The sequence below is a fragment of the Triticum urartu genome, chromosome 4A (assembly GCF_056163025.1).
Source record: "Triticum urartu cultivar PI428250 chromosome 4A, HENAU_Tu73, whole genome shotgun sequence".
Classification (NCBI taxonomy): domain Eukaryota; kingdom Viridiplantae; phylum Streptophyta; class Magnoliopsida; order Poales; family Poaceae; genus Triticum; species Triticum urartu.
Window position 1 is genome coordinate 496,751,609 of NC_141876.1, and position 72,089 is coordinate 496,823,697.

At 45.7% G+C, this 72,089-nt stretch overlaps 1 protein-coding gene and 1 pseudogene across 1 annotated transcript; both read right to left on the minus strand.

The window, feature by feature from the left end:
* Window positions 1-28,678: 28,678 nt before the first annotated feature.
* On the minus strand, window positions 28,679-30,678 carry LOC147976288 (protein FAR1-RELATED SEQUENCE 5-like; annotated as a pseudogene).
* Window positions 30,679-32,198: 1,520 nt separating this feature from the next.
* Window positions 32,199-33,255, minus strand: LOC125531198 (putative glutathione S-transferase GSTU6). The gene is made up of 2 exons (XM_048695606.2): window positions 32,804-33,255; window positions 32,199-32,697 (listed from the first exon to the last, which is right to left on the minus strand). Exons 1-2 carry the CDS (start codon window positions 33,125-33,127, stop codon window positions 32,320-32,322), a joined length of 702 nt encoding a protein of 233 aa, XP_048551563.1. The 5' UTR covers window positions 33,128-33,255; the 3' UTR covers window positions 32,199-32,319.
* Window positions 33,256-72,089: the final 38,834 nt, after the last annotated feature.

Consider the following 72,089-nt stretch of genomic DNA (forward strand, 5'->3'; position numbering starts at 1 on the left):
AACACTCGCCCTTCGGCGACATTCTGAATTCACCAATGTATCTCTCTTTGTCAGGAGAGCCCTGGCCGGAATATGGCCAACAGGATTGGGATGCAGACGACGAAGGAATTGGACGCCCACCCACCACCCACTTAATAGCCACTGTCGATGACATAACCGACATGCTCGACTTCGACTCCGAAGACATCGACAGTATGGACGACGATGCGGGAGGCGAAGAGGAACCACCGCCCACAGGGCATTGGACGTCCACTTCATCATATGACGTATACATGGTGGACACACCAAAAGAAGACGACGACGAGGAACGGAAGGACGCACCGAAGGCTTGTTCCCTCGAGAAGCAGTCAAAGCGGCGGCGCAAGCGCCTCCCCAAATCTCGCCTCGGCAGAAATAACGATCATACAGACCCAACGTTGGAGCAGGGCGAACCACTGCCGGACCACGGCAATACGGAGAATCAAACCAAATAAACCAATTCTGTCAAAGATAATAGTCCGGACGACATAACACCGGACAGGCACCCGGAGCAGCAGAATGCCCGTCAAAGGCTTATTGCCACCGCGAGGAGTCTGAAAAAGCAGAAGTAAAGGCTCAAGGCTGTGCAGGACACACTCCAAATCAGATGGAGTAAAGTACTCAACACAGCAGCGAAGTACGGCGACAATCGCCCCACCAAGAGCTACCCAAAGCGGAAGTTGCTACCTGAATTCGATGAGGAGGCCTCAGACCCCCCACAACCAGAAATCAAAACAGCCACCTGGCCGGATAGACGACCTCACGGCCAACATAGAGTGGCAAACAATGCCACTCACAAGACAACACGCGATCCACGCGAGGGCTTGCACCAAAAGGACGGCGCAACCAGATCCATCTATGGACCACGCAAGCGCGCCCCAGCATACAATGTAACACAACAAACATCCGAACAACGCGCTACACCCAGATACAGGGGTGCCGCACACCCCCTATGTTTCACCGATGAGGTGCTGGACCATGAATTTCCAGAGGGATTCAAACCCGTAAACATAGAGGCATACGACGGAACAACAGACCCTGGGGTATGGATCGAGGACTATATCCTCCACATCCATATGGCTCGAGGAGATGATCTCCAAGCCATCAAGTACTTACCCCTCAAGCTCAAAGGGCCAGCTCGTCACTGGCTTAAAGGCCTCCCCGAAAACTCCATTGGAAGCTGGGAAGAGCTCGAAGACGCTTTTCGGGCAAATATTCAAGGGACTTATGTCCGACCTTCGGATGCGGACGATTTGAGTCATATAACTCAACAGCCCGGAGAGTCAGCCCAAAAACTTTGGAACAGGTTTCTTACTAAAAAGAACCAAATTGTCGACTGTCCGGACGCCGAAGCCTTGGCAGCTTTTAAGCATAGCGTCCGTGACGAATGGCTTGCCAGACACCTCGGCCAAGAAAAGCCGAGAACAATGGCAGCATTAACAAGCCTCATGACCCGCTTTTGCGCGGGTGAGGACAGCTGGCTAGCCAGATGCAGCACCAGCGACCCCAGTACATCTAAAGTTAGAGATGAAAACGGGAAATCATGGCGCAACAGCCATAACAAATGCCGGAATAAAGAAGACATCACGAAGAGCACGGCAGTAAATGCCGGATTCAAAAGCTCTCGGCCAGGTCAGCAAAAGCCGCCCTCTAAAGGCGCCAGAGACGAATTGTCCAGCATAAACAAAATTCTGGATCAAATATGTCAGATCCATAGCACCCCTGGTAAACTCGCTAATCATACCCACAGAGAATGTTGGGTCTTCAAGCAGTCCGGCAAGCTCAACGCTGTACACAAGGGGGAGGATACACCAAGCGAAGACGAGGATGAGCCTCTCAAGCAAGACACTGGGAAACAAAAGAAATTTCCACCAGAAGTCAAAATAGTAAACGTGTTACACGTGATCAAAGGAAGAAACAAAACGGCACTCCCAGAAAAATATGCCCAAGGGCCTATCACCGCGGAGTCCTGCCACTGGTCGTCCCAACCGATAACTTTCAACCATCGTGATTACTCAGCAAGTATCCGGCGTGCAGGTTGGGCTGCCCTGGTATTAGACCCAATAATTGATGGATACCACTTCACACGAGTCCTGATGGACGGTGGCAGCAGTCTAAACCTGATATACCAGGACACAATCCGCGAAATGGGGATAGACCGAACAAAAATTTGCCATAGCAATACTACCTTTAAAGGAGTAATGCCAGGCCCAAGGGCTCATTGCACGGGCTCCCTGCTAATAAAGGTTATATTCGGCTTCCCCGATAACTTCCGTAGCGAACATTTAACCTTCGACATCGCTCCGTTCCAAAGTGGCTATCAAGCACTACTCGGACATGAAGCTTTCGCTCACTTTAATGCAATACCGCACTACGCTTCCCTCACACTCAAGATGCCCGGCCCACGTGGCATCATTACAGTAAACGGAAGTATTAAGCGATCTTTGCGCGCCGAAGAGAGTGCGGCTGCCTTGGCAGCCGCACACTAAAAACGGCCTCACCAACTAAAGCATTTAATAGGTCGTCAAGACCTCGGACACGGTTAGACGAGTCCGACGCAGCTATATGTAATTCATACCGGATCAATGGTCACACCCCTATTACAAATACTAGCGGCTCAAAACGCGCAGACAAGTGGCAATTTTTACTCATCTTGAATTATACATGGTTTCTTTAAAAACTATCTTTTTGCACGACAACTTTTTTACCTAAGTTCCTCTCTTTTATAGATGATCATCGTGCTACACCCGTCCAGGATATGGCACAACGGATACATAGGCGCAGACGTGCAGCAGGGACCTGCCCCAAGGATTCTTTTTAGATTAAGACCCTGCGTAAACCTTTTTTTACTGTCTCTTGTTGATACATATCCACCGAATTCTCAGCACAGTTGAGAAGGATGCTGACGTCTTGGCATGTGGCCACGTCAGAATAATGCACGTACCTGGACACAAGGGGCTTCTTACAAAGGGCACTATTTAGGCCCAGTTTATACCATAAAGACCGAATACCTTAGGGAGTGTTCGGCGTCGCGAGTTTGGCCTTATATGCATCAGCTCCGAATCATTATCTTTGGTCAAATGTTGGGTTTGCCCGACTCCTGTGTTTTGGTGCCTTACGTTTTGCTTTATCGGCTAAGGTAGAACCAGGAGAACTACTGTGATTGTGCCCTGGTTCATCCGGACGAGCACCTCAGTAGAGAAAGCCGAAAACTGACTGTCATGATATAGCGTGAGACTGGTCAACCACTCGATGACCTATCGGAATGTTAGAATTCCTCCGCCTTAACGAAGGGCCGTTTTCCGGCCAGGCATGTACGCACCCCACGATCGGGAGAGTGCGGAGCCACCAGGGGCTATCTAGTAGCCCCACTGTCAAACTCCTATGGCTAAGTGAAAGTGTTAAAGCATTATAGTCCGGTTGCCTCGCTCGCTGCGCTATCACCTCCTTAATAGGACCAAGACGTTGGGTTAAGTGTGAACACACGTTTTTTGCGAGCACCTCCGCATTATATGCGTGAGGGTTGAAGCCGACGGCTGCAATCTTTCAGGTTATACACATGTATACATAAACGGCCGCACAGGAGACATCACACTACTTTCAGGCAAAAGTATAAACATAGCCTTATAAAAATTCATAAAAGCATTGTGTTTACAATGAGAATACATATCACTCAAACATAATATTCTTCGAGCACTGGGCCTCTATCAAACGAGCACCCTCGAGAACCTCCTCGAAATAGTGCTCGGCAGCCACTCGGCCTATGACCGAACCCTGTGCCGCAACAGTGGTAGCGTCCATATCCGCCCAGTATGCTTTAACACGGGCAAGGACCATCCACGAGCCTTCTATGCACGCCGACCTCTTCATCGCATTAATGCGCGGCACCGCACCAAGGAACTGTTGCACTAAGCTGAAATAGCTGTTCGGCTTTGGCTTTTCCGGCCATAGTTGATCCACAACAGACCTCATGGCGAGTCCGGACAACCTATTCAGTTCGGCCCATTCGGCTAGCTGGTCAGTTAATGAAAGTGGACGCTCTGGAACATGGAATTGCGACCAGAACAGCTTGTCCACTTCACAATCTGTCTGACCTTGGAAGTACTTGGCCGCATCGGCAGCACTCGCCGCCAAATCCATATACGCATCTGCCGAACTCCACAGCCGATCCAGAGGGGCATACCGTGGATCTCCGAACTTCCTCCATAACATGAAGGGTTTCCCAGCCGCAATATCCCCGGCTTCCCGCAGCTCCACCTTCTTCGCTCTCATAGCAGAACGGGTGTCTTTGTCCACTACTGTGGCCTTCTCAAGGTCCGTTGCCTTCGCTCGGTTTTCTTTTTCAAGGACCCGGCAACGGTCGGCGGTGTCTTTTAATTCTACGGCCATCTTCGCCATCTTCTCTTGGCTCATGCAATGTGCGGCCTTCTCGGCTTTCAAATTTTCAGCCGCCTTCAAAGCAGCGGCATTACTAATCCTCGCTTGTTCCTTGGCTTGGGCAAGTTCTGCCCGCAAGGTTTCCATGGTGGCAGCTCCATCTGCAGTCACAACATATTAAAGATACTGGCATCATGCTGCTCTTACTATGTGGCGTTCACCAGATAATAACACTTACCCTGTGCCTCGTCAAGCCTCTTGTTAACAAGCTCGATGTCGGCGTCTGCCGCATCGAGTTGCCGTTTTAATTGGGCAAACTCACTAGTCCGGCTAGCCACCGGAGCTTCCACCACCTGCACATAGGGGCAGTCTGGTTATTGCCTAGGAATATGATCCTCTGTTCATCGCCTTCTCGACGACAACCAGAGTCTCAGGGGCTACTATCTACACATGGCACACCGAACATGTGCAGTACTATCACGTATTATCTCACGTACCTCAAAGCCTGTCAGTAGACTCATAAAGGCTTCATGTAATCAGCTTTCGGCGGACGAGATTCTCTCCATCACCGTACCCATCAGCATACGGTGTTCTTCTGAGATGGCCGCTCGCCCCACCAACTCCCTCAGAACGTCCGACCGCACACCAGACGGTGCCAGACTCTTTTGTCTGCTCTCTTCGGGAGCCGGACGATGGGGACTTCGGGGGTCTATGGGATTATCTTCTGGCGTCACCGGATCCGGAGAGGCCCTCCGTGACGACACTTCGGGGTCGCCCGCTTCTTGAGCGGAGGAGTTCGGGGGAGGCGTTTCGCTCTCCATCATCTCTGGAAGAAGATCCCCCGAAGACGAGCTCATCTGAGAGGGGCTAAGGCCCGAACTGCAAGATATATGCGGTGGTTATTTTCTCAGAAAAAAGATAGCATACCTTTACTATTATAGTATTTTGGATCACCTACGACTCGTTGGAGGGCTGATCCCCCCGCGGACTTTGTGCGGCAAAAGTACCCCCCAAGGCAGGACCCTCTGTGGGAGACTTCTTCTCCCTTTTGGAGGCTTTGGCTTCCGGATCCTCGGAAGCAGTCCTTTTCCTCCCCCGGTTGTCCTCCTTCATGGAGACGCTCATTCCCTCGGTTGGAACGGGCAGCGATGGGGGCCCGCGTCCGCCCGTATTATCCCCCCCGGTATCTTCCTTCGAGGGCTTCGGGCAAGGTGCGACCTCGAGCATCTTTTCCAATACCAGATTTTCCAAACCCTTAGGGAGGGGGGCCAAACACCGAATCATCTTTGCCTTTGTTAGCCAGTCCTGGTCAAACATCAAACTCTCAGAAATAACTTCATGACGAATAAAAGACAGTGTATTCGGCCAGAGGATTTCTTACTTGTTCGGCAGCGCGGTTACTGCTCAGGCCCACGTCCTCGGTAATATCCGTACACTCTACTTGAGGTCCGAAGAATGACTTGTACATCTCCTCCTGTGTCAGGCCGAGGAAACTTTGAATGGCACGCGGTCCCTCTGGGTTGAACTCCCACAAGTGAAGGGGCCGGCTTCTGCAAGGCTGGACTTGACGAACCAGCATAACTTGTATTACCACAGCCAAATTAAAATCTCCCTCGAAGAGATCTCGGATGCGGCTTTGCAGTATAGGCATGTCCTTGACTGGACCCCACCTCAGACCTCTGCTAATCCATGACATCAGCTATGGTGGGGGGCCCGGGCGGAAAGCGGGGGCAGCCGCCCACTTGGCACTTCTGGGAGTCGTGACGTAAAACCACTACCGTTGCCATAATTCGGACACCTCTGGAAAGGAACCTTTGGGCCATGGAGCTCCAGCTATCTTGCCTATCAATGCACCTCCGCACGCTGCATGTTGCCCCTCGATCATCTTCGGCTTTACTTCAAAGGTCTTGAGCCACAGGCCGAAGTGAGGGGTAACACGGAGGAAGGCCTCACACACGACAATAAATGTCGAGATGTGTAGAAAGGAGTCGGGAGCTAGATTGTGGAAATCTAGCCCGTAATAGAACATCAAACCCCTGACGAAGGGATCCAGAGTGAGGCCTAGACCTTGGAGGAAGTGGGAGACGAACATGACGTTCTCGTTGGGTTCGGGAGTAGGGACGATCTGCCCTTGAGCAGGCAGCCGATGCGAAACCTCGGCGTTCAGGTATCTGGCCTCCCTCAACTTCTTAATGTCCTCCTCCGTGACGGAGGAGGGCATCCATCGGCCTTGAAGGCTGGATCCAGACATGACTGAAGATCCGGAGCACCTAACCTGGGCTTTGGGTGTTAGAACTCGAGGCGGGGGAAGGGTTCGATTGAGCACGAGAGGGAAAAAGCAAAAACCTTGTCCCTTTATAAAGAGGGTGAATATCAAGCGTCCTCTCCGTAGCCGTTTAGGACTTGCCTATAATCTAGGAGTCCTAGACACGGTTGGGTTACCCACGACCGCATTAATGAGAATCCCGTAATTGGGGGAACACGATCTCCGCTTCGACAAGACGTGTCAAGAAACCGCCTCGCGTTATGTGTGGAGCTGGTTAAAAGAAACGGTTCGAATAATCGCCTGGCCGTGACATAACGTCATGCTGCCAAAAAAAGCCGGCAAATTAGATCTGGGAAAATATTATTCTCTCTACGGTGGAATGTGGAACTTATTTTGCAGGGTCGGACACTATCCTCGTATTCAAATTCTTCTGCGGTGTATTCGGAGAAGGAACCCGCCTTGCAATGCCGAAGACAATACTACGCGCCGGACTCATCGTCATTAAAGCCTGGTTCAGGGGCTACTGAGGGAGTCCTGGATTAGGGGGTCTCCGGACAGCCGGACTATCTCCATTGGCCGGACTATTAGACTATGAAGATACAAGATTGAAGACTTCGTCTCGTGTCCGGATGGGACTCTACTTGGCGTGGAAGGCAAGCTAGGCAATACGGATATGGATATCTCCTCCTTTGTAACCGACCTTGTGTAACCCTAACCCTCTCCGGTGTCTATATAAACCGAAGGGTTTTAGTCCGTAGGACAACAATCACAACATACTATCATACCATAGGCTAGCTTCTGGGGTTTAGCCTCTCTGATCTTGTGGTAGATCTACTCTTGTACTACCCATATCACCAATATTAATCAAGAAGGACATAGGGTTTTACCTCCATCAAGAGGGCCCGAACCTGGGTAAAACATCGTGTCCCCTGCCTCCTGTTACCATCCGGCCTAGACGCACAGTTCGGGACCCCCTACCCGAGATCCGCCGGTTTTGACACCGACACCCCCTGACCATGCTCGCAGCCCACTAACGATGGACGCAGCTTCATCGACAAACGTTAGAACTTCCGCCACGACTGGTTGCAACAACAAAAAAATGGCGCCGCCGCCACCATCGCAATTCCTACGTCGCCGATTCTAGCATTCTTTGTGTTAGTTGCAGCATAGACGTGCTCCTAGAAGCTTCAGGCTGCCATCGTTGTAACTTCCCACCTCGCCGGATCTGGCACCTGCATCGACCGGTTTCCAACCAAATCTGATGCTGGTTGCAGCATCACAGTAGGCCGGTTCGAGCATCATCGTTGGCCGGTTCCATAAAATCTGATGCTGGTTGCAGCAAGCCGCCAACCGGTTCCAGCAAATCCGTTGCTGGTTGCAGCAAGCCGCTGACCGGTTACAGCACCGCCGGCGGCCGGTTTGAACTCTCCCACTGCCCGGTTGCGACACTGCTTGTGGCAACGCCTATGCCCCCTAAGGCCCTCTGATCTCCTCCTCCTCCTCCTGAACCTAGCCGATCGACTAGGTGCTCGCAAAGCGCTTAGCCTGTGTGTGGGTGCGCCAGTGAAGAAATGTGAGGAGGAATGGGGAGTTGTCGAATAGAAACGATAAGGTTGAGGACAGAAGGGGGAAGATGGCAAGTGTGTATGTGTGGTCGGAAACAAGATGACATGGCGCAACAAGGATCACCCAAAATAACTCGGTTGAACAGCCCGCGTGCGACTGGGTGAAGCTTTGGCCGGCCGGCTGGTGTTAATCATTTGCCATAAAAATAAGGACACTTCTTCGATACAACCCCCGGGACACATCAACGGTCCAGATTAAAAGATACCCTTTTGTGAGAATAAGTGAGTAGGGGTAGGATGGGTGGGGGAGGCGTACCGCGGCGTAGCGAGGCGCGTGTCCGTACGGCCCGCTGTACGCCCGTACGTGGGAGGTGTACGCCGCGTGAGGAGGAGGGCGGGCCCACACGTCCTAAACCCTAATCCATCAATTCGGCGCAGATTAGGCGAATCCATTAACGCCGGCGCAGTGAGACGTCTCGTCGCCGGCGTCGGTCCGCGGGCGGCGCGGATTCACACGCCACCGCCTGCCGCGCGCCTGTGCACGCCACTGCTTGATCGCCTGCGCACGCCGCCCCCTCGCGTACTAGGCATTAATCACCGGCACCGACTCACACGCCGCCGCCTGCCATTCTGCGTCCCTTGACCGCCCGCTCAGCTACCCCCTGGCATTGATCGCCGGGACCCACCCACCCACCACTATGCCCTATAAAGAGCGCCTCGCATCCTCCGTCGGCTCGCGCACCACCCTCGCCTCGCCTCACCTTTTCCCCCTGTCTCCGGCGTCGCCCTCTTGCGCCCTTCCCCCTCGCGCACCATACCTTTTCCTCTCACCGGCGATGGCATGCCCCAACTTGACGCATGAGGAGGCGGAGGAGCTCGCCCACTTTGTCATCCCCGCGGAGCCGACGTGCGCCTGCCGGCGAGGCGGCGCCTGAGCGTCTACGGCATTCCTGTGGCGCCGGTGCCCGAGGTCGGCACCCACCTCTTCACCCGCGCCGTTGGCCTGTACAGGGCTCGCCTGTCGCCGGAGGAGCTCGCCGACCCCCAATACACCCCCAACAACCCCGGCTGGGCGGACCGCCTCGCCGACGATCACCTGCGCCGCCTCCACGCCTACGCCAGCCCGCGCCCGCCCACGAAGCACAACCGCGCGCGGCGGCAACTGTTGGGGAACGTAGTAATTTCAAAAAAATTCCTACGCACACGCAAGATCATGGTGATGCATAGCAACGAGAGGGGAGAGTGTGATCTACATATCCTTGTAGACCGATAGCGGAAGCGTTATGACAACGCGGTTGATGTAGTCGTACATCTTCACGGCCCGACCGATCAAGCACCGAAACTATGGCACCTCCGAGTTTTAGCACACGTTCAGCTCGATGACGATCCCCGGACTCCGATCCAGCAAAGTGTCGGGAAGAGTTCCGTCAGCACGACGGCGTGGTGACGATCTTGATGTTCTACCATCGCAGGGCTTCGCCTAAGCACCGCTACAATATTATCGAGGATTATGGTGGAAGGGGGCACCGCACACGGCTAAGAAAACGATCACGTGGATCAACTTGTGTCTCTAGGGGTGCCCATGCCCGCGTATATAAAGGAGCAAGGGGAGGAGGCCGGCCGGCCCTATGGCGCGCCAAGGAGGAGGAGTCCTCCTCCTAGTAGGAGTAGGACTCCCCTCTTTCCTACTCCTACTAGGAGGGGAAAAGGAAGGCGGGAGGGAGAAGGAAAGGGGGGCGCCGCCCCCCCTCTCCTAGTCCAATTCGGACCAGGGGGAGGAGGTGCGCGGCCAACCCTGGTTGCTCCTCTCTCTCTCCACTAAGGCCCATACGGCCCATTACTTCTCCCGGGGGGGTTCCGGTAACCCTCCGGCACTCCGGTTTTCTCCGAAATCACCCGGAACACTTCCGGTGTCCGAATATAGCCGTCCAATATATCAATCTTTATGTCTCGACCATTTCGAGACTCCTCGTCATGTCCGTTATCACATCCGAGACTCCGAACTAACTTTGGTACATCAAAACTCATAAACTCATAATATAACTGCCATCGAAACCTTAAGCGTGCGGACCCTACGGGTTCGAGAACAATGTAGACATGACCGAGACATGTCTCCGGTCAATAAACAATAGCGGAACCTGGATGCTCATATTGGCTCCCACATATTCTACGAAGATCTTTATCGGTCAGACCGCATAAAAACATACGTTGTTCCCTTTGTCATCGATATGTTACTTGCCCGAGATTCGATCATCGGTATCTCAATACCTAGTTCAATCTCGTTACCGGCAAGTCTCTTTACTCGTTTCGTAATACATCATCTCGCAACTAACTCATTAGTTGCAATGCTTGCAGGGCTTATGTGATGTGCATTACCGAGAGGGCCCAGAGATACCTCTCCGACAATAGGGGTGACAAATCCTAATCTCGAAATACGCCAACCCAACATTTACCTTTGGAGACACCTGTAGAGCTCCTTTATAATCACCCAGTTACGTTGTGACGTTTGGTAGCACACAAAGTGTTCCTCCGGCAAACGGGAGTTGCATAATCTCATAGTCATAGGAACATGTATAAGTCGTGAAGAAAGCAATAGCAACATACTAAACGATCAGGTGCTAAGCTAATGGAATGGGTCATGTCAATCACATCATTCTCCTAATAATATGATCCCGTTAATCAAATGACAACACATGTCTATGGTTAGGAAACATAACCATCTTTGATTAACATGCTAGTCAAGTAGAGGCATACTAGTGACGTTTTAGTTTGTCTATGTATTCACACAAGTATTATGTTTCAGGATAATACAATTCTAGCATGAATAATAAACATTTATCATGATATAAGGAAATAAAATAATAACATTATTATTGCCTCTAGGGCATATTTCCTTCAGTCTCCCACTTGCACTAGAGTCAATAATCTAGATTACACAGTAATGATTCTAACACCCATGGAGCTTTGGTGCTGATCATGTTTTGCTCGTGGAAGAGGCTTAGTCAACGGGTCTGCAACATTCAGATCCGTATGTATCTTGCAAATCTCTATGTCTCCCACCTGGACTAGATCCCGGATGGAATTGAAGCGTCTCTTGATGTGCTTGGTTCTCTTGTGAAATCTGGATTCCTTTGCCAAGGCAATTGCACCAGTATTGTCACAAAAGATTTTCATTGGACCCGATGCACTAGGTATGACACCTAGATCGAATATGAACTCCTTCATCCAGACTCCTTCGTTTGCTGCTTCTGAAGCAGCTATGTACTCCGCTTTACATGTAGATCCCGCCACAACGCTTTGTTTAGAACTGCACCAACTGACAGCTCCACCGTTTAATGTAAACACGTATCCGGTTTGCGATTTAGAATTGTCCAGATCAGTGTCAAAGCTTGCATCAACGTAACCATTTACGATGAGATCTTTGTCACCTCCATATATGAGAAACATATCCTTAGTCCTTTTCAGGTATTTCAGGATGTTCTTGACCGCTGTCCAGTGATCTACTCCTGGATTACTTTGGTACCTCCTTGCTAGACTTATAGCAAGACACACATCAGGTCTGGTACACAGCATTGCATACATAATAGATCCTATGGCTGAAGCATAGGGAACATCTTTCATTTTCTCTCTATCTTCTGCATTGGTCGAGCATTGAGTCTTACTCAATTTCACACCTTGTAACACAGGCAAGAATCCTTTCTTTGCTTGATCCATTTTGAACTTCTTCAAAATTTTGTCAAGGTATGTGCTTTGTGAAAGTCCAATTAAGCGTCTTGATCTATCTCTATAGATCTTAATGTCCAATATGTAAGAAGCTTCACCAAGGTCTTTCATTGAAAAACTCTTATTCAAGTATCCCTTTATGCTATCCAGAAATTCTATATCATTTCCGATTAGTAGTATGTCATCTACATATAATATCAGAAATGCTACAGAGCTCCCACTCACTTTCTTGTAAATACAAGCTTCTCCAAAAGTCTGTACAAAACCAAATGCTTTGATCACACTATCAAAGCATTTATTCCAACTCCGAGAAGCTTGCACCAGTCCATAAATGGATCGCTGGAGCTTGCACACTTTGTTAGCTCCCTTTGGATCGACAAAACCTTCCGGTTGCATCATATACAACTCTTCTTCCAGAAATCCATTCAGGAATGCAGTTTTGACATCCATCTGCCAAATTTCATAATCATAAAATGCGGCAATCGCTAACATGATTCGGACAGACTTAAGCATCGCTACAGGTGAGAAAGTCTCATCGTAGTCAACCCCTTGAACTTGTCGAAAACCTTTCGCGACAAGTCGAGCTTTGTAGACAGTAACATTACCGTCAGCGTCAGTGTTCTTCTTGAAGATCCATTTATTCTCAATTGCTTGCCGATCATCGGGCAAGTCAACCAAAGTCCATACTTTGTTCTCATACATGGATCCCATCTCAGATTTCATGGCTTCAAGCCACTTTGCGGAATCTGGGCTCACCATCGCTTCTCCATAGTTCGTAGGTTCATCATGATCTAGTAGCATGATTTCCAGAACAGGATTACCGTATCACTCTGGTGCGGATCTTACTCTGGTTGATGTACAGAGGTTCAGTAGTATCGTGTTCTGAAGTTTCATGATCATCTTCCTCACTAATTGGTGTAGGTGTCACAGAAACTGGTTTCTCTTATGTGCTACTTTCCAATAAGGGAGCAGGTACAGTTACCTCGTCAAGTTCTACTTTCCTCCCACTCCCTTCTTTCGAGAGAAACTCCTTCTCTAGAAAATTTCCGAATTTAGCAACAGAAGTCTTGCCTTCGGATCTGTGATAGAAGGTGTATCTAATATTTTGTTTTGGATATCCTATGAAGACACATTTCTCCGATTTGGGTTCGAGCTTATCAGGTTGAAGCTTTTTCACATAAGCATCGCAGCCCCAAACTTTCAGAAACGACAACTTTGGTTTCTTGCCAAACCACAGTTCATAAGGCGTCGTCTCAACGGATTTTGATGGTGCACTATTTAACGTGAATGCGGCCGTCTCTAGAGCATAAATCCAAAACGACAGCGGTAGATCAGTAAGAGACATCATAGATCGCACCATATCAAGTAAAGTATGATTACGACGTTCGGACACACCATTACGCTGTGGTGTTCCGGGTGGCGTGAGTTGCGGAACTATTCCGTATTGTTTCAAATGTACACCAAACTCGTAACTCAAATATTCTCCTCCACGATCAGATCGTAGGAATTTTATTTTCTTGTTACGATGATTTTCAACTTCACTCTGAAATTCTTTGAACTTTTCAAATGTTTCAAACTTACGTTTCATTAAGTAGATATACCCATATCTGCTTAAGTCATCTGTGAAGGTGAGAAAATAACGATATCCGCCACGAGCCTCAACATTCATCGGACCACATACATCTGTATGTATGATTTCCAACAAATCTGTTGCTCTCTCCATAGTACCGGAGAACGGTGTTTTTGTCATCTTACCCATAAGGCATGGTTCGCAAGTACCAAGCGATTCATAATCAAGTGGTTCCAAAAGTCCATCAGTATGGAGTTTCTTCATGCGCTTTACACCTATATGACCCAAACGGCAGTGCCACAAATAAGTTGCACTATCATTATCAACTCTGCATCTTTTGGCTTCAACATTATGAATATGTGTGTCACTACTATCGAGATAAGAATAGACCACTCTTTAAGGGTGCATGACCATAAAAGATATTACTCATATAAATAGAACAACCATTATTCTCTGATATAAATGAATAACCGTCTCGCATCAAACAAGATCCAGATATAATGTTCATGCTCAACGCTGGCACCAAATAACAATTATTTAGGTCTAATACTAATCCCGAAGGTAGATGTAGAGGTAGCGTGCCGACCGTGATCACATCGACTTTGGAACCATTTCCCACGCGCATCGTCACCTCGTCCTTAGCCAATCTTCGCTTAATCCTTAGTCCGTGTTTCGAGTTGCAAATGTTAGCAATAGAACCAGTATCAAATAGCCAGGTGCTACTGCGAGCATTAGTAACGTACACATCAATAACATGTATATCACATATACCTTTGTTCACCTTGCCATCCTTCTTATCTGCCAAATACTTGGGGCAGTTCCGCTTCCAGTGACCAGTCTGCTTGCAGTAGAAGCACTCAGTTTTAGGCTTAGGTCCAGGTTTGGGTTTCTTCTCTTGAGCAACAACTTGCTTGCTGTTCTTTTTGAAGTTCCCCTTCTTCTTCCCTTTGCCCTTTTTCTTGAAACTAGTGGTCTTGTTGACCATCAACACTTGATGCTCCTTCTTGATTTCTACCTCTGCAGCTTTCAGCATTGCGAAGAGCTCGGGAATAGTCTTATTCATCCCTTGCATATTATAGTTCATCACGAACCTCTTGTAGCTAGGTGGCAGTGATTGGAGAATTCTGTCAATGACGCAATCATCTGGAAGATTAACTCCCAATTGAATCAAGTGATTATTATACCCACACATTTGAGTATATGCTCACTGACAGAAATGTTCTCCTCCATCTTGCAGCTATAGAACTTATTGGAGACTTCTTATCTCTCAATCCGGGCATTTGCTTGAAATAATAACTTCAACTCCTAGAACATCTCATATGCTCCATGATGTTCAAAACGTCGTTGAAGTCTCGATTCTAAGCCGTAAAGCATGGCACACTGAACTATCGAGTAGTCATCAGCTTTGCTCTGCCAGACGTTCATAACATCTGGTGTTGCTCCAGCAGCAGGCCTGGCACCCAGCGGTGCTTCTAGGACGTAATTCTTCTGTGCAGCACCGAGGATAATCCTCAAGTTACGGACCCAGTCCGTGGAATTGCTACCATCATCTTTCAACTTTGCTTTCTCAAGGAACGCATTAAAATTCAACGGAACAACAACACGGGCCATCTATCTACAACCAAACATAAACAAGCAAGATACTATCAGGTACTAAGTTCATGATAAATTTAGGTTCAATTAATCATATTACTAAAGAACTCCCACTTAGATAGACATCCCTCTAATCCTCTAAGTGATTACGTGATCCAAATCAACTAAACCATGTCCGATCATCACGTGAGATGGAGTAGTTTCATTGGTGAACATCACTATGTTGATCATATCTACTATATGATTCACGCTCGACCTTTCGGTCTCCGTGTTCCGAGGCCATATCTTTATATGCTTGGCTCGTCAAGTATAACCTGAGTATTCCGTGTGTGCAACTGTTTTGCACCCGTTGTATTTGAGCGTAGAGCCTATCACACCCGATCATCACGTGGTGTCTCAGCACGAAGAACTTTCGCAACGGTGCATTCTCAGGGAGAACACTTCTTGATAATTACTGAGAGATCATCTTAAAATGCTACCGTCAATCAAAGCAAGATAAGATGCATAAAAGATAAACATCACATGCAATCAATATAAGTGATATGATATGGCCATCATCATCTTGTGCTTGTGATCTCCATCTTCGAAGCACCGTCATGATCACCATCGTCAGCGGCGCGACACCTTGATCACCATCGTAGCATCGTTGTTGTCTCGCCAATCTTATGCTTCCACGACTATCGCTACCGCTTAGTGATAAAGTAAAGCATTACAGCACAGTTGCATTGCATACAATAAAGCGACAACCATATGGCTCCTGCCAGTTGCCGATAACTCGGTTACAAAACATGATCATCTCATACAATAAAATTTAGCATCATGTCTTGACCATATCACATCACAACATGCCCTGCAAAAACAAGTTAGAGGTTCTCTACTTTGTTGTTGCAAGTTTTACGTGGCTGCTACGGGCTTAAGTAAGAACCAATCTTACCTACGCATCAAAACCACAACGATAGTTTGTCAAGTTGGTGTTGTTTTAACCTTCGAAAGGACCAGGCGTAGCCACACTCGGTTCAACTAAAGTTGGAGAAACTGACACCCGCTAGCCACCTTTGTGCAAAGCACGTCGGGAGAACCGGTCTCACGTAAGCGTACGCGTAATGTTGGTCTGGGCCGCTTCGTCCAACAATACCGCCGAACCAAAGTATAACATGATGGTAAGCAGTATGACTTATATCGCCCACAACTCACTTGTGTTCTACTCATGCATATAACATCAACACATAAATCCTAGGCTCGGATGCCACTGTTGGGGAATATAGTAATTTCAAAAAATTTCCTAGGCACACGCAAGATCATGGTGATGCATAGCAACGAGAGGGGAGAGTGTGATCTACGTACCCTTGTAGACCGACAGCGGAAGCGTTATGACAACGCGGTTGATGTAGTCGTACGTCTTCACGGCCCGACCGATCAAGCACCGAAACTGCAACACCTCCGAGTTTTAGCACACGTTCAGCTCGATGACGATCCCCGGACTCCGATCCAGCAAAGTGTCGGGGAAGAGTTCTGTCAGCACGACGGCGTGGTGACGATCTTGATGTTCTACCGTCGCAGGGCTTCACCTAAGCACCGCTACAATATTATCAAGGATTATGGTGGAAGGGGGCACCGCACATGGCTAAGAAAACGATCACGTGGATCAACTTGTGTGTCTAGGGGTGCCCCCTGCCCCCGTATATAAAGGAGCAAGGGGAGGAGGCCGGCCGGCCCTATGGCGCGCCAAGGAGGAGGAGTCCTCCTCCTAGTAGGAGTAGGACTCCCCTCTTTCCTACTCCTACTAGGAGGGGAAAAGGAAGGGGGAGGGAGAAGGAAAGGGGGCGCCGCCGCCCCTCTCCTAGTCCAATTCGGACCAGGGGGGAGGTGACGCGCGGCCCACCCTGGCTGCTCCTCTCTCTCTCTCCACTAAGGCCCATACGGCCCATTACTTCTCCCGGGGGGGTTCCAGTAACCCTCCAACACTCCGGTTTTCTCCGAAATCACCCGGAACACTTCCGGTGTCCGAATATAGCCGTCCAATATATCAATCTTTATGTCTCGACCATTTCGAGACTCCTCGTCATGTCCGTGATCACATCCGGGACTCCGAACTAACATCGGTACATCAAAACTCATAAACTCATAATATAACTGTCATCGAAACCTTAAGCGTGCGGACCCTACGGGTTCGAGAACAATGTAGACATGACCGAGACATGTCTCCGGTCAATAACCAATAGCGGAACCTGGACGCTCATATTGGCTCCCACATATTCTACGAAGATCTTTATCGGTCAGACCGCATAACAACATACGTTGTTCCCTTTGTCGTCCGTATGTTACTTGCCCGAGATTCGATCGTCGGTATCTCAATACCTAGTTCAATCTCATTACCGGCAAGTTTCTTTACTCGTTTCGTAATACATCATCTCGCAACGAACTCATTAGTTGCAATGCTTGCAAGGCTTATGTGATGTGCATTACCGAGAGGGCCCAGAGATACCTCTCCGACAATCGGAGTGACAAATCCTAATCTCGAAATACGCCAACCCAACATTTACCTTTGGAGACACCTGTAGAGCTCCTTTATAATCACCCAGTTATGTTGTGACGTTTGGTAGCACACAAAGTGTTCCTCCGGCAAACGGGAGTTGCATAATCTCATAGTCATAGGAACATGTATAAGTCGTGAAGAAAGCAATAGCAACATACTAAACGATCAGGTGCTAAGCTAATGGAATGGGTCTTGTCAATCACATCATTCTCCTAATAATGTGATCCTGTTAATCAAATGACAACACATGTCTATGGTTAGGAAACATAACCATCTTTGATTAACAAGCTAGTCAAGTAGAGGCATACTAGTGACGTTTTAGTTTGTCTATGTATTCACACAAGTATTATGTTTCCGGATAATACAATTCTAGCATGAATAATAAACATTTATCATGATATAAGGAAATAAAATAATAACATTATTATTGCCTCTAGGGCATATTTCCTTCAGCATCAGCTCTGGGATTGGCGCACCTTCGAGGAGGTGGTCGCGCCGTACCGCGCACAGGTGGTCGCCGGCGCCGTGCCAGCTCCGCCGGGTACGGCTTTGAGCTGTACCGCCACGGCGAGGCGCGCTCGACCCGCGCCCGCGTCGACTTCGGTGCCATGCACCCGCCCGCGCCCCGCGGAGGCCCCGGCAGTGACCGCGGCGCTGTCCGCCTCGGCCCCGGCGATCGCCGTACGACGGGCAGGAACGGCGCCGGGTCCAGCCGTACCGCGGGCAGGGACGGCGCCGGGTCCAGCCGCGCCCCTCCGCCCGAGCCGCAGCACCAGCTAGATCCGGCATTGGTGGCGGAGTACAGGCTGCTGGAGGCGGAGGCCGGCGACCCAGACGACATGCCGGGCTACCTGACGGCGCTCCGGGAGTCAGAGAACATGCCGCAGCTGCCGCCGCTCGTTCAGGAGTACATTCAGGTCGCCCCGGGCGCCGTCCACCCGGAGGACCCGGAGGACTTTCCCGAGTATCACGCCGCGCTCGAGGACTCGATGGTTGTGTCGGTCGTGCCCGTGGTGCCCCCGGATGACAGCAGCAACATCGACGACAGCGACGGGCTCTATGACGAGGCAGACTTCGGCAGCGTGGAGGATGAGTAGTTTAGGGTTACTTTCAAAATGTCGTTTAGTAATGTTTAATTATTTTCGTAATTTTCTTTAGTTAAGTTTTATTTCTAGTACTATGTAAAATATCTATGAAAACTATAATGAAATATCGAGTGTTTGAATGGATGGTTTTTAAATGTTGTTGAAGAATCAAGTATTTGAACCGATATTGTTATTTTTAGTTTTGAAAAGAGTTGTATTGTAAAAAATAAAAAATTAGAAAAGAATTAAACTTGAATTGAAAAAACCCTATGAAAACTAGAAAAGTAAATATAAAACCAAACAATAAAAAATTGACATAATATTCGCAAAACAAGTTGGAAGATTTTTTTAAAAGAAAAATTCTATTGTAAAAAGTAAAAAACCAGAAAAGAATTAAACTTGAATTTAAAAAAACCTATGAAAGCTAGAAAAGTAAATATAAAACCAAACAATAAAAAATTGACATAATATTCGCAAAACAAGTTAGAAGAGTTTTTTTAAAAGAAAAATTGTATTGTAAAAAATAAAAAACAAGTTAGATGATTTTTTTTAAAAGAACGCCACCCCGGAGCCGAGCGAGGCTTAGTAACTCGCTCCCGATCAAGCCGATCGGCGAAAGGGAATGCTTTTCGGCCCCGCAAGGCCCACCGGCCCAACAAGGCGGCGTAGAGAGAAAGTAGGCGGTCTATTTCTTCGGATCACGTCGGTGTAGGGCGGCGCACGCTATTTAAGCTGGTGCGGGCGAGCTCCGGTAGGCGAGGTGGGACTAAAGGTAGAGCTCGCCTGTCACGGCGCTGCGCGTGGACCGCCTAGGTGGGGCGATTTCTGTGGGTCGCTGTAAGGCGCGCGTGCGAGCGGCCTCTCGCGGCGCTGCGCGTTGACTGGCAAGGTGGGCCGATTTTAGTAGGCCTAGTGGGCCGCTGGAAGGCGCGCCTATGAGCGGTCGAGGGCGCAGGGGCGGGGGTTGGTACGATGGATGGTTTCCATTAGTCCCACTCGCCCGCCGGAGGACGCCCAGACCGGCTTATATAGGCGGATTCATGCACCCTAACAGATAAGAAAGATAGTAATAATGTGATTTGACTTTGCACTGCCCGGGCAGCTCTGCCGCAGCTGTCTGGACAGTGTTACACTGTCCGGGCAGCTGCGGTAGTGCTGCTAGTGCATTGTAAACTCAGATCACATCATTATTATGTATCTTATTTTTGATAGTTTAGCACTTTACGCAAAGTTTGTTTTATTAATACATAAAGTTTTGTAATATTTTTGTCCACTCAGCGTTTTACTTGTTTCAAATTCATAATGGCAAAAAGCCACAAAACTTGTCATGCATCATATTCATTTAAAAAATGTCGAAAAATACCTCATTTTCGGACAGGGCCTTTTCTCCTACCAGAACGGTCTACGGAGAAGTAGGTCAATTTGGTGACATCTTCAGAATGGCCTAAAATTTTGCATGTGAGTTCATATACTGACTCCCACACAGAATCCAAAAATTTAAGGTATTTCGATACGAAGAGCACGTTGCGTCACGTCCGGTCAGCATTTAAAGTGTTTCGACCGAAAAAATTATAGAAAATCCATAAAATTGCAAAAAGCCACGAAACTTGTCATGCATCCTATTCATGATGGTACAAGACTATGGAAAAAATTGGGTTCATTTGGAAGATGTCAAAAAATACCTCGTTTTCGGACAGGGCCTTTTCTCCTACCCGAACGGTCTACGGAGAAGGAGGTAAATTTTTTGACATCTTCAGAATGGCCTGAAATTTTGCATGTGAGTTAGTATGCCCACTCCCACACAAAATCCAAAAAATTAAGGTATTTCGATACGAAGAGCACGTTGTGTCACGTCCGGTCAGCATTTAAAGTGTTTCGACCGAAAAAATTATAGAAAATTCATAAATTGCAAAAAGGCACGAAACTTGTCATGCATCCTATTCATGATGGTACAAGACTATGGAAAAAATTGGGTTCATTTGGAGGATGTCGAAAAATTGACCTCGTTTTCGGACAGGGCCTTTTCTCCTACCCGAACGGTCTACGGAGAAGGAGGTCAATTTTTTGACATCTTCAGAATGGCCTAAAATTTTGCATGTGAGTTAGTATGCGCACTCCCACACAGAATCCAAAAATTTAAGGTATTTCGATACGAAGAGCACGTTGCGTCACGTCCGGTCAGCGTTATAAGTGTTTCGACCGAAAAAATTATAGAAAATTCATAAAATTGCAAAAAGCCACGAAACTTGTCATGCATCCTATTCATGATGGTACAAGACTATGGAAAAAATTGGGTTCATTTGGAAGATGTCAAAAAATACCTCGTTTTCGGACAGGGCCTTTTCTCCTACCCGAATGGTCTACGGAGAAGGAGGTAAATTTTTTGACATCTTCAGAATGGCCTGAAATTTTGCATGTGAGTTAGTATGCCCACTCCCACACAGAATCCAAAAATTTAAGGTATTTCTATATGAAGAGCACGTTGCGTCACGTCCGGTCAGCATTTAAAGTGTTTCGACCGAAAAAATTATAGAAAATTCATAAAATTGCAAAAAGGCACGAAACTTGTCATGCATCGTATTCATGATGGTACAAGACTATGGAAAAAAATTGGGTTCATTTGGAGGATGTCGAAAAATTGACCTCGTTTTCGGACAGGGCCTTTTCTCCTACCCGAACGGTCTACGGAGAAGGAGGTCAATTTTTTGACATCTTCAGAATGGCCTGAAATTTTTTATGTGAGTTAGTATGCGCACTCCCACACAGAATCCAAAAATTTAAGGTATTCGATATGAAGAGCACGTTGCGTCACGTTCGGTCAGCGTTATAAGTGTTTCGACCGAAAAAATTATAGAAAATTCATAAAATTGCAAAAAGCCACGAAACTTGTCATGCATCCTATTCATGATGGTATAAGACTATGGAAAAAAGTTGGGTTCATTTGGAGGATATCGAAAAATACCTCGTTTTCGGACAGGGCCTTTTCTCCTACCCGAACGGTCTACGGAGAAGGAGGTCAATTTTTTGACATCTTCAAAATGGTCTGAAATTTTGCATGTGAGTTAGTATGCTCACTCCCACACAGAATAGCACACCCACACAGAATAACCATACGCAATTTGAAGGATGTAACAAAATTCACCGTCGGGACGTACAAAAAAATCTTTGAGCGCGGATAGTCATACCTTACAACACTTATACATGTCATGCTATATCAGTCCACAATAATTGTGAAGTGACATAGCAGAACGAACATAAGCATAATGAGGTAGACGGATGAACATATTTAAACATGTTATTAGCCGTGAAAACTAGCAATGTGGGACTAAAAACACAACACTCCGGGCGGTTGGCGCCACTAGAGGCGCACACACGGCCGGCCGCCACCTCTTCACCCATGCGCGCCGTGGGTCGCCTGCCTAGCCCGGCAGTTTGCGCCGCGCGCGCCGGCTGTTAAAAAAATCATTGCATATTTTGTATTTTTCATGCACTAGTTTATATTTTGTATTCAACATGGACGAAACGCACCCAAATTTTGCATGCGCGTGTGAGTGACCCCCACGGTCTCGCACGTCAGATTACGATAGAATCGGAGTACGAACGGAAGTTGCGTCACGTCGGGAGACGTTTTCTGGGTATTTTCACGGAGAAAATCGTAGTAAATGCATCGAGTGTCGAAACGCACCCAAATTTTGCATGCGTGCTTGTGTGCCATACTGTAGCGTGTGAAAAAAAATCCCGACATTTCATGGCTTTGCGAAAGGGAACACCTACTGAATGCATGTCACACCCCAAACCGACACCTCGGGTTTGTACTATGAGTATGTGCCAACATGGACGAAATGCACCCAACTTTTGCGTGCGCGTGTCAGTGACCCCCACGGTCTCGCATGTCAGATTACGACGGAATCGGAGTACGAACGGAAGTTGCGTCACGTCGGGAGATGTTTTCTGGGTATTTTCACGGAGAAAATTGTAGTAAATGCATCGAGTGTCGAAACGCACCCAAATTTTGCAGGCGTGCTTATGTGCCATACTATAGCATGTGAAAGAAAAATCCCGATGTTTCATGGCTTTGCGAAAGGGAACACCTACTGAATGCATATCACACCCCAAACCGACACCTCAGGTTTGTACTGTGAGTATGTGCCAACATGGACGAAACACACCCAACTTTTGCGTGCGCGTGTCAGTGACCCCCACGGTCTCGCACGTCAGATTACGACGGAATCGGAGTACGAACGGAAGTTGCGTCACGCCGGGAGACGTTTTCTGGGTATTTTTACGGAGAAAATCGTAGTAAATGCATCGAGTGTCGAAACGCACCCAAATTTTGCATGCGTGCTTGTGTGCCATACTGTAGCGTGTGAAAAAAAAATCCCGACGTTTCATGGCTTTGCAAAAGGGAACACCTACTGAATGCATGTCACACCCCAAACCGACACCTCGGGTTTGTACTATGAGTATGTGCCAACATGGACGAAATGCACCCAAATTTTGCGTGCGCGTGTCAGTGACCCCCACGGCCTCGCACGTCAGATTACACGGAATTGGAGTACGAACGGAAGTTGCGTCACGTCGGGAGACATTTTCTGGGTATTTTCACGGAGAAAATCATAGTAAATACTCGAGTGTCGAAACACACCCAAATTTTGCAGGCGTGCTTGTGTGCCATACTGTAGCGTGTGAAAAACAAATCCCGACGTTTCATGGCTTTGCAAAAGGGAACACCTACTGAATGCATGTCACACCCCAAACTGACACCTCAGCTTTGTACTGTGAGTATGTGCCAACATGGACGAAATGCACCCAACTTTTGCGTGCGTGTGTCAGTGACCCCCACGGTCTCGCACGTCAGATTACGACGGAATCGGAGTAGGAACGGAAGCTGCGTCACGTCAGGAGACGTTTTCTGGGTATTTTCACGGAGAAAATCGTAGTAAATGCATCGAGTGTCGAAACGCACCCAAATTTTGCAGGCGTGCTTGTGTGCCATACTGTAGCGTGTGAAAAAAATCTCGACGTTTCATGGCTTTGCGAAAGGGAACACCTACTGAATGCATGTCACACCCCAAACCGACACCTCAGGTTTGTACTGTGAGTATGTGCCAACATGGATGAAACCCACCCAACTTTTGCGTGCGCGTGTCAGTGACCCCCACGGTCTTCCACGCCAGATTACGATGGAATCGGAGTACGAAAGGAAGTTGTGTCACGTCGAGAGACCTTTTCTGGGTATTTCCTCGGAGAAAAACGTAGAAAATGTTTCGACTGTCGAAACGCACCCCAATTATGCAGGCGTGCTTCCGTGCCATCATGTTGCGTGTCAAAAAAACATGGCGGCGTTTCATGGAAAAATAAAAAAATTAAAAACAAAAATACAAAAAGTCCCATATTGCGGACGGACTCACTTACGAAGATTAATGTGAATTATTACTCTGACACTCCATGATTATGGAGTGCCAGAGCATAATTTACGTTAACCTCCTTAAGTGATACCGCCACACTAGAGGACTTGACATTGCAAGCAGACTACGGTATTTAAACAGGTGAATTAGCATGACGAGAAGCAATGTGGGACTAAAAATTAGCATGTTCGGCGGTGGCCGCCGGCGCTATAGGTTGGGCGCTATAGGTTCGGCGGTATCGGGCCTGGGCCCAGTCGGCGAACGAATTGTTTTTTCCTTTTCCATCGCCGTATACCGCCACGCACGGCGGAACCCTATCCACACCACTCGCCCCCGTACACCGCCCCGTGCCCCCAGTCGCCCTACCACGATCGCCCTCAGGCGCGCAACGACCTCGCCGCACGTGCAGCGCCGTCCATCGCCGTCCACAGTCAACGGCGCTCATTGGCACAGACTGCCCCACGCCCGCACGCGCAGATCGCCGACGCTGGGCTGCCTGCTTTCGGCTCCGCCACAGCCGTTGTTCGGCGGATGTCGCCCGAATTAAGGTCACGTTTCCCGCCTCAAACAATTTCTGTCGATGGTATTGCGTAATCATATGTATTAATAGGAAAAAATTAACAAGCAGTATGGACATCGATGGTGTGATTCCATGTTCCATAGAGAAGTGGATAAGTCTCATTGAAAAATTTACCATCGCTCAGCGATTTAGGTTCTACGAAACAGGCTTAGGAGAGATGTTGATCATTCTGTCAGTACAAATGAGAGATTTTTTGCTGCATTTTATGATGTTAGGTTATAACCCAAACAGCAAAAAAATCATGATACAAGAACATAGTGGCAGTAAAGGCCTTATTTCACTTAGACCGGACGATGTGTTTTCAATATTTGGGTTTAAGAATGAAGGTGAGGATGTTTTTGGCATTCTTGCGACGGAAGGAAAAGAGTTAATAAAGAAAATTCCTATTCAATACGTTCACAAAAAAATGGTCACATAATGATAGATGACTTGATTCAAAAAATTGTGAGGAATAAATCCGCCGACGATGAATTTCTTCGGATGGCTGTTCTTGTTTTGCTGGGGACCATTATTGCACCCATGTCGGCTGTCTCCATACCAAAGGAGTACTACGCGTTGGTGCATGACGTGAAGCGGATAAGCACGTTGAATTTTAACGTGTTCACTTTGCGAACTTGTTTGACGGAGATTGGTAAACTCAAGCAGGACGGCCGTGTGAGGCAATGGCCATGTGGCAACCTAGCCCTACTCCAGGTATGCTATTAATTAATGCTATTTCATATTCCTTTAATTTATGCGTTCATAACTTATTTTGGCATTTGTTTTGTAGTACTTATATTGGGAGAAGGTGCAGCCAACCACCGGCCCGAAAAATGACCCGTTGTCGTTGCAAGTTCCCCTAATGAAAAATTGGACTGAATCTAAAGCGGAGAAACAAGACAAGTACGACCTGGAAAATGGTCGTGGCCATGCATTGGTAATATTATAATGCTTATTTACTAGTACATTGATTATGCATTGAGAATGTTATGTACTCATGTTGTCATTGCATACTCACTTTGCAGATTGATGGCTGCATTACGAAGGAGTATAGAATGAAAAAACTTGCAGATGAACAAGCTGAAAGCAGTAAGAAACATAGTAGCCGAAAGTCATCCGTTACGGGAAAGAAAAAAGTGGACAATGTGTCCGAGGTCCCTGCTAATCTAAAGCCTTTTATGGACAGGGTTATGAATGATATGAAGGAAATTCGTAAGGAATTGTTTCGTATGCCGGAGTTATGCGCACAGGTAAAAATGTAACAACTCTGGTATGCACTTTATTAAACTTGATAAATTAATAAAAAGATATGACATGTGACTGAGCTTACTTTTGCAGAGATCGTTAGAGAAAATGAATAAAACAGGTGTACGGTACAAACCGGGCACAATGGCAGGGAAGGAAGAAAATCTGTATGGACAAAATAGTGAGTCCAGGTATGAAAACAAGTATCCTAAAAAAGAATTTCAGTATGATGACAAACACACACCTAATGGCCGAAATGGCAGTGGGCATTATGATTTGGATTCTGAAGAAGGGGATTCGTTCAAATTCAGTACTGGTCACTTGAGTAGCTTTAAAGATGAGAAGGAGGATCCTATAGATGTCCCGGAGCAGTCAGAAAAAAAGAAGCATCATCTCTAAAAACCGATGAAATAGAAGCTACAAGATGGCAAGTCCCTCAAAATGAGCAAGAAGTGTCAGAGGCCTTGTCATATGGCAATAGCGAGGTAGAAGAGAAGAAGGAGGTGATTCCAGAGAAGCGAAAGCGGTGTGCGTCAAAGTACACGAAATCTCCTTATGTTAAAAAGACTCCGAGAAAACGTGAGAAATGTTCCGCGAAAACGAGTAAGTTAAACATGCTATGCATATATTTTTGGAAATTATGTAGTACAAATTTGTATTTTAACTTTATTGACTTGTGTTGTAGAACTGTTTAATGAAACAACCCCTCAATTTGATCATTCTGTGGATGATATGGTGCGTGCCGCTGTGCAGTACGTGAAAGCGTACGAGCACTCACCAAAACATAAGAATCATGAAATATTCAACAACGGTAAAGTTGATGGACTTTCTGCGACAAGAGTTTGCCAGATACTTAACCATGCATGGATATCCGGTGATGTATGTATTTTTATTGTCATTATGTCATGCGTTAAGTATGTTGCAACCATGTTAAATTTAGTCATTTATTTCAGGTAATTGACGCTTATGCGACGTACATATCGGATACAAGTATCGTCAAAGACAGGTATCTTATACCCACACATAGATCTTACTGGTTATTGAACACTCGGTCAAACTCAGTAAGACGAGGGAAGTTGGTAGGCAATCCAGAAGGTTTAGCACATGCAAATGAACCTCTCAACAGATGCATGACAGAATATTTTGCAAAACCGAAGGTACCGTTTGTATTGCAGAATTGTATTTTCATTACTATCTTATGTGAAAGCGGAGCTTACTAACAATATTTAAGTTATGAAATAAGCTTATTTTGCTTTAAATAAGGATAAAAACCATTGGATTACATGTGTTTTGCACACTAGAAAGAAAGAGTTCCAAATTCTTGATTCTTTGAGGGGGGAAGAAAATATCTCTGAAGGGAAATTCGTTGAAAATTTTGCAAGTTTCGTATTCATGCGTGTACAATTAACCATATAATTTGTTTACCGTATGTAGTCAACGTGTTCATATTTTTTTTGTCAGAAAGAGCAACTTGCAGGAGATATTCAAGATGCAAATGATAGTGCTATTATGTCGTCCCCGGATGTGTCCGCATGGCCTATAGTCTCCTACGACATGCCTCCACAAGAAGATGGGTGAGTTACATGTAGCATGTGTTTTTGAATACATTAATTGATCAAGTGCTATCTTACTTAACGTGCTTTCAAAATTGCACTTATGTTTTTTTAATACAGGAACTCATGTGGACTGTTCGTCCTTCGCTGTTTCCAATACTGGGACGGAGAAAAATTTATTACTGCTATTTCTCAGGTGGGTACATTTTAAGTACGAAAAATTAGTACATTATATCATATATAAGTGATGAAAATAATATTATTTTTATTACTTTTCAGGAATCTATTGATAGTTCGAGAGAGAGAGAATGATAGCTGGAATTATTATGTCCCCCAAAAATAAGATTACAGAAGTGAAGAACAAAGTAATTCGACTTGTGAAGAGGAAACAAAAATAAAAATATTATACGACAATTCTACGTGATTGTCGAAATATTATTTGTTCATGAATGAGGATTGTGTGTGGATGCTTTATTTTTTTATGTGAGTTTCCAATATTTTTAGCATGTCAAGTTTATGTACCCTGGCAACTTTATTAAAAATACATTTTAATCATTTCTTATTTTATTATTTAATTTTTAATTTATGTTCAATGAGTGTTCTCGCGAATATACGATTTGGGGTTTTAAAATACTCCGATGATATATGATGACGATCTCAGAGGCGAGCGCCGCCCGCGCCGCACGTTCGCCGCTACATGGCGCACGTGGGCCGCGTCTTCTGGCCAGCGGGCCCGCGCCGCGCGTCGTCCCAGGGTTAGCCGTTGCCGGCTCCGAGGTTGATTCTACACCGGCCCGCGTGCGCCCCTCAGCACCCGAGGGCGGCGTCAGCCTCGAGACCGCCCTCCGCAACGCCTACTGGATCCTCCTCGTACGTGCGCCCCTCTGCGGCCGAGGGCGGCGTCAGCCTCGGGATCGCCCTCTGTGTCGGCTCCTGAATCCTCCTCGTACGTACCGCCTCTTTGCGCCCGCTGGCGCAACTCGCGGGCCAGTCGCGCTTGTTAATGTTATTTTTTTAAATTAAAGGAACCGGCGTCACGCATATCATATTAAGAACAACAAGTATAGTGCCAACAAATATGACATAAGTAAACACCGATTACAAGTCTCTCGTATTGATGTAACGAAACAAATATGTAAGTACTATTCTTTAAGACAACCAAATAAATCGTCGACTGTAATCAAAAATTGTTCTTTTTATTCAAACATTTCTTTGCTATGATCATCATGCCATGTTCCTGCATAGAAAAATTGTAATATACGTCAAAATTTTGTAAAGTATTAACTAAACAAGAAAAGAACATTAATGAAATGGTGTGCACATACTTTGGATTCTGAGGACAATTGTTTTCGAAATGACCTTTTTCTCTGCATCCGCATAGACGTACAGGAGGTTTCTCATCAAAACTTTTGGGTCTACCGTCTGTAGTCACGCCAGGTTCCTTACCACGGCCTTTGTTATTCTGCCCTTTCGGTGCTCCTTTCGTATTGATTTTTTCTGGATCACCAACAAAAACATGATTTTGATTCGGCACAAAAGCATCATCATGTGCAACTCTATGCTGTCTCACATAATCTTCCTCCTCAACATCCTTATTTGCTATCACATCCTCCAGAGCAGCCTTCAGTTTATCAAATAGAAATGTTTTATGACATGCCGCATGATTTGCTTTCGCAAACAAAATAGTCAACACACTGTACTTAGTTCTCTCCTCAGTACCTGCCCATCCCCATGCGAAGAGATCGCTAGTGCGTTTCACGGGCAGTCCACCTCTAGCATTCTTGTTGAATCTTCGCAGCACTAAGCACCTAGGTAAGTCATGCACGTTCAACCTGGCTAAAACATAAAGAACATGCTTGCATGGAAGACCTTTATGTTTCATACTATCACAACATCACTTTACTGTTTCTTCCGAATTACTAGGTGTATAGTCCACTTTGAATCTCAGTTGCCTGTTATTTTTCCATGCCACTATGAATCTCCTACTGACAGCTCCACTCAGTCTATCTATGATCTCAAGATCCGCTGCCTTCTTCATTTCTTTCTGCAAGAGGTAAAAGTTCACCGCAGTGAAGTCACGGGCAGCGGCTTTTTCAATGCATTTGAACTCGTCGAGTATTGGTACAGGGAGTGTCTGTGTGGACATGCAGTCGTCGTGTGACTCGTTCTCACAGAGCTGAACAATGCAGTTCTCATAATGCACAACCATATCAACAATTGTCATGCCAGAGTCAAGATGCATATGAAGGCAAGAGTTCAGACTCTCGCTCCTCTGGTTACTCCGCATACCAAGGAAGAACCCATTGGTGAGATATGACGCAGCCCAAAGCCTTTTCTTCTGGTACATCCTACGCAACCATGTTTCAGTTTTCTCCGACTCCCATTTAGCTCTAAAAGCTGCCCATCTCGCCTCAAACTCATCATGTGTAGTGGCATAATAAATAAGAGACCTGAACTCCTTAAGGGACTTGTGGTGGAGGTGTTTCTGCATGTTTTTCTAAATATGCCACGAACAAAGTCGATGCCACACGTCGGTAAGGACCTTCCTGACGGCCCTTATCATGGTTGCGTCTCCGTCAGTAATTACAGACCTCGGCTTCTTCTGACAATGAGCTCTTAAGAAGGTATGCAACACCCAAACGTATGTATCCTCCGTCTCATCTGACACAACTGCACAACCGAACACAGTGGTGCAACGATGATTGTTTAGACCAACAAAAGGTATGAATGGCATTCCGTACCTATTCATCTTGTAAGTGCTGTCGAAGACGATTACATCACCAAAGTCAAGGTAATCCCGATGTGACTGAGAATCACACCAGAACATGTTCTTCAGCTTTCCTTCTGCGTCAACAGTGTGCTCAAAGAAAAAGTCTGGATCCCTTGTATTTCTCGTCATCATGATACCAATCGCAGTGTCTGCATCACCCTTCGCTAGCAACTTCATTTTCTCCCTATAACACATGTTATAAAGCATCCTCCTCCCGAAACCAGCCAGTACATATGATCCATACCTACTAACGAAGTTGTCATAAATCCAATGTTTTTTTAGCCCAGCACCTGGCATTGCTAAGATCTCGAGCTTCTGGTATTCCTTTATCTGATTATGAGATTGAAGATATATAACTTCATCTGGTCTAGCAAGAGTGTGACTATGATCATCGATGAAACTGCTGACATACCAAATGGAGCGCTCTCTGTCAACCTTCACAGTTAGATAGGCCTCGCAATAGCACCGAGTCTTCGCTCTCAGCCTGCGCTTCTTCCCTTCCATGGTACAAAACTTGGTCTGTCGTTTCCCAGACCTTGAACAGAGAAACCTCCTCAACCGCCTACGTGCGTCGATACCCTTACTATATTTCAAGTTGTCCTTCCTAATGCTGAAGCCACGCTTTTTTCGCATAGTCGTTATAGAAATCATATGCCTCCTCGTCTGTCCTGAACGTCGTGGACATCATCGTCCAATGCCTGTCCAGTGATTCTTGCTGGTATTCATCGTACCCAGTATCAAAATTGCACTCATCACCATCGGCATCATCATCGTTTTCGCACGCGTCACCATCCTCTTTCTGAAAAAAATACAAACAACCGTATATGTCAGTAAATAGTTGTATAAGGACTATCATATGTATTCACTTTCCACTACTTACTTTGCTCGAGCTGTCATTATAAGATGCATCGATATCGTTTTCGTCATTGGCATCATCAAAAAAATTCCACTGATAGTACCCTTCCACTTCCATCTGCGCAAATTGTAAATATGATATGTAAGACTTGATGCATATTTAATTTCACTTTAAAATAACCTACATAAATCTAAACCTACATGGCTTCCGCTTTCAGCATATGAATCATCTACAGCCATATCCCCATTGTCATCATCCCCTCCTATCTGTGCACAGTCAGACATGTTATTGTCATCGCGGATGCTTGTATTTAATATGGTTGAGAACATGCAGACCACTTACATTGCCACTGTAAGACTCATCCAAACTCATATTTTCGCCATCATGTTCGCCTTCATCCAATGACAATGATCCGTCGTCGCTACCGCCATCATCACCGTCATATCATATTTCAGCCTCAATCTATACACGTTCATATATAATCAAATATACATTCAAACATCAGGTAACATCTTCTCAATTAAAATCCGTTCTTAAATTACTATGCCAGCGCCTCGCGTACCTCGCTGCCTTCGTCAGACATGAGGCGGTTGTCGCCGGATACGAACTGCCGGCGGCGGAGGCGTCTGCCCGACTAAGGCGGTTGTCGGCGTAGCGCACAACGCGTACGTTTTTTTCGTCGGCCAGGTACTGCCGGAGATGGCGGTGGCGGCGGCGGCGCGAGAGGAGGCGGGTGAGGCGTCTTGAAGATAGGGTTCACCGATCGTTTTTTTAATCACTCGGGCGTACGCAGCGGGCGCGGGCGGCCGTGCATGCAGACATGGGCGCCTACGGGCGGCTGTGCATGCGGACGTGGGCGCGTACGGGTGGGCATACGCGACACCGCCGTACGGCGACGCAGACGCGTCTACGGCGGGCGGGTATTATTATACGGCGTGTGAAAATGACCGCCCTACCCTTTATACGTCTTGGGGGGAGGGGAGTGTTGTACCGAAGACCACCTTAAATAAGGATAACATCACTTAGATGTGTAATAGCTCTATATATAAGCCATAAAGGGACATTTTATGAAAATACGAAGAAAAAATTATGCCATTGTCCATGATCTGCCTCATTTATTACAAAGAGTTTCCGAGATAATTCGATAATGAAACCGTACACTACTATCCGGAAAAAGAAAACGTACACTGCTACTCTACTTGGCAGACGTGTTAGAGCCAAACCGAGCCTGAAGCTTCTTGGCAAACACCACGGCACTGTCGGCGTCCGGCACCACCTCCCTCGCCATCTCGGTTCCCGCGAACCGCTCCGCCCACGCGGCCAGGAGCGGGGTCTTGCCCACGTCAAAGAACGTCACCCCAAACATCTTGCGTATCGCCTCGAGCCAGAACAGGTTGCATCCGACGGCGAGGTCGAGGTACCCGACGGAGTCGCCGGCGAAGAAAGGCTTCCCTTTTGAGCACTGGGCGAAGGCCTCTTCCAGGTTCGCTAACCCCACAAGCGCCTCCTTGGCCTTCTCCGCTCTTGCTTCCTCCGTCGCCGCTTTCATGATGCCGATGTAAGCAGGGAACAGCTGCAAAAGAGACGCCACCACGACATTGGCACCCGCGGTTGTTGAGAAGCTCTTCTTGTACCACGGCTCTGGTGCTTGGAATGGAAATAACAAACACAGTGCATACCTTGTCGTCGACATAGGCGGCCCAAAAGCGAGCGACTGCGCGCTCGTGCGGGTCGGCGGGGAGGATGGAGGCGCCCTTGCCGCTCCACACCTCGTCGGCGTACTGCACGATGACGAGCGACTCGCAGATGGGCTTGCCGCCGTGGATGAGCACCGGCACCTTCTTGTTCACCGGGTTGGACCTGAGGAGGAGCTCGCTCTTGTTGAAGAGGTCCTGCTCGATGTACTCATAGCTCACGCCCTTCATGTGCAGTGCCATTCGCACACGGACCACGAATGGGCTCACCACCATGCCGAGCAGCTTGATGTCTCCTTCTCCTGCCATTGTTTTCCCTTCTCTCTCTCTGCTCCTTGCTCTCTCAGTGATGTGGTGTTTCTGACTTGCTGACAGAATAGCCTCTCGTTGAGGCGCTTTTGTAGCCTCACCCAACCTACTCGCTTAGTCTGATTGTGTCATAGAGTACGCCTATTTTTAATAGAGATCGTTGGAATGCTTCAGCCATGGAAAGAACGTATGCGCATCATCAGTGACCTCAGCACGCAGCATCGAACCAGATTATAATACTAGCATCATCAGTGCTTGCTTGCTTCGTGTTGTCAATCAGTCAATGACTCGATGACAGTGTTTGCTTGCTTCCTAATATTTCTCGGGCAAAACATTTGGTGCTGGAGATCAGATACATTTGCCTGAGGCTAGGCATAGTGAGAGTAACTTAGGTAATAATATAGCGCACTTTAAGAAATTTTTGCTTACGTGGCATGTAGTTAATGAAAAGAGAGGTATTTAGAGTAACATAAGGCTAGCCATAGTGGGGGTAACTTAGATAGTAACTTAACACATCCCAAGACAATTTTGCTTATGTGGCAAGTATTTAATAAGGAGAGAGGTGTTTGGAGTAACATAATATGTTACTGTAACATAGCGCTTCCCGAGAAAGGATGAGTCTATAGGCTAATAAATAAAGTCATCTATGACACTACTACTATGTTACTTTGCACTATAAAGATAATAATTTAGACTACTGTTATATGCATGACACTAGTATAAGTTACTCCCCACTATGAGGCTGGTCGTAATGGTAGTCTCATAGCTAATACTCCCTCCGGTCATTTTTACTCCGCACATTGGATTTGCCGAAAATCAAATTGTGCTAAGTTTGACCAAATTTATATTAGAAATTATTAGCATATATAATATTTAATAAATATAATACGAAAATATATTTCGAGATGAATCCAATGATATTGATGTTGTTATGTGAACGTTAATAATTTTTTATATAAACTTGGTCAAAGTTGGATGAGATTGACTTCAGGCAAACCTAATATGCAGAGTAAAAAAGACCGAAGGGAGTATCATACATGCCAACTAGGCAATTTTGATGATGTGTCGTAGCATTAAATGAAGAAAGAGATGATGCAGTATCATGTTATGATATCGTATTATAATAAATGCTATACTACTTTGTGTCATGCATGACAATAAATAGAGTATTACATGATACTAATATATAATACTATGCATTAGAAAGTTAGTATTATACACTAGTATCATATGCATGATACTATTATACTCCCCATTACAACCAGCCTGACCAGCCTGGGAAAATCGATGCTGGCCACATAAATGTTTGCGCAGACGTCACATGTGACGCTCGCTCCGATCGAAGTAATTGGTCCAGGAATCGGGAGCCATTTTTATTGCTTTGTCCACCTGTATGGATCGAGAAAAAAAAGGCACGCACATGCAAAACCGTATGCAGGCGTTGATCTGCGCGTCATGATCGAAACAAATCATCCGACCAAAATTGATTGAAAAATACTCCTTTCGGTCTTTTTACTCTGCATATTAGAATTCTCTAAAATTAAACTTCACAAAGTTTGACTATATTTATATGAAAAAATATCAACATCTGCCATGCTAAAATTATATAATATGAAACTTTAAGTCACGACACATCTAGTGGTACTGATTTTAGATTGTGAATGTTGGCACTTTTTTCTACAAAGTTGGTCAAACTTTACGAGGCTTGACTTCAGTCAAATCTTATATGCGAACTAAAAAGGACCGGAGAAATTACAACAGAGTGGCCCTATTTGGATTCATAGGTTAGAGTTAGTTTGAGTTAGATGGACTCAACTAACTCAAAAATATCCAAACAGGAGGGTTAGTTTAGGTTAGATGCATCTAACCCATTCAAAAAATCTAACCCACCCAAGAAGTGCTTATTCGGGTTAGTTCTTCTCGGGATCATTAAAAAGACACTTTTTTCTCTTACTCTCGCTGCAGCAGATCCCTCCCCACTTTCTCAAAACTTCTCGTCCTCTTCCTTCCTCCCTCTCGCACCGTCCGTGAAGACGCCTCGCCATATCCGCGCTTCATCAAACTCTGCCATCTAAACACCTCTTTGACTAGAGTTAGTTCAAGGTTAGTTCAAGGTTAGAATCTAACTCTAACCTTTAACTGAGTTAGAGTATCTAAATAAGGCCAGTATACACTTTTACTCCGTCAGGTGTTGTTGTACGTCTTTCTACTTGTGTGTATGCTACATCCCCATTCTATTATTCAACGAGTTTCCTACACTGTTTACCTTCTTCTTTGTTGGCTTTTTCGCTCTCAGGTTCAGTACCGTTTCAGCCTCTTCTTTCTCTATTTTTTTCCTTTTGTGCAATTACTTTTTTCTACATGATGTGGAGTCATCAGTTCGTCCTGCCCTGCCGCTTCGCAAGTTCATGCCGTCGGCCTTCCCATGAAAATTGTTACTTTTTTACTAATTTCTGATTTTCTCTTCCCTCAAATATCCATCCTACTATTCAACATGTGCATGCTTGTAGTGTGAAATCTCAATTTGTCGAAAGACTTCAATGCCTTATGAATTTTCCTAAATGAGATACCATTTTGATTTTGTTCTAGGATGTGCATTGCTTTTTGTATGATTTGATTTTATTTTCAGTCCTAACATTTTGGTTTTTGTTCTGTCAAGTTAAATTCTACAAAACTGACTTTTCTTTTTCTAGCAAGCTTACCCAATACCTTTAGTTATGACTTATGAACTTGTGCCCATCCTGCTGCTTAAATTTTTAATAATTTGTACAATTCGTGACGCCGAGTTACCTAACATTTATTCCCGTCCCCATCCCCCCTCGTCTTGTTCCTTTCTACTTTTATCCTGCATATCTGCTCTCTTCAGACTCTACCGGAAGTTGCTGCCACCAGTTCCCGAAAATCCACATAGACAAGCATTGACAGGACTACATCTACTGTCGGTAGTCGTCTACATTGTCGTCGCAACTCGCAGTTCATGAAATAGAGGTAAATCACCATGTATCCCTCTTAAACTTGTCCAAATCAAGCCCGACTACTTTTTTCCACTAAATGAGCTATTGATACTTTTTGTGAAATTAGAAAAAAAAAACATCCTTCAAATAGTTCACATATCTTCTCAGTTGCGTTTGGTAGTTGAGCCTCCGTGAATTATTTATACGACGTGTTGTTCATAGGTGAATGTTTGCTCCTATAGACGTGTTTTTCATAGGTGAATGTTTGCTCCTATAGACGTATTTTTCATAGGTGCATGTTTGCTCTTACGTACCGCACGGGCAAGTTGCCCACGGGCGCCAACCGTCCAGAATCCTCGTTGGCAAGGATCCGAGCAGGAAAGGCCTCGGTAAAAGGTATCGCGTGGCGCACGGACATGTGGCATGCCGCCCTGGTTGTACACAAACAAAGCTGTCTAGCCAAACCCTTATAGATCCACATGTCAGTATCCCGGCTGGTTGGGTCCTCTGTGGTTGATAGATATACAGGGCAAATACAAAAGCAATTACGAACATAATCACTTGTTGACCATTCGCGAGAAACATCCTTCAAATAGTTTAACTAATTTTCTGTTGTTTGGTTGCTTCATTTCTTGGTCTATGCGCTAATGGCTGCAGTTTGTTCCTTGAGATAGTTCATTTAACATCCATATCCATTTTATGCTTTAACTAGTTCACTCACCTTCGGGGTTGCGGTTGGTCTTTCTACCAATGGAGGGCATGCACGAGTGCCCGATTCAGCTTACGCGCTGGTCGCATCCTGCAGGACTGTTTTGTTCATGGCAGGTGGCTGTCGGATTGTGTCACGCCCTTTTGCCATTGCGTCTTCTTGGCTGGATGTCGTGCTTTCGGATGTTTGTCCAGTATTTGGACTCTGTGGTATGCCCGGATGTCCCTGAGCTACATCAGTTTCTTTGAGCGGGAGTCCTCGGTTCCAATGATTCAGGTCATGTACTATGGGGGTTGTGGTCAGCCTTTCTATCGACCCGACTGTCGGGTTGCCCTAGACGGCCAAAGAAGGACATGGGTTACGATAATTGTTGTCTATCGTTGGCGACGCAATACGAACGTAATGACTTATAGACCATCCACAAGAAACATCTTTCAAATAGTTCACGTAATTTTTTGATTTTATTACTTGCTTGTTTCTTGACTTCAATTGGTGTTTGCGCTGATGGCTACAATTGGTCTCTTCAAGTAGTTATTTAGCTTCCATTTTATGTTTCAAATAGTTCACATAGTATGAACATAGTAATATTTTTTTGACCATGTGAACATAATAATTTGCAGACAGATGAGGGAAAAACCATCAGATAATTCCCTTAACTTCGGGCTGCAATTGGTCTCTGCGCCAATTGGCATAACGGGTCATCTAGTAGTACAACCTCCTAAGGGAAGCGGTAATTACCATTGTGCATAGCGGTATTATTGGGTGCATAATTTTAGCACTAAGTTGGACATGGGCTCTCTCCTCAAAACTATTGGGAAGATGATGTGTGTCCAATATAAGTTTTGTGTACGTGCTTTGATTCTACCCGTACCTTCCAACGCGGACTCCCTCTTAATAATACGAGTTTCCTATGGCCAAAGAAATAAAGGCGTCGAAAACATCATCTTTGATCTTTTCCTTTCAGAGGGAACCTAACCGTCTTGTGCCATTTGAATATGCCCGTGTAGCTCAAGCACACAGTTTACCCGTAAATTGCGTTGTCATCGACACGAAAACACCTAGGAGGAACATGTCCTTTCAATGAGCACCGGGTTAATAGGTTGGCTCCAAAAATATAAAAAATATGTGCCAAAACTATGCCAAAGTGATATGAACGTAGCATGAAACAATAAAAAAATTATAGACACGTTTGAGACATATCAGATCCCTCATGGCCGAGTTACACATTTGGGGCAAGGAGAAATTTGGTAGTGTGGTTAAACAACTAGAACAATCCATAACCAAGCTTGAGGAACTTTTTAATATGAATGCAGATAGAGAGGGAGTCAAGCGTGTCACTGATTCAATGAATGAGCTTCTTTATCGTGACACACTTTTGTGGCTGCGGAGATCGAGGATCGATTGGCTATGTGCAGGAGACCGAAATACATAGTTCTTCTAAAATAAATCGGGGGCGCTCAAGGAAAAATAGGGTGAAGCACCTGGTTCATGAAGCTGTCGTACACCAAAATGACCAGAATATGATGGCCTCTATGATAACTAATCATTATCAATTTTTGTTTACTTGTGATGTTGCCCCGCAGCCTGAATCATTCCTGAACATTTTGGAAACTTGTGTGACGGATGACATGAATGAAAAGTTATGCATCATTTTCTGAAAAGGGAATCAACGATAGTTTATACTAAATTTGGGTGGTTAAAGAGTCCGTGTAAGGACATTTTTCCGCACACCTTTTTTAGAGGAACTGGCTAGTGGTTAAATAAGATACCATTGCAGGCTTGCGACAGTTAAGGCATTTTTTTCAGACGAGTGTCGCCAAATGTCAATGAGACGATCATTGTGCTCATACCAAAGGTTAATAACCCAGTAAAATTAATTAACTTTCGACCAATAAGTCTTTGCAATATGATCTATATTTTTTTCCATGCGCTTAGTCAGCAGGTTGCGCAGTACGAGCAGGGCACTGGATGGCTACCGTGCCGTATGGAAGATAGTGTGGGGGTGCCTGGGTATGTGTTTTTGCGTGGAAACTCACACCAAATTCCTTGGCCACAATGAAAAATAAAGATAGCCGAAAGCTCTAGAAATCTGATGTTCGTTTTCTTTGTGGTATGGAATGAGAGGACTCATTCTATGCATTATGTAGATGTCCTCTAGCAGTCTGGGTGTGGCACACTATGAATGAAGAATTCCATATGCCAAGTGTCGAGGAGGCGAAGGACACCGGGGCTGATTGGCTGCTCCATCTTCTGGACAACAACGATGAACAGGGGCATCTACCGCTGTTAACGACTCTATGAAAAATATGGCATGTGAGAAAGGAAATCACACACCACAAAAATCCGCTCCAACGGAAGCTTCCAAACGATTCTTATGTTATTACATCAGCTCCGTTCGGTGCTTGTAGCAACATCTTACTGATGAAATCAAGCAAGGCAATATGGTCATCACATGCATGAATGGAGCAGGTAGTAAGGGGAAGCAAGGTGTGGCATCCACTTGTGGACAGCCACCAGACCGCTGGGTCAAACAGCCGGAGGGTTGGAACAAGATCAAGGGGGAGGGGGGGGGGGGGTTTAGTATGGTCTTCTCGGATGAAGGAGGCTCTCTTACCCGCACACGTGCAATAGCCCCGCCAAAGCCGAGCTATTTGCATGCACGGAAGGCATAGCCCTTTCTCAAAGATGGAGCTCAAAACCTTTCATTGTAGAGAGGACTCTGAACTGGTGGCTCGGGTGATCATGCAACATGGAGCCGATCGATCACCTAATGCAGCTGTTATAGAGGAGATAAAGAACCTACTTCAACAGGATCACAATATACCATTCGACGATTCAACACTCGAGCAATAGCATGGCTCACTATCTCACTAAGACGGGATACCATAACATGTGTGCCGCAATGTAGTTATGATCGGAGCCAAATAAAATTACTCCGTTGTATCTGAATGACTGCATGCCTGATGGTCAATCAATGAAATCCCTATTTTTTTACAAAAATGACCCTAATATGGATCAAACGTCAGATTTGTACTGATCCGAGATCAAGGAATCGTTCCCCATGACAGGGGGACGATCGAACGATTTTGTTCACGCTGGGAGGTCTCCCATCGTAAACCCTTCCAGAACCTTATCGCTAATCAAAATGCCACAAAAAACCCTAAACAAGACACCAGCATGGGCCTGTTTGCACGAGCAACAAAAAGGAAACAGGCCCATTTAGGTACTAAACACGAAAAAAATGCAGAAACTAAAAAGTTGAGAAAAAACTTTACGAATAGAAATGATACAAAAATCTAGAAATTCGTACATAAAAAACAGTTGATACAAAAATATAAAAATGGCCATGGTCCAACAAAAAAACTCATCGTGCTAGGAAAAACAAATTTGCCATGGTTTTCATTAAATTTTGAAATTGGGTCCAAAATTAAATTGTCGTGGTCACAGAAATTTGCCATGGTCCGTACACTAAAAATGGCATGATGCATAAAAGTAAAATTTCCATGCCCATAAAATAAACTAAAATTTCCATGGCTGGATAAAAATAGTAATTTTGCCATGTTGGAAAAACAAAGAAATTTGCCATGGTCCTAAAAACACGCGTTAATGGCCAAAAAAAATCTATAAGTTTGCCATTGTGGCAAAAAACGTGGTGTAAATTTGTCGTGATGCACACGTGATGCTTGTCGTCATGATTTAGAAAAAACCCGACAATAAATACAAAAATATGTGTGAAAGTTTTGTGATGGTGGAAAAAATTTAGTGTCATGATGGCAAATATGATTTAAAATCACCATGCTACAACAAACCAATTTCCGTGGTGACAAAAAATAAAGCATAGAATAAATTGCCATGGTTTGAAAAAAGTGAGTATTGTCATGATAAGAATAAACTCAGTTGCCATGGTACATAAAACTAATTTTGCCACCAGCTATAAAATAAATTTGCCATAGTTAATTACTATATTGTCGTGATTCATAAACTAAATTCGCCATGGTACATAATAGCAAAATTTCCATGGTCAATTACTAAATTTTCCATGGTCAACTACTAAAAATTTGCGATAAACATTTTTACCTTGGCAAAATTGCTTTTTATGCTGCCATATGAATTTGCCAACAATTTCATTTTGCATATGGAAAAATAGGGGGAAATTGTTCTTTCAGATCACAACTATAGGGGTTATGTTCCCTAGAAAAAAATATCGATGGGACATGGCAATTGTATTTATTTTGGCCGTGGACATGTCCTAAAAATTGCCATCGGTCATCAACTTTTTTTTTTGCAAAATGTGTCATCAAACCAAAATGCCATGTGTTATTAAAATTGTACTTGTGTTTTAAGCCTAAATTTTCCATGACCCATATACCAAAGTACTAAGAAATTGACTTGTGCATTTTACTTTATTTTCCTAAAATTATTATCAACCTTGTAACGTGAAAAAAGAAAAGGAAAAAGTACTAATTTTCCATGGCAACTTTCAATACCATGCGTAATTAGTGGCATAATTTATATGAAAAGTATTGCAATTTATATGAAAAGTTTGACATTGTCCTAAATAAAAAATAAAATTGCCATCGTCCATCTATAAAGTGAATTTACCATGGTCCATAAAAAGAAGTTTGACAATGTCTAACAAAAGGAGATTTCCCATGGGCCATAAAGTAAATTTGCCATGGGACATAAGGTGAATTTGCCATGGGAGAAAATTTAACTACTTTGCCATGTGGAAACATGTGCTTTGTGGCATGGCAAGAGTTGAATTGGAGATATGGCAAAAGCTATATTGATGACATGGCAAAGGCTAAGAACACTTTTTTCGTTGATTGCACTTTTTGTTGGTAGGTCACCAAGCTGGTCGCTTGGTAGCTCGGAACACTTTTGCCATGGCAAAAATTTCCAATAGATCAATTGTTGGCTATCCTTGTGAATGTAGATTTACCAAGTATGCAAAACTTGGGAATACAAAAAAAGTGCAAGTGATATGGGCACAATTTACACAATTGCCATGCCATGTGGCATTGTAATATGTAAGATGATGGGAAAACATCTACAAAATTGCCATGTGACTAAGATAAAATTCAATATCTACCATAAAAATGCCTTGGGCACAATCAGAACTTGCCATATGCCTAAGGGCATCTCCAGCCGCGCCCCCAGGAAGGCCTCCCTAGGTGATTTTTTCGCGCCGGCGCCAAAAAAACGGTCCAGTCGCGCCCCCAGGAGCCCGATTTACGCCGGCCTGGACCGAAAACAGCGCCGGCAGATCCAGGCCGAACCCGGCGCGCAGGGGGGCGCCCGGGGGCGCCGGGGCGAACTGTTTTGGCGCGAAACAGCCGCGGGCCCGCCGCGTCAGCGACACGGCGCCTCATCTTCCCCCAACGGCCTCGGTTCCCATGGGGAATCAATGGCAAGGTTGCCGCCGGTCAGCCTTGCCGCAGCGCATCACGAGACGACGCGCCGACGCCTCCCCTCCCTCGCACGCGTACACACGGGTGCGGCGCGGCTATATAGCCGGTGGCCTGCACTCGCCTGTGCCCACACCAGCCCCGCCCCTCGCCGCCGCCCAGCTCCTCCCTCTCCCTACCTCTCCCGAGCGCCGCCGCCCAGCCCCTCCCTCTATCTCTCTACCTCTCCCGAACCCGTCGCCATGGCGGAACGCTACCCCGGAGACGAGGCGGCGGCCAATGGCTTCGGCCGCCGTTTGCTCCGCGAACAGGAGTCCTGGCTCCTGTTCCAGGCGAACATCTCGACGCCGCCGGACATGCGCGCCGGGCCGACGGGGTGGAGGCTCAGCACCGGGGGAGTGCCCATTCCCCCGTTGCCTGACGCCGTGGCTAAGCCGAAGTACTTCGCCGAGGAAGTCGGGGTCGTGCGTGCCTCCCTCACCGACACCCAACTCTCCCTCCCCCAGTACGCCGCCGACAACCACGCGGCTTGGGCGCGTATTTCGAGCGCCGCCAGCAGCAGCGCTTGGCTTCCACCAACGGCGCGCCGGTGGTCGACGACCGGCAGAACAGCGAGGGGCGCCACCTGTGATGGGGCGTCCCCGGCCGCACACTCGAGGGTGTGCTGGCATACCTCGAGGGCGGCAACGACCCGCCGTTGGCGTACCCGGCGAGGGCGGGCGCCCCGACGCAGCATCGACGCGCCGGACCATGGGCGCCAAGGAGGTTCGGGTCCTCCTCCTCTTCTTCCTCCTCCCGATCTTCATCGCTCTCCTCCGGCACTCCGGCCCTGCTCGGCGTCAAGGCCGAGCCCGCGGCAGAGACGCCGCTCGGCCGGCGCACTCGCAGCGCCGGCATCATCATCAACGAGGGCGGCCGGCGCGCCTACTCGTCGGCTCCTCCTTCGCGCTTCGTCAAGCCAAAGACGGAGCCGGGGCTCGCGCCGGTGAAAACGGAGCCGGGGTTCGCGCCGGTGAAGGAGCCGGCCACGTCGGTGACGACGGAGTTCGACGACGACGACGCGGCCCTAGATGAAGGAGGCTCTCTTACCCGTACACGTGCAATAGCCCCGCCAAAGCCGAGCTATTTGCATGCACGGAAGGCATAGCCCTTTCTCAAAGATGGAGCTCGAAACCTTTCATCGTAGAGAGGACTCTGAACTGGTGGCTCGGGTGATCATGCAACATGGAGCCGATCAATCACCTAATGCAGCTGTTATAGAGGAGATAAAGAACCTACTTCGATAGGATCACAATATACCATTCGACGATTCGACACTCGAGCAATAGCATGGCTCACTATCTAACTAAGATGGGATATCATAACATGTGTGCCGCAGTGTAGTTATGATCGGAGCCAAATAAAATTACTCCGTTGTATCTGAATGACTGCATGCCTGATGGTTAATCAATGAAATCCCTATTTTTTACAAAAATGACCCTAATATGGATCAAACGTCAGATTTGTATTGATCTGAGATCAAGGAATCGTTCCCCATGACAGGGGAACGATCGAACGATTTTGTTCACGCTGGGAGGTCTCCCATCGTAAACCCTTCCAGAACCTTATCGCTAATCAAAATGCCACAAAAAACCCTAAACAAGACACCAGCATGGGCCTGTTTGCACGAGCAACAAAAAGGAAACAGGCCCATCTAGGTACTAAACACGAAAAAAATGCAGAAACTAAAAAGTTGAGAAAAAACTTTACGAATAGAAATGATACAAAAATCTAGAAATTCGTACATAAAAAACAGTTGATACAAAAATATAAAAATGGCCATGGTCCAACAAAAAAACTCATCGTGCTAGAAAAAACAAATTTGCCATGGTTTTCATTAAATTTTGAAATTGGGTCCAAAATTAAATTGTCGTGGTCACAGAAATTTGCCATGGTCCGTACACTAAAAATGGCATGATGCATAAAAGTAAAATTTCCATGCCCATAAAATAAACTAAAATTTCCATGGCTGGATAAAAATAGTAATTTTGCCATGTTGGAAAAACAAAGAAATTTGCCATGGTCCTAAAAACACGCGTTAATGGCCAAAAAAAATCTATAAGTTTGCCATTGTGGCCAAAAACGTGGTGTAAATTTGTCGTGATGCACACGTGATGCTTGTCGTCATGATTTAGAAAAAACCCGACAATAAATACAAAAAAATGTGTGAAAGTTTTGTGATGGTGGAAAAAATTTAGTGTCATGATGGCAAATATGATTTAAAATCACCATGCTACAACAAACCAATTTCCGTGGTGACAAAAAATAAAGCCTAGAATAAATTGCCATGGTTTGAAGAAAGTGAGTATTGTCATGATAAGAATAAACTCAGTTGCCATGGTACATAAAACTAATTTTGCCACCAGCTATAAAATAAATTTGCCATAGTTAATTACTATATTGTCGTGATTCATAAACTAAATTCGCCATGGTACATAATAGCAAAATTTCCATGGTCAATTACTAAATTTTCCATGGTCAACTACTAAAAATTTGCGATAAACATTTTTACCTTGGCAAAATTGCTTTTTATGCTGCCATATGAATTTGCCAACAATTTCATTTTGCATATGGAAAAATAGGGGGAAATTGTTCTTTCAGATCACAACTATAGGGGTTATGTTCCCTAGAAAAAAATATCGATGGGACATGGCAATTGTATTTATTTTGGCCGTGGACATGTCCTAAAAATTGCCATCGGTCATCAATTATTTTTTTTGCAAAATGTGTCATCAAACCAAAATGCCATGTGTTATTAAAATTGTACTTGTGTTTTAAGCCTAAATTTTCCATGACCCATATACCAAAGTACTAAGAAATTGACTTGTGCATTTTACTTTATTTTCCTAAAATTATTATCAACCTTGTAACGTGAAAAAAGAAAAGGAAAACGTACTAATTTTCCATGGCAACTTTCAATACCATGCGTAATAAGTGGCATAATTTATATGAAAAGTATTGCAATTTATATGAAAAGTTTGACATTGTCCTAAATAAAAAATAAAATTGCCATCGTCCGTCTATAAAGTGAATTTACCATGGTCCATAAAAAGAAGTTTGACAATGTCTAAGAAAAGGAGATTTCCCATGGGCCATAAAGTAAATTTGCCATGGGACATAAGGTGAATTTGCCATGGGAGAAAATTTAACTACTTTGCCATGTGGAAACATGTGTTTTGTGGCATGGCAAGAGTTGAATTGGAGATATGGCAAAAGCTATATTGATGACATGGCAAAGGCTAAGAACACTTTTTTCGTTGATTGCATTTTTTGTTGGTAGGTCACCAAGCTGGTCGCTTGGTAGCTCGGAACACTTTTGCCATGGCAAAAATTTCCTATAGATCAATTGTTGGCTATCCTTGTGAATGTAGATTTACCAAGTATGCAGAACTTGGGAATACAAAAAAAGTGCAAGTGATATGGGCACAATTTACACAATTGCCATGCCATGTGGCACTGTAATATGTAAGATGATGGGAAAACATCTACAAAATTGCCATGTGACTAAGATAAAATTCAATATCTACCACAAAAATGCCTTGGGCACAATCAGAACTTGCCATATGCCTAAGGGCATCTCCAGCCGCGCAGGAAGGCCTTGTTGGAATTATGCCCTAGAGGCAATAATAAATTGGTTGTTATTATATTTCCTTGTTCATGATAATCGTCTATTATCCATGCTATAATTGTATTGATAGGAAACTCAGATACATGTGTGGATACATAGACAACACCATGTCCCTAGTAAGCATCTAGTTGACTAGCTCGTTGATCAATAGATGGTTACGGTTTCCTAACCATGGACATTGAAAGTCGTTGATAACGGGATCACATCATTAGGAGAATGATGTGATGGACAAGACCTAATCCTAAGCATAGCACTAGATCGTGTAGTTCATATGCTATAGCTTTTCTAATGTCAAGTATCATTTCCTTAGACCATGAGATTGTGCAACTCCCGGATACCGTAGGAATGCTTTGGGTGTATCAAACGTCACAACGTAACTGGGTGACTATAAAGGTGCATTACAGGTATCTCCGAAAGTGTCTGTTGGGTTGGCACGAATCGAGACTGGGATTTGTCACTTCGTGTAAGCGGAGAGGTATCTCTGGGCCCACTCGGTAGGACATCATCATATGCGCAATGTGACCAAAGAGTTGATCACGGGATGATGTGTTACGGAACGAGTAAAGAGACTTGCCGGTAACGAGATTGAACTAGGTATTGGATACCGACGATCGAATCTCGGGCAAGTAACATACCGATAGACAAAGGGAATTGTATACGGGATTGATTAAGTCCTTGACATCGTGGTTCATCCGATGAGATCATCGTGGAACATGTGGGAGCCATCATGGGTATCCAGATCCCGCTGTTGGTTATTGACCGGAGAACGTCTCGGTCATGTCTGCATGTCTCCCGAACCCGTAGGGTCTACACACTTAAGGTTCGGTGACGCTAGGGTTGTAGAGATATTAGTATGCGGTAACCCGAATGTTGTTCGGAGTCCCGGATGAGATCCCGGACGTCACGAGGAGTTCCGGAATGGTCCGGAGGTAAAGAATTATATATAGGAAGTCCTGTTTCGGCCATCGGGACAAGTTTCGGGGTCATCGGTATTGTACCGGGACCACCGGAAGGGTCCCGGGGGTCCACCGGGTGGGGACACCTGCCTCGGGGGGGCACATGGGCTGTAGGGGGAGTGCCTTGGCCTATATGGGCCAAGGGCACCAGCCCCAAGAGGCCCATGCGCCAAGAGATGGGAAAAAGGGGAGAGTCCTAAAAGGGGAAGGCACCTCCGAGGTGCCTTGGGGAGGATGGACTCCTCCCACCCTTGGCCGCACCCTTCCTTGGAGGAAGGGGCAAGGGCTGCGCCTCCCCCTCTTCCTTGGCCCTGTATATAGTGGGAAAAAGGAGGAGCAAACCAATCTAAGGCCTGGCGCCTCCCTCTCCCTCCCGTGACACATCTACCTCCTCCCGCAGCGCTTTGCGAAGCCCTGTTGGAATCCCGCTACTTCCACCACGCCGTCGTGCTGCTGGATTTCCATCAACCTCTCCCTCCTCCTTGCTGGATCAAGGCGTGGGAGACGTCTCCGGGCTGTACGTGTGTTGAACGCGGAGGTGCCGTGCGTTCGGCACTTGATCATCGGTGATTTGAATCATGACGAGTACGACTCCATCAACCCCGTTCACTTGAACGCTTCCGCTTAGCGATCTACAAAGGTATGTAGATGCACTCTTCTTCCCCTCGTTGCTGGTCTCTCCATAGATAGATCTTGGTGATACGTAGGAAAATTTTGAATTTCTGCTACGTTCCCCAACAGTGGCATCATGAGCTAGGTCTATTGCGTGGATTCTATGCACGAGTAGAACACAAAGTAGTTGTGGGTGTTGATTTTGTTCAATATGCTTGCCGTTACTAGTCTTATCTTGATTCGGCGGCATCGTGGGATGAAGCGGCCTGGACCAACCTTACACGTACTCTTACGTGAGACCGGTTCCACCGACAAACATGCACTAGATGCATAAGGTGGCTGGCAGGTGTCTGTCTCTCCTACTTTAGTCGGATCGGATTCGATGAAAAGGGTCCTTATGAAGGGTAAATAGCAATTGGCATATCACGTTGTGGTTTTGCGTAGGTAAGAAACGTTCTTGCTAGAAACCCATAGCAGCCACGTAAAACATGCAAACAACAATTAGAGGACGTCTAACTTGTTTTTGCAGGGTATGCTATGTCATGTGATATGGCCAAAAGGATGTGATGAATGATATATGTGATGTATGAGATTGATCATGTTCTTGTCAAAGGAATCACAACTTACATGTCGATGAGTATGCCGGTGACAAGATGATCATGGAGCCCCAAGATGAAGATCAAAGGAGCTACATGATATTGGCCATATCATGTCACTATTTGATTACATATGATGTTTATCATGTTATGCATCTTGTTTACTTAGTACGACGGTAGTAAATAAGATGATCCCTCATTAAAATTTCAAGAAGTGTTCTCCCCTAACTGTGCACCGTTGCTACAGTTCGTCGCTTCGAAGCATCACGTGTTAATCGGGTGTGATAGATCCTTTCGTTCACATACAACGGGTGTAAGCAAGATTTACACATACAAAAACACTTAGGGTTAACTTGACGAGCCTAGCATGTGAAGACATGGCCTCGGAACACAGAGACCGAAAGGTCGAACACGAGTCGTATGGAAGATACGATCAACATGAAGATGTTCACCGACGTTGACTAGTCCGTCTCACGTGTTAATCGAACATGGCCTAGTCGACTCGGATCGTGTAATACTTAGATGACTAGAGGGATGTCTAATCTAAGTGGGAGTTCATAAGATGAACTTAATTATCCTGAACATAGTCAAAAGGATTTTGCAAATTATGTCATATCCCATGCTTTAGTTCTACTGTTTAGATATGTCCCTAGAGAAAAATTAGTTGAAAGTTGATAGTAGCAATTATGCGGACTAGGTCCGTAAACTGAGGATTGTCCTCATTGCTTCATAGAAGGCTGATGTCCTTAATGCACCGCTCAGTGTGCTAAACCTCGAACGTTGTGTGTGGATGTTGCGAACATCTGACATACACGTTTTGATAACTACGTGATAGTTCAGTTAAACGGTTTAGAGTTGAGGCACCAAAGACGTTTTGAAACGTCACGAAACATATGAGATGTTTTGAGGGCTGAAATTGGAATTTCAGGATCGTGCCCACGTCAAGAGGTATAAGACCTCCGACGATTTTCTTAACCTGCAAACTAAGGAGAAAAGCTCAATTGTTGAGCTTGTGCTCGGATTGTCTGAGTACAACAATCATTTGAATCAAGTGGGAGTTGATCTTCCAGATAAGATAGTGATGTTTCTCCGAAGTCATTACCACCAAGCTGCTAGAGCTTCGTGATGAACTATAATATATCGGGGACATGTATGATGATCCTTGAGATGTTCGTGATGTTTGACACCACGAAAGTAGAAATCAAGAAGGAGCATCAATTGTTGATGGTTGGTGAAACCACTAGTTTCAAGAAGGGAAAGGGCAAGAAGGGATACTTCATGAAACGGCAAATCAGCTGCTGCTCTAGTGAAGAAACCCAAGGTTGAACCCAAACCCGAGACTGAGTGCTTCTGTAATAAGGGGAACAGCCACTGGAGCAGAATTACCCTAGATACTTGGTAGATAATAAGGCTGGCAAGGAAGTATATTGGATGTATTATGTTAATGTGTACTTTACTAGTACTCCTAGTAGCACCAGGGTATTAGATACCGGTTTGGTTGCTAAGTGTTACTAACTCGAAATAAAAGCTACGGTATAAACGGGGACTAGCTAAAGGTGAGCTGACGATATGTGTTGGAAGTGTTTCCAATGTTGATATGATCAAGCATCGCACGCTCCCTCTACCATCGAGTTTGGTGTTTGCGTTGAGCATAGACATGATTGGATTATGTCTATCGCAATACGGTTATTCATTTAAGGAGAATAACGGTTACTCTGTTTATTTGAATAATACCTTCAATGGTCTTACACCTAAAATGAATGGTTTATTGAATCTCGATCGTAGTGATACACATGTTCATGCCAAAAGATAGTAATGATAGTACCACCCACTTGTGGCACTGCCACGTAAGTCATATCGGTATAAAACGCATGAAGAAGCTCCATGTTGATGGATCTTTGGACTCACTCATTTTTGAAAGGTTTGAGACATGCGAACCATGTCTGTTGGTGTATATGCATGAAGAAACTCCATGCAAATGGACCGTTTGAACTCACTTGATTTTGAATCACTTGAAGCATGCAAATCATACCACATGGGCAAGATGACTGAAAGCCTCGGTTTCAGTAAAATGGAACTAGAAAGCAAATTGTTGGAAGTAATACATTTTGATGTGTGCAGTCCAATGAGTGCTGAGGCATGTAGTGGATATCGTTATGTTCTTTCTTCACAGATGATTTGAGTAGATGTTGAGTATGTTTACTTGATGAATCACGAGTCTGAATTATTGAAAGGTTCAAGTAATTTCAGGGTGAAGTTGAAAGATCGTCGTGACAAGAGGATAAAATATCTATGATATGATCATAGAGATGAATATCTGAATTACGAGTTTGGCACGGAATTAAGACATTGTGGAAATTGTTTCACAACTAATACAGCCTGGAACACCATAGTGTGATGGTGTGTCCGAACATCATAACTGCACCCTATTGGATATGATGCATACCATGATTTTTCTTATCGAATTACCACGATAGTTTATGGGTTAGGCATTAGAGACAACCACATTCACTTTAAATAGGGCACCACGTAATTCCGATGATATGACACCATATGAACTATGGTTTAGAGAAACCTAAGCTGTCATTTCTTAAAAGTTTGGGGCTGCGACGCTTATGTGAAAAGTTTCAGGCTGATAAGCTCGAACCCAAAGCAGATAAATGCATCTTCATAGGACACCCAAAACAGTTGGGTATACCTCCTGTCTCAGATCCGAAAGCAATAAGGGATTGTTTCTAGAATCGGGTCCTTTCTCGAGGAAAAGTTTCTCTCAAAAGAATTGAGTGGGAGGATGGTGGAGACTTGATGAGGTTATTGAACCGACACTTCAACTAGTGTATAGCAGGGCAAAAGAGTTGTTCCTGTGGCACCTACACCAATTGAAGTGGAAGCTTATGATAGTGATCATGAAACTTCAGATCAAGTCACTCCCAGAACTCGTAGGATGACAAGGATGCATACTACTTCAGAGTGGTACGTAATCCTGTCTTGGAAGTCATGTTGCTAGACAACAATGAACCTGCGAGCTATGGAGAAGTGATGGTGGGCCCGGATTCCGATAAATGGCTCGAGGCCATAAAATCCGAGAGAGGATCCATGTATGAAAACAAAGTGTAGACTTTGGCAGAACAGCTCGATGGTCGTAAGGCTGTTGAGTGTAGATGGATTTTAAAAGGAAGACAGACAATGATGGCAAGTATCACCGTTAAGAAAGCTCGACTTGTCGTTAAGATGTTTTCCGACAAGTTCAAAGAGTTGACTACGGTGAGACTTTCTCACTCGTAGCGATGCTAAGAGTCTGTTGGAATTATATTAGCGATTACTGCATTATTTATGAAATCTTGCAGATAGGATATCAAAACATTGTTTCTTCGACGATTTTCTTGAGGAAAGGTTGTATGTGATACAACCGGAAAGTTTTGTCAATCCTGAAAGATGCTAATAAGTATGCAAAGCTCCAGCATTCCTTCTAAGGACTGGAGTAAGCATCTCGGAGTTGGAATGTATGCTTTGATGAGATGATCAAAGATTTTGGGTTTATACAAAGTTTATGAGAAACTTGTGTTTCCAAAGAAGTGAGTGGGAGCACTATAGAATTTCTGATGAATATGTGTTGTTGACATGTTGTTAATCAGGAATGACGTAGAATTTCTGGAAAGCATATAGGGTTATATGGAAAGTGTTTTTCAATGGAAAGCCTGGATTAAGCTACTTGAACATTGAGCATCAAGATCTATAAGGATAGATCAAAACGCTTAATAGTACTTTCAAATGAGCACATACCTTGACGTGATCTTGAAGGTGTTCAAGAAGGATCAGTCAAAGAAGGAGTTCTTGCCTGAGTTGTAAGGTATGAAGTTAAGACTTAAAGCTCGACCGCGGCAGAATAGAGAGAAAGGACGAAAGTCGTCCCCTACGCTTAAGACGTAGGCTCTACAGTATGCTATGCTGTGTACCGCACCTGAAGTGTGCCTTGCCATGAGTCAGTAAAGGGGTACAAGAGTGATCCAAGAATGGATCACAGGACAGCGGTCAAAGTTATCCTTAGTAACTAGTGGACTAAGGAAGTTTCTCGGTTATGGAGGTGGTAAAAAGAGTTCGTCGTAAAGAGTTACGTCGATGCAAGCTTAACACCTATCCGGATAGCTCTAAGTAGAGATACCGGATGCATATAATGGAGCAACAATTTAGAATAGCTCCAAGTAGAACAGTTATTTGGAATAGCTCCAAATAGAGCGTGGTAGCTACATCTAGGAGATGACATAGAGATTTGTAAAGCACACACGGATCTGAAAGGTTCGGACCCGTTGACTAAAACCTCTCTCACAAGCAACATGATCAAACCTAAAACTCATTGAGTGTTAATCACATAGTGATGTGAACTAGACTACTGACTCTAGTAAACTCTTGGGTGTTAGTCACATGGCGATGTGACCTGTGAATGTTAATCACATGGCGATGTGAACTAGATTATTGACTCTAGTGCAAGTGGGAGACTGTTGGAAATATGCCCTAGAGGCAATAATAAATTGGTTGTTATTATATTTCCTTGTTCATGATAATCGTTTATTATCCATGCTATAATTGTATTGATAGGAAACTCAGATACATGTGTGGATACATAGACAACACCATGCCCCTAGTAAGCCTCTAGTTGACTAGCTCGTTGATCAATAGATGGTTACGGTTTCCTAACCATGGACATTGAAAGTCGTTGATAACGGGATCACATCATTAGGAGAATGATGTGATGGACAAGATCTAATCCTAAGCATAGCACTAGATCGTGTAGTTCATATGCTATAGCTTTTCTAATGTCAAGTATCATTTCCTTAGACCATGAGATTGTGCAACTCCCGGATACCGTAGGAATGCTTTGGGTGTATCAAACGTCACAACGTAACTGGGTGACTATAAAGGTGCATTACAGGTATCTCCGAAAGTGTCTGTTGGGTTGGCACGAATCGAGACTGGGATTTGTCACTCCGTGTAAGCGGAGAGGTATCTCTGGGCCCACTCGGTAGGACATCATCATATGCGCAATGTGACCAAAGAGTTGATCACGGGATGATGTGTTACGGAACGAGTAAAGAGACTTGCCGGTAACGAGATTGAACTAGGTATTGGATACCGACGATCGAATCTCGGGCAAGTAACATACCGATAGACAAAGGGAATTGTATACGGGATTGATTAAGTCCTTGACATCGTGGTTCATCCGATGAGATCATCATGGAATATGTGGGAGCCATCATGGGTATCCAGATCCCGCTGTTGGTTATTGACCGGAGAACGTCTCGGTCATGTCTGCATGTCTCCCGAACCCGTAGGGTCTACACACTTAAGGTTCGGTGACGCTAGGGTTGTAGAGATATTAGTATGCGGTAACCCGAATGTTGTTCGAAGTCCCGGATGAGATCCCGGACGTCACGAGGAGTTCCGGAATGGTCCGGAGGTAAAGAATTATATATAGGAAGTCCTGTTTCGGCCATCGGGACAAGTTTCGGGGTCATCGGTATTGTACCGGGACCACCGGAAGGATCCCGGGGGTCCACCGGGTGGGGACACCTGCCTCGGGGGGCCACATGGGCTGTAGAGGGAGTGCCTTGGCCTATATGGGCCAAGGGCATCAGCCCCAAGAGGCCCATGCGCCAAGAGATGGGAAAAAGGGGAGAGTCCTAAAAGGGGAAGGCACCTCCGAGGTGCCTTGGGGAGGATGGACTCCTCCCCACCCTTGGCCGCACCCTTCCTTGGAGGAAGGGGCAAGGGCTGCGCCTCCCCCTCTTCCTTGGCCCTATATATAGTGGGGAAAAGGAGGAGCAAACCAATCTAAGGCCTGGCGCCTCCCTCTCCCTCCCGTGACACATCTACCTCCTCCCGCAGCGCTTTGCGAAGCCCTGTTGGAATCCCGCTACTTCCACCACGCCGTCGTGCTGCTGGATCTCCATCAACCTCTCCCTCCTCCTTGCTGGATCAAGGCGTGGGAGACGTCTCCGGGCTGTACGTGTGTTGAACGCGGAGGTGCCGTGCGTTCGGCACTTGATCATCGGTGATTTGAATCATGACGAGTACGACTCCATCAACCCCGTTCACTTGAACGCTTCCGCTTAGCGATCTACAAAGGTATGTAGATGCACTCTTCTTCCCCTCGTTGCTGGTCTCTTCATATATAGATCTTGGTGATACGTAGGAAAATTTTGAATTTCTGCTACGTTCCCCAACAGGCCTCCCCAGGCGATTTTTTCGCGCCGGCGCAAAAAAACGGCCCAGTCGCGCTCCCAGGAGCCCGATTTTCGCCGGCCTGGGCCGAAAACAGCGCCGGCGGATCCAGGCCGAACCCGGCGCGCTGAGGGCGCCCGGGGGCGCCGGGGCGAACTGTTTTGGCGCGAAACAGCCGCGGGCCCGCCACGTCAGCGACACGGCGCCTCGTCTTCCCCCAACGGCCTCGGTTCCCACGGGGAATCAATGGCAAGGCTGCCGCCGGTCAGCCTTGCCGCGGCGCGTCACGGGACGACGCGCCGACGCCTCCCCTCCCTCGCACGCGTACACACGGGTGCGGCGCGACTATATAGCCGGTGGCCTGCACTCGCCTGTGCCCACACCAGCCCCGTCCCTCGCCGCCGCCCAGCTCCTCCCTCTCCCGAGCGTCGCCGCCCAGCCCCTCCCTCTATCTCTCTACCTCTCCCGAGCCCGTCGCCATGGCGGAACGCTACCCCGGAGACGAGGCGGCGGCGAACGGCTTCGGCCGCCGTTCGCTCCGCGAACAGGAGTCCTGGCTCCTGTTCCAGGCGAACATCCCGGCGCCGCCGGACATGCGCGCCGGGCCGACGGGGTGGAGGCTCAGCGCCGGGGGAGTGCCCATTTCCCCGTTGCCCGACGCCGTGGCTAAGCCGAAGTACTTCGCCGAGGAAGTCGAGGTCGTGCGCGCCTCCCTCACCGACGCCCAACTCCCCCTCCCCCAGTACGCCGCCGACAACCACGCGGCTTGGGCGGCGTATTTCGAGCGCCGCCAGCAGCAGCGCTTGGCTTCCACCAACGGCGCGCCGGTGGTCGGCGGCCGGTAGAACAGCGAGGGGCGCCACCTGTGGTGGGGCGTCCCCGGCAGCACACTCGAGGGCGTGGTGGCGTACCTTGAGGGCGGCAACGACCCGCCGTTGGCGTACCCGGCGAGGGCGGCCGCCCCGGCGCAGCACCGACGCGCCGGGCCATGGGCGCCAAGGAGGTTCGGTCCTCCTCCTCTTCTTCCTCCTCCCGATCTTCATCGCACTCCTCCGGCACTCCGGCCCTACTCGGCGTCAAGGCCGAGCCCGCGGCCGAGACGCCGCTCGGCCGGCGCACTCGCTGCGCCGGCATCGTCATCAACGAGGGCGGCAGGCGCGCCTACTCGTCGGCTCCTCCTCCGCGCTTCGTCAAGCCAAAAACGGAGCCGGGGCTCGCGCCGGTGAAGAAGGAGCCGGCCGCGCCGGTGACGACGACGCGGCCCTGGAATGGGCGCGCAGGGACTCCATAGCGACGGAGAAGGAGCGCCTGGAGAAGGCGAAGGAGCGCCAGCGCGCCGCCCTGCTTCGCTTCGCGGAGCGTCGACGCGGCCGCGACGAAGGCGGAGTCGTCGTCATCTACGACAGCGACGACGACGACGACGATGCGCCGCCACCAGTCCGCCATGGGGACGCCGGGCAGGGGTCCAGCAGGGGCGCCCGCGTCAAGGAGGAGAAGGCCGACGACGACGATGGCGGCGACGGTGGTGACTTCAGCCAGTTTTTCCTTTAGATTAGTTTATGAATATGTGCTATGTAATGAAAATCCGCGAACTTCGCCGAAATGTGCCGAAATTTATCGTGTTTGGTCGAAATTTATCGTGTTTGGCCGAATTTTATCGTGTTTAAGCCGAACTTCGCCGAACTTCTTTTATTTTAAAACATGCCTGGGGGCGGCCTTGGGGCCGGCGGCTGGGGACCAACTCGCCCCCAGGCCCAATTTTTGCGCCGGCTCACCCCCAGACGGCGATTTTAGGCGCCCCCTGGGGGGCCAACGGTTGGAGATGCCCTAAGTGGCAATGCTTTGGGGGGGGGGGGGGGGGGGGGGGAGGGTCCAAAAACATTTTATCCTAAATTTATCATGGGCTTGATCAATTTCGACAATCTACAAAGGTTTAATATTGTGAGGCCCTATGAACCAGCTAATCAAATCTTAAACATATTATGTGATTTCATACATACGAAAAATTCATCACCCAACAAAGAAAATTAAAGAGAACATGACTAGGAACAAACTGAGGTATACAATTACAGATAGGATCGGAGACAATGAAGGGGGAAAGGACCTTGATGTCGACCAGGAGGCGGGATAGCATGCCCGCATCATCCCCGAGTAGCTAGGCCAAGGTCACCTCCACCTCATCCGGCTGTAGTTGCCGCGAAAAAAAATTGGTCCTCCTGGTTGTGGACGTAGTCGGCGTCTAGGCCGGTGGAGGGCATCGTGCTCGAGCTGGTGGAGGACCTCGTCCTCGACAGAGCGCTTGAACAGGATCGCCATTTGCGCCTCCCAAGCGCCCGAGCATGCTACCACGCCCGTACACCCCCTAGCGCACGTTTGCAACGCCTCCGCCTTCCATAGCAATCATCGACGGTGGCGGTTCATACACCACAACCTCCACTGCCATCCTGCTCCCTAGCTGCCAACATCACGCCCTCGCCGCCGTTACAACCAGGACCGCGTCCGGATCTCGCCAGCCATCTGCACCTCTCGAACCCCATTAACCCACCCCCGCACCAACCATCAAAAAAGAGTTAACCGGAAAATAGACCAGGATCAGCAGGCCGCTCGCTGTTGCCACACCACCTCGCCGCAAATCATTGAGCGGAGCTTAGGGTTGGTCTATGTAGGGTGATAAGGAGAAATGAGAGAAGGTGAGACGGTAGTGACAGTTGTCGGTAAAGGTAAGGGAAAATTTCTCGCTTCCACTTACACATCGAATGACGTGAGAGAGTTGACGGGGACCTAACTTTGCTATTAGATCAGACGGCTAAAACAACGTTTGATTTGAAAGTCTAAAAAACTGACGTTAGAACTTTATCGATTTCAAAAAAGGAGGTATGATAGCACCCAACGAGTTTCTTTGCCAACCTCATGCTCTCTTATCGTGCGGCTTTCTTGATGAATCGACGATCATTTCAATATGATCATCAAAAAAATAAAGAAAACAACTTTCGGAAGCCACTCTTTTTCTTTTCCATTTTAGGGGGTAAATGATACATGGCAAGCAGTATATCGATTCTTATACTGGGACTAAAAACTTTTTTAAAACTTTTTTTGTTACTTAGTACACAATTAGTTCCTTTTTTGAGGGTAAAACTTGTATTACTCAACATCTCAAGTCCTCTCAATCATCAATAGCTAACTGAAGGGAAGCTTCTGGACCAGAACCAAACCAAGTCATAGTTCTCCCATTAGTACGAGCAAAATCAGCTAGTCTATCGCTAACTCTATTTTTATCGTGTTTTACATGAGTAATACAAGAATCATGAAGACACATAAGATGCCTGATTTCATTAACAATAGACGAGTAGATCGATCTATCCACCTCCTTCACCTGAATAAGCTTGACTGCAACAATATAATCCATCTCGGTCATAATCGGAAGATCGCATCTCTGAATGGCTAAAGATAATCCCTCCATGCAGGCACACAACTTCGCTTCAAGTGCATCTCGACATGTTAAAAGAGACCGACAAGATGAGAAAATAATGGTACCCTCCACATCTCTTAAGAACCATACCTGCACCTGCTGAATTCTCCTTAGCAAACGATCCGTCGGTATTTAATTTCATCCACCCAGGACTTGGAGGAAGCCATTTAGCCGAAGATACTCTTGGCATTAACACATGCGGATGTACTACAGTCTAGAGTATTATCATATGTGACTATTTGCTTCCCCTTGCTTGAATCAGTTGCAAGATCTAGTTAGAAACCAATCAGCGATTCAAGGTAGCTCATGAGAAATCTCTTAAAAGCTTCCATTAGTGGTGGAGGCTTGTGGTGAACCACCTCATTATGAATATGTCAGGCACACCGTATGGTCAACAATCTCTACTCCTAATGGAGCAGTTTGTAGCCTCGTACGGTTTATTTTCGTCCCACCTTCCATGATATTTTTTGGTACCTCCTCCCACTTTCGCTGGTTTTTTTGTCCCCTTCCTCCACCTCATTGTGTTTTTTTTCGCGTCATCCTCTCACACAACGAAAGAAATATGAACAGATCAGAACTTTTCATACTGACGCAAGTTATTTAGTAATGTAGAATCAATCACGAACAATCTCTAAAAATAAAATCTAAATTAATTAACCTTACCTTAAATCACTCAATCACATTAATTAGAAAGCAAATATTTGATTTTCAGAAAAATTGCTCAATCACATTAACCTTACCTTAACTCACGGATGGTAATCAATCTCCAAACAAAGGAAACAATACATAGAGGGAGCAGTAAATAAACTCCCTTTCTTATGACATGTATATGATTTTCCCTTCCCTCTTCGTTGTCGAGCATTCTTGATTCTCGAGACCGATGCTTGGGCTGCGTCACTGGGTCGCGGCGGTGCCGGAGGACGAGGACGACGAGGCCGGGTGCCGCGGCAGCATGTTGGCCACGGCCGGTGAAGGGGGCGAAGAAGGGCGGCTTCCCACCTCCCATGGGTTTTTTTGTACCTCCTCCCACCTTCGTTGTTTTTTTCGTAGATTTTTTTGTCCCCTCCCTCCACCTCATTGGTTTATTTTCGCGTCACCCTCTCACACAACGAAAGAAATCTGAACAGATCAGAACTTTCCATACTGGCGTAAGTTATTTAGTAATGTAGAATCTATCACAAACAATCTCTAAAAATAAAATCTAAATTAATTAACCTTACCTTAAATCACTCAATCACATTAATTAGAAAGCAAATATTTGATTTCAGAAAAATCGCTCAATCACATTAAGCTTACCTTAACTCACGGATGGTAATCAATCTCCAAATAAAGGAAACAATACATAGAGGAAGCAGTAAATAAATTCCCTTTCTTATAACATGTATATGATCTTCCCTTCCCTCTCCGTTGTCGAGCATTCTTGATTCTCGAGACCGATGCTTGGGCTGCGTCACTGGGTCGCGACGGTGCCGGAGGACGAGGACGGCGAGGCCGGGTGCCACGGCACCGCGTTGGCTGCGGCCGGTGAAGGGGGCGAAGAAGGACGGCTTCCCTGGCCCTGGCCGTGGCCGTGGCCCTAGGAGTTGGTGCCGTGGAAGCGGCACTTGAAGGACCCGGCGTGAGTGGCCGGTGTGAAGACGCACTTGGGTGCGGGCCCATGGCCCGCGCCGGACGGCGCCGACGCCGACCCGGGCCACCTCCTCCACGTATTTTTGGACCTGTGGCTGGCCGATTCATGAAATTAATTCCCTCAGTTGTGGTGGCAAATATAATACACATAATCTCTACTCCTAATGGAGCAGTTGGTAGCCTCATATGATTTATTTTCGTCCCACCTTCCATGGTTTTTTTGGTACCTCCTCCCATCTTCGCTGGTTTTTTTCCCCTCCCTCCACCTCATTGGTTTATTTTCGCGTCACCCTCTCACACAACGAAAGAAATCTGAACAGATCAGAACTTTCCATACTGGCGCAAGTTATTTAGTAATGTAGAATCAATCACGAACAATCTCTAAAAATAAAATCTAAATTAATTAACCTTACCTTAAATCACTCAATCACATTAATTAGAAAGCAAATATTTGATTTTTAGAAAAATCGCTCAATCACATTAACCTTACCTTAACTCACGGATGGTAATTGATACGTCTCCAACGTATCTATAATTTTTGATTGCTCCATGCTATATTATCTACTGTTTTGAACTATATTGGGCTTTACTTTCCACTTTTATATTATTTTTGGGACTAACCTATTAACCGGAGGCCCAACCCAGAATTACTGTTTTTTTGCCTATTTCAGTGTTTCGGAGAAACAGAATATCAAACGGAGTCCAAACGAAATAAAATCCTCGGGAACATGATTTTCTCACCGAACGTGATCCAGGAGACTTGGACCCTACTCCAGGGAGTCAAAGAGGAGGTCACGAGGGTGGGGGGCGCCCCCCCTAGGGTGCGCCCCCTGCCTCGTGGGCCCCTCGGTGCTCCATCGACGTACTTCTTCCTCCTATATATACCTACGTACCCCCAAACGATCAGAACAGGAGCCAAAAACCTAATTCCACCGCTGTAACTTTCTATATCCAGGAGATCCCATCTTGGGGCCTGTTCCGGAGCTCCGTCGGAAGAGGGCCGTCATCACGGAGGGCTTCTACATCATCCTAGCCTCTCCGATGAAGTGTGCGTAGTTTACCTCAGACCTTCGAGTCCATAGTTAGTAGCTAGATGACTTCTTCTCTCTCTTTGAATCTCAATACAAAGTTCTCCCCCTCTCTTGTGGAGATCTATTCGATGTAATCTTCTTTTTGTGGTGTGTTTGTTGAGACCGATGAATTGTGGGTTTATGATCAAGTCTATCTATGAATAATATTTGAATCTTCTCTTAATTCTTTTATGTATGATTGGTTATCTTTGCAAGTCTCTTCGAATTATCCGTTTGGTTTGGCTAACTAGATTGGTAGTTCTTGCCATGGGAGAAATGCTTAGCTTTGGGTTCGATCTTGCGGTGTCCTTACCCAGTGACAGAAGGGGCAGCAAGTCACGTATTGTATCGTTGCCATCGAGGATAACAAGATGGGGTTTATTTCATATTGCATGAATTTATCTCTCTACATCATGTCATCTTGCTTAAGGCATTACTCTGTTTTTAACTTAATACTCTAGATGCATGCTGGATAGCGGTCGATGAGTGGAGTAATAGTAGTAGATGCAGAATCGTTTCGATCTACTTGTCACGGACGTGATGCCTATATACATGATCATGCCTAGATATTCTCATAACTATGCTCAATTCTGTCAATTGCTCAACAGTAATTTGTTCACCCACCGTAGAATACTTATGCTCTTGAGAGAAGCCACTAGTGAAACCTATGGCCCCCGGGTCTATTCTCATCATATCAATCTCCATTACTTTAATCTTACTTTACTTTTTATTTTTGCTTTTACTTTTTACTTTGCATCTTTATACCAAAAATATTATATCTATCAGATCTCACTCTCGTAAGTGACCATGAAGGGATTGACAACCCCTAATCGCGTTGGTTGTGAGTAGCTATCGTTTTGTGCAGGTACGAGGGACTTGAGCGTGGCCTCCTACTGGATTGATACCTTGGTTCTCAAAAACTGAGGGAAATACTTACGCTACTCTGCTGCATCATCCCTTCCTCTTTGGGGAAAACCAAGGCAAGCTCAAGACGTAGCAAGAAGGATTTCGAGCGCCGTTGCCGGGGAGTCTACGCAAAAAGTCAACATACCAAGTACCCATCACAATCCCTATCTCTCGCATTACATTATTTGCCATTTGCCTCTCATTTTCCTCTCCCCCCAATTCACCCTTGCCGTTTTATTCGCCCTCTCTCTCTATCCTCCCTCTCTATTTGTCTCCTTTTGCCCGCTTGCTTTTTGTTTGCTCGTGTATTAGATTGCTTGTTTGTCTTGATGGCTCAACCGAGATTTGGTGATCTCCACCTCAAAAGGTTAGAGGAGATCGAAACCAACATTAGGAAGTTTATGGTTTTGTAATTTGAGCATAACAATTTCTTTAGAAACGAGCTTAAGGAACAAAAAAGTTTTATGAGTTATATGAATAAAGAGCTAGATGATATGTCTAAAGAATTTTATGGTATAAGATCCCAAATTGCTCGTCTAGAAAAGATGACTGCTGAAATTTCGGATATGCAAGACACCTTAGTTAATAAGATGGCTGCTAAACCGGATTCCTATGAAAATCAAGATGAAGATCTAAAAGTTATTGATGTGTCTAAAAAGGGGCATGGAACACTTTCCAAGAAAGAAAATAAAATTGCCATATGAAACTATCATGAGAGCCACTTATGGATTGCCTACCAAAGATGGCAATACCTAGATCTATCCTTGCTTTTATGCCTAGTTAGGGGCGTTAAACGATAGCGCTTGTTGGGAGGCAACCCAATTTTATTTTTATTCCTTGCTTTTTGCTCCTGATTAGTAATAAATAAATTATTTAGCCTCTGTTTTGGTTGTGTTTTTTTGTGTTTAATTAGTGTTTGTGCCAAGTAGAACCGTTGGGAAGACTTGGGGAAAGTCTTGTTGAACTTGCTGTAAAAAACAGAAACTTTAGCGCTCACGAGAACTGCTGTCGTTTTTATTTGAAGAGTGATATTTAGTTAATTATTTTTTCAGATGATTAATAGAAACATTCCTCACGTCCAGCAATTTATTTTAGAATTTTTGGGGTTCCAGATCTTGCGCTAGCTACAGATTACTACAAACTGTTCTGTTTTTGACAAATTCTGTTTTTCGTGTGTTGTTTGCTTATTTTGATGAATCTATGGCTAGTAAAATAGTTTATAATCCATAGAGAAGTTGGAATACAGTAGGTTTAACACCAATATAAATAAAGAATGAGTTCATTACAGTACCTTGAAGTGGTCTTTTGTTTTCTTTCGCTAACGGAGCTCGCGAGTTTTCTATTTTGAGTTTTGTGTTGTGAAGTTTTCAAGTTTTGGGTGAATTCTTTTGATGGATTATGGAATAAGAAGTGGCAAGAGCCTAAGCTTGGGGATGCCCAAGGCACCCCCAAGATAATCCAAGGACACCAAAAAGTCAAAGTTTGGGGATGCCCCGGAAGGCATCCCCTCTTTCGTCCACTTCCATCGGTAATTTACTTGGAGCTATATTTTTATTCACCAACATGATATGTGTTTTGCTTGGAGCGTCTTGTATTATTTGTCTTTGTGTCTTAGTATGCCACAATCATCCTTGCTGTACACACCTTTTGAGAGAGCCATACATGAATTAAAATTTGATAGAATACTCTATGTGCTTCACTTATATCTTTTGAGCTAAGTAGTTTTGCTCTATGTGCTTCACTTATATCTTTTGAGCTATGTAGTTTTGCTCTATGTGCTTCACTTATATCTTTTGAGCTAGTTAATTTTGCTCTATGTGCTTCACTTAGATCTTTTAGAGCACGGTGGTGGATTTGTTTTAAAGAAACTATTGATCTCTCATGCTTCACTTAAATTATTTTGAGAGTCTCTTAATAGCATGGTAATTTGCTTAATAATAATATGCTTGGTATTCAAGATTTGTGAAACTTTCTTTTGAGTGTGTTGAATACTAAGAAAAGATTGAAGCATGATAATTGTTTTGAGATATGGAGGTGATAATATTAAAGTTATGCTAGTTGAGTAGTTGTGAATTTAAAGAATACTTATGTTAAAGTTTGTGATTCCCGTAGCATGCACGTATGGTGAACCGTTATGTGACGAAGTCGGAGCATGATTTATATATTGATTGTCTTCCTTATGAGTGGCGGTCGGGGACGAGCGATGGTCTTTTCCTACCAATATATCCCCTAGGAGCATGTGCGTAATACTTTGCTTTGATAACTTCTAGATTTTTGCAATAAGTATATGAGTTCTTTATGACTAATGTTGAGTCCATGGATTATACGCACTCTCACTCTTCAACCTTTGGTAGCCTCTCTAATACCGCGCACCTTTCGCCGGTATCATACACCTACCATATACCTTCCTCAAAACAGCCACCATACCTACCTATTATGGCATTTCCATAGCCATTCTGAGATATATTGTCATGCAACTTTCCACCATCTAGTTCATCATGACACATTCATCATTGTCATATTGCTTAGCATGATCATGTAGTTGACATAGTATTTGTGGCAAAGTCACCGTTTATAATTTCTTCATACTTGTCACTCTTGATTCATTACATATCCCGGTACACCGCCGAAGGCATCCATATAGAGTCATACTTTGTTTTAGAATTGAGTTTTAATCATTGAGTTGTAAATAAATAAAAGTGTGATGATCATCATTCAATACAGCATTGTCCCAAAAAAAGAAAGGCCAAAGAAAAAAAAAGGCCCAAAAAAAACAGGGGCAATGCTACTATCCTTTTTTCCACACTTGTGCTTCAAAGTAGCACCATGATATAGCGAGTCTCATATTGTTGGGGAACGTAGCATAAATTTAAAATTTTCCTACGTGTCACCAAGATCAATCTATGGTGTCATCTAGAAACGAGGGAGGAGTGGATCTACATACCCTTGTAGATCGCGCGCGGAAGCGTTCAAGAGAACGGGGTTGATGGAGTCGTACTCGTCGTGATTCAAATCACCGATGATCCTAGCGCCGAACGGACGGCACCTCCGCGTTCAACACACGTACGGAACGGAGACGTCTCCCACGCCTTGATCCAGCAAGGAGGAGGGAGAGGTTGATGGAGATCCAGCAGCACGACGGCGTGGTGGAAGTAGCGGGATTCCAACAGGGCTTCGCCAAGCGCTGCGGGAGGAGGGAGTTGTGTCACGGGAGGGAGAGGGAGGCGCCAGAGCTCAGGTATGTTTGCTCCTCCTTTTCCCCACTATATATAGGGCCAAGGAAGAGGGGGGAGGCGCAGCCCTTGCCCCTTCCTCCAAGGAAGGGTGCGGCCAAGGGTGGGAGGAGTCCATCCTCCCCAAGGCACCTCGGAGGTGCCTTCCCCCTTTAGGACTCTCCCCTTTTTCTCTTCTCTTGGTGCATGGGCCTCTAGGGGCTGGTGCCCTTGGCCCATGTAGGCCAAGGCGCACCCCCTACAGCCCATGTGCCCCCCCGGGGCAGGTGGCCCCACCCGGTGGACCCTCGGGACCCTTCCGGTGGTCCCGGTACAATACCGGTGACCCCGAAACTTGTCCCGATGGCCGAAATAGCACTTCCTATATATAATTCTTTACCTTCGGACCATTCCGGAACTCCTCGTGACGTCCGGGATCTCATCCGGGACTCCGAACAACTTTCGAGTTACCGCATACTAATATCTCTATAACCCTAGCGTCACCGAACCTTAAGTGTGTAGACCCTACGGGTTCGGGAGACATGCAGACATGACCGAGACGTTCTCCGGTCAATAACCAACAGCGGGATCTGGATACCCATGTTGGCTCCCACATGTTCCACGATGATCTCATCGGATGAACCACGATGTCAAGGACTTAATTAATCCCGTATGCAATTCCCTTTGTCTAGCGGTATTGTACTTGCCCGAGATTCGATCGTCGGTATCCCTATACCTTGTTCAATCTCGTTACCGGCAAGTCTCTTTACTCGTTCCGTAACACATCATCCCGTGATCAACTCCTTGATCACATTGTGCACATTATGATGATGTCCTACCGAGTGGGCCCAGAGATACCTCTCCATTTACACGGAGTGACAAATCCCAGTCTCGATTCGTGCCAACCCAACAGATACTTTCGGAGATACCTGTAATGTACCTTTATAGCCACCCAGTTACGTTGTGACGTTTGGCACACCCAAAGCATTCCTACGGTATCCGGGAGTTGCACAATCTCATGGTCTAAGGAAATGATACTTGACATTAGAAAAGCTTTAGCATACGAACTACACGATCTTTGTGCTAGGCTTAGGATTGGGTCTTGTCCATCACATCATTCTCCTAATGATGTGATCCCGTTATCAATGACATCCAATGTCCATGGTCAGGAAACCGTAACCATCTATTGATCAACGAGCTAGTCAACTAGAGGCTTACTAGGGACATGGTGTTGTCTATGTATCCACACATGTATCTGAGTTTCCTATCAATACAATTATAGCATGGATAATAAACGATTATCATGAACAAGGAAATATAATAATAACTAATTTATTATTGCCTCTAGGGCATATTTCCAACAGTCTCCCACTTGCACTAGAGTCAATAATCTAGTTCACATCGCCATGTGATTAACACTCACAGGTCACATCGCCATGTAACCAACATCTAAAGAGTTTACTAGAGTCAATAATCTAGTTCACATCACTATGTGATTAACACTCAATGAGTTCTGGGTTTGATCATGTTGCTTGTGAGAGAGGTTTTAGTCAACGGGTCTGAACCTTTCAGATCCGTGTGTTCTTTACAAATCTCTATGTCATCTCCTAGATGCAGCTACCACGCTCTATTTGGAGCTATTCCAAATAACTGTTCTACTTGGAGCTATTCTAAATTGTTGCTCCATTATACGTATCCGGTATCTCTACTCAGAGCTATCCGGATAGGTGTTAAGCTTGCATCGACGTAACCCTTTACGACGAACTCTTTTACCACCTCCATAATCGAGAAAATTCCTTAGTCCACTTATTACTAAGGATAACTTTGACCGCTGTCCTGTGATCCATTCTTGGATCACTCTTGTACCCCTCGACTGACTCATGGCAAGGCACACTTCAGGTGCGGTACACAGCATAGCATACTGTAGAGCCTACGTCTTAAGCGTAGGGGACGACTTTCGTCCTTTCTCTCTATTCTGCCGCGGTCGAGCTTTAAGTCTTAACTTCATACCTTACAACTCAGGCAAGAACTCCTTCTTTGACTGATCCATCTTGAACACCTTCAAGATCATGTCAAGGTATGTGCTCATTTGAAAGTTCCATTAAGCGTTTTGATCTATCCTTATAGATCTTGATGCTCAATGCTCAAGTAGCTTAATCCAGGCTTTCCATTGAAAAACACTTTCCAAATAACCCTATATACTTTCCAGAAATTCTACGTCATTTCTGATCAACAATATGTCAACATATATTTATCAGAAATTCTATAGTGCTCCCACTCACTTCTTTGGAAATACAAGTTTCTCATAAACTTTGTACAAACCCAAAACTTTGATCATCTTATCAAAGCATACATTCCAACTCCGAGATGCTTACTCCAGTCCCTAGAAGGATAGCTGGAGCTTTGCATACTTATTAGCATCTTTCAGGATTGACAAAACCTTCCGGTTTGTATCACATACAACCTTTCCTCAAAAAACGTCGAGGAAACAATGTTTTGACATCCTATCTACAAGATTTCATAAATAATGCAGTAAGCGCTAATATAATTCCAACAGACTCTTAGCATCGCTACGAGTGAGAAAGTCTCATCGTAGTCAACTCCTTGAACTTGTCGGAAAACATCTTAACGACAAGTCGAGCTTTCTTAATGGTGATACTTACCATCATTGTCCGTCTTCCTTTTAAAATCCATCTGTACTCAACAGCCTTACGACCATCGAGCTGTTCTGCCAAAGTCTACACTTTGTTTTCATACATGGATCGTCTCTCGGATTTTATGGCCTCGAGCCATTTATCGAAATCCGGGCCCACCATCGTTTTTCCATAGCTCGTAGGTTCATTGTTGTCTAGCAACATGACTTCCAAGACAGGATTACGTATCACTCTGAAGTAGTACGCATCCTTGTCATCCCACGAGGTTTGGTAGTGACTTGATCTGAAGTTTCATGATCACTATCATAAGCTTCCACTTCAATTGGTGTAGGTGCCATAGGAACAACTTCCTGTGCCCTGCCACACACTAGTTGAAGAGACGGTTCAATAACCTCATCAAGTCTCCACCATCCTCCCACTCAATTCTTTCGAGAGAAACTTCTCCTCGAGAAAGGACCCGATTCTAGAAACAATCCCTTATTGCTTTCGGATCTGAGACAGGAGGTATACCCAACTGTTTTGGGTGTCCTATGAAGATGCATTTATCCGCTTTGGGTTCGAGCTTATCAGCCTGAAACTTTTTCACATAAGCGTCGCAGCCCCAAACTTTTAAGAAATGACAGCTTAGGTTTCTCTAAACCATAGTTCATACGGTGTCATCTCATCGGAATTACGTGGTGCCCTATTTAAAGTGAATGTGGTTGTCTCTAATGCCTAACCCATAAACTATCGTGGTAATTCGATAAGAGACATCATGGTATGCTTCATATCCAATAGGGTGCTGTTATGATGTTCGGACACACCATCACACTATGGTGTTCCAGGCTGTATTAGTTGTGAAACAATTTCCACAATGTCTTAATTCTGTGCCAAACTCGTAATTCATATATTCATCTCTATGATCATATCATAGATCTTTTATCCTCTTGTCACGACGATCTTTCAACTTCACCCTGAACTTACTTGAACCTTTCAATAATTCAGACTCGTGATCCATCAAGAAAATATACTCAACATCTACTCAAATCATCTGTGAAGTAAGAACATAACGATATCCACTACATGCCTCAGCACTCATTGGACTGCACACATCAAAATGTATTACTTCCAACAAGTTGCTTTCTAGTTCCATTTTACTGAAACCGAGGCTTTCAGTCATCTTGCCCATGTGGTATGATTTGCATGTCTCAAGTGATTCAAAATCAAGTGAGTCTAAACGGTCCATTTGCATGGAGTTTCTTCATGCAAATACACCAATAGACATGGTTCGCATGTCTCAAACCTTTCAAAAACGAGTGAGCCCAAAGATCCATCAACATGGAGCTTCTTCATGCGTTTTATACCGATATGACTTACGTGGCAGTGCAACAAGTAGGTGGTACTATCATTACTATCTTTTGGCATGAACATGTGTATCACTACGATCGAGATTCAATAAACCATTCATTTTAGGTGCAAGACCATTGAAGGTATTATTCAAATAAACAGAGTAACCGTTATTCTCCTTAAATGAATAACCGTATTGCGATAGACATAATCCAATCATGTCTATGCTCAACGCAAACACCAATCTCGATGGTAGAGGGAGCGTGCGATGCTTGATCATATCAACATTGGAAACACTTCCAACACATATCGTCAGCTCACCTTTAGCTAGTCTCCGTTTATTCCATAGCTTTTATTTCGAGTTACTAACACTTAGCAACCAAACCGGTATCTAATACCCTGGTGCTACTAGGAGTACTAGTAAAGTACACATCAACACAATGTATATCCAATATACTTCTATCGACCTTGCCAGCCTTCTCATCTACCAAGTATCTAGGGTAATTCTGCTCCAGTGGCTGTTCCCCTTATTACAGAAGCACTTAGTCTCGGGTTTGGGTTCAACCTTGGGTTTCTTCACTAGAGCAGCAGCTGAATTGCCATTTCATGAAGTATCCCTTCTTGCCCTTGCCCTTCTTGAAACTAGTGGTTTCACCAACCATCAACAATTGATGCTCCTTCTTGACTTCTACTTTCGCGGTGTCAAACATCGCGAATATCTCAAGGATCATCATATATGTCCCTGATATATTATAGTTCATCACGAAGCTCTAGCAGCTTGGTGGTAATGACTTTGGAGAACCATCACTATTTCATCTGGAAGATCAACTCCCACTCGATTCAAGCGATTGTTGCACTCAGACAATCTGAGCACAAGCACAACAATTGAGCTTTTCTCCTTAGTTCGCAGGCTAAGAATATCGTCGGAGGTCTTATACCTCTTGACGTGGGCACGAGCCTGAAATCCCAATTTCAGCCCTCGAAACATCTCATATGTTTCGCAACGTTTCAAAAACGTCTTCGGTGCCTTAATTCTAAACCGGTTAACTGAACTATCATGTAGTTATCAAAACGTGTGTGTCAGATGTTCGCAACATCCACAGACAACGTTCGAGGTTCAGCACACTGAGCGGTGCATTAAGGACATAAGCCTTCTAAGAAGCAATGAGGACAATCCTCAGTTTACGGACCTAGTCCGCATCATTGCTACTATCAACTTTCAACTAAATTTTTCTCTAGGAACATATCTAAACAGTAGAACTGAAGCGTGAGCTACGACATAATTTGCAAAGATCTTTTGACTATGTTCAGGATAATTAAGTTCATCTTATGAACTCCCACTCAGATAGACATCCCTTTAGTCATCTAAGTGATTACATGATCCGAGTCAACTAGGCCGTGTCCGATCATCACGTGAGACGGACTAGTCAACGTCGGTGAACATCTTCATGTTGATCATATCTTCTATATGACTCATGCTCGACCTTTCGGTCTTCTGTGTTCCGAGGCCATGTCTATGCACATGCTAGGCTCGTCAAGTTAACCCTAAGTGTTTTTGCATGTGTAAAACTGTCTTACACCCGTTGTATGTGAACGTAAGGATCTATCACACCCGATCATCACGTGGTGCTTCGAAACGACGAACTGTAGCAACGGTGCACAGTTAGGGGAGAACACTTCTTGAAATTTTAATGAGGGATCATCTTATTTACTACCGTCGTTCTAAGCAAATAAGATGTATAAACATGATAAACATCACATGTAATCAAATAATTGTGACATGATATGGCCAATATCATATAGCTCCTTTGATCTCCATCTTGGGGCTCCATGATCATCTTGTCACCGGCATGACACCATGATCTCCATCATCATGATCTCCATCATCGTGTCTCCATGAAGTTGTCATACTCATCGACATGCAAGTCGTGATTCCTATTACAAGAACATGATCAATCTCATACATCACATATATCATTCATCACATCCTTTTGGCCATATCACATCACATAGCATACCCTGCAAAAACAAGTTAGACGTCCTCTAATTGTTGTTTGCATGTTTTACGTGGCTGCTATGGGTTTCTAGCAAGAACATTTCTTACCTACGCAAAAACCACAACGTGATATGCCAATTGCTATTTACCCTTCATAAGGACCCTTTTCATCGAATCCGATCCGACTAAAGTGGGAGAGACAGACACCCGCTAGCCACCTTATGCAACTAGTGCATGTCTGTCGGTGGAACCAGTCTCACGTAAGAGTACGTGTAAGGTCGGTCCGGGCCGCTTCATCCCACGATGCCGCCGAATCAAGATAAGACTAGTAACGGCAAGCATATTGAACAAAATCAACGCCCACAACTACTTTGTGTTCTACTCGTGCATAGAAACTACGCATAGACCTAGCTGATGATGCCACTGTTGGGGAACGTAGCATAAATTCAAAATTTTCCTACGTGTCACCAAGATCAATCTATGGTGTCATCTAGCAACGAGGGAGGAGTGGATCTACATACCCTTGTAGATCGCGCACGGAAGCGTTCAAGAGAACGGGGTTGATGGAGTCGTACTCGTCGTGATTCAAATCACCGATGATCCTAGCGCCGAACGGACGGCACCTCCGCGTTCAACACACGTACGGAACAGAGACGTCTCCCACGCCTTGATCCAGCAAGGAGGAGGGAGAGGTTGATGGAGATCCAGCAGCACGACGGCGTGGTGGAAGTAGCGGGATTCCAACAGGGCTTCGCCAAGCGCTGCGGGAGGAGGGAATTGTGTCACGGGAGGGAGAGGGAGGCGCCAGGGCTCAGGTATGTTTGCTCCTCCTTTTCCCCACTATATATAGGGCCAAGGAAGAGGGGGGAGGCACAGCCCTTGCCCCTTCCTCCAAGGAAGGGTGCGGCCAAGGGTGGGAGGAGTCCATCCTCCCCAAGGCACCTCGGAGGTGCCTTCCCCCTTTAGGACTCTCCCCTTTTTCTCTTCTCTTGGCGCATGGGCCTCTAGGGGCTGGTGCCCTTGGCCCATGTAGGCCAAGGCGCACCCCCTACAGCCCATGTGGCCCCCCGGGGCAGGTGGCCCCACCCGGTGGACCCTCGGGACCCTTCCGGTGGTCCCGGTACAATACCGGTGACCCCGAAACTTGTCCCGATGGCCGAAATAGCACTTCCTATATATAATTCTTTACCTTCGGACCATTCCGGGACTCCTCGTGACGTCCGGGATCTCATCCGGGACTCCGAACAACTTTCGGGTTACCGCATACTAATATCTCTATAACCCTAGCGTCACCGAACCTTAAGTGTGTAGACCCTACGGGTTCGGGAGACATGCAGACATGACCGAGACATTCTCCGGTCAATAACCAACAGCGGGATCTGGATACCCATGTTGGCTCCCACATGTTCCACGATGATCTCATCGGATGAACCACTATGTCAAGGACTTAATCAATCCCGTATGCAATTCCCTTTGTCTAGCGGTATTGTACTTGCCCGAGATTCGATCGTCGGTATCCCTATACCTTGTTCAATCTCGTTACCGGCAAGTCTCTTTACTCGTTCCGTAACACATCATC

Excerpts from the sequence above, each read along its gene's own strand:
- LOC125531198 (XM_048695606.2), bottom strand. The coding sequence starts at position 33,127 with ATGGCAGGAGAAGGAGACATCAAGCTGCTCGGCATGGTGGTGAGCCCA. Across the intron at positions 32,698-32,803 it reads CCGCCTATGTCGACGACAAG|CTGTTCCCTGCTTACATCGG; the intron begins GTATGCACTGTG and ends TCTCTTTTGCAG.